Below are 72,089 nucleotides of genomic sequence, written 5' to 3' on the forward strand. Positions count from 1 at the left end.
TTGGATTCATTAAAAAAGGTAAGACATATTTTGAATTCTGGTGCCACTGCACACATGAGCTGTTAGCTAGCTCTGGTCCAGGGTGTGGTTCCAAAATTTTGGACGTTCAAATGTCCCTCCATATTATCCTCTGCTCCATAGGTATCTATCTAGCTTGTCAATAGTTATGTAAATCAGTGAAGGAATGACAGGCTTACTACTAGGAGCTGATTCAATGTGCATAGCGTATGTTTTGATGGTGTCTGAGCTGCGTTAGAGCTGTCAAATCCACAAGAAGCTCACCCGCATTACATCTCAAGAGGACATTGCCATTGGAGAATCCCATGCAGCCTTGTTTACAAGTTCGAACACTGGAATGTGAGATGTAATCTACACCTCAATTATGTTCATAGAAATCCTCATTATTTATTTGAATGATTTTCATTTTGAGCTCCATTATTTTTGATTTAGCCTACACGCTCCTTCTGAACGTCTAATGCGAGTAGGACAGGTGTGGCTTCGTGACAATGATCACAAGAGCAGCTGCTTACTGTTTAGACAGCTCCAACACAGTTCAACCTCCCACACCACCAAAACATCTGCTATGTTGATGTCGGCTATTGCCGTTTAATGCTTGATCTGATTGAATCTAGGCCCTTAATACCCTAAATACATTATAATGCACGTCATATCATGATGCCCAGCGCTTCAAGCTAAGCCACCTCCATGCCCTCTCTCTCGCTCTCTCCCCACCCGCAAGATTCAGTAGCATTTCAAGCCCTACACTTGTCCGTCCATCAAGCGTGTAAACAACTAGCTTTCCCGGTCCATAGCAAGCTGCTCTACCTGCACTGATTGGAGGAGTAATTTAATGAGCTAAATGTAAAAAGTATATTGATTTCACAGGTTAAATAAGGAACAGAAATGAACAATATAAAACGGGTACTTTTTTTGTAACTGTAATATTCTGGTCGGAACAGTGTAACGGAACAAAAACAAAATAGTGGTACTGTTCACAACGAAACCATTGGAAAATAATTTGGGTTCCAACCCCTGGAACACAGTAGTTGAAAACTCCATTGTCAAATAATAACTATTTAACAAATTATATTGTCTTGTGTACAGCAGGAAATTCCTTCCTGCGCCATTTCAAGCAGAATCGTCTTCATCGTCATCATCGTGAGAACTTACATTAGAATGTTTTTACATTTTTAAAAGTGAACTCCTGTGACTTCCCCTCAAATTGAGAAATCGTTCAAATGTTATCTAAAAGCATCACTGATAACATGACACAGCAGTGGAAAGCAGGGTTCATCATTGCTCACCACCTGACCGTGACTGCATTAAGTAGTCATTATTATTATTATTCCAAATAACCTGGCCATAGAAGGTTTCCATTAGGCTGTGCTTGTGACAATCTGTCAACAGTGCCAATAATTAGTTTTATTATTAAACATTAGATCGAAGAATGTTCACAGTGGGATTTTAAGACAAATACAATGTTCAGTTGGGGCATTTGTCTGTTCAACCTCTTGAGAAACTGAGAGAAGTTTGGCACATTCCCTTTGGCTGAATTGGTGAGGTCTCCATAGCAACTTGGACTCTGTAGCTGCTTCATTCTGGGTAATGTAACTCCTGCGAACGTCTCATTTACATCTGAAAGTACACGTGTCTGTTGGTGTACCTCGCTAAATGACTGTGCAGTGAAGAGGTGATCAACACGAGTTCATGTACCTTTCAACTGAATGTGCAGTAAGGGTCTTGTTGGATTTGAACGCTATAGTCATTTCATGCCTTGACAGTGGTGTTACACATCCTTCCTTGTCTCAGAGGATCCATACTTTACCTTTGGTGCCCTGAGGTGCATTTCTCTCCTTTGGCTCTGCAGCCAGCTCCGGCAGCTCAACGGTTAAAAAATGTACAGTACATTTGACAAAGACAGGCTTAACCCTCTGTTACTTACCTGCACACGTTTTTGTGTGTGTGAGCTATCGATTGGCCACATGGTCGGAAGCTAAAAATAGCTGGAATGGCTAAATCAATCAGCCGAGAAGTTAATGAAGGCCAGTGTTGGTGGGTGTGGGTGTAATATAATCCAGTATCATCCTGTTCAGAGACTGCAGAGAGTAATAGTCTAGTTAGACTCTAACGCCATAATCATTTCCTGCGGTGACAGTGGTGTTACACAACTCTTCCGGTCCCAGAGGATCCATAATGTAGCTACAATTGCTGCCATTCTGAGCAGAACAGTCCATGCGTTTGGGCATTCCTTTCCTTTGACTCTAACTCTCCAGCTTAAAGGTAAAATCATTGGCATTCAAAAAACTTGTTCCATAAGTTATTTAACATTGTCAAAGGAGCCCCTTCCGCCAGGCAGGTGAGTCACGGCCATATGATGTCCCTTGGATCCTGCCTAGAGGCTCCCAGAGACTCTGCTGAGCTGTTCCTTCCGGTACTAGTCAGCCCCCAAATCAAACTGAAGCAGAGAGACTGAGCCGAGGTTCTGTTGAAGGATGGGATCCAGAATTCCAGACCCATCTGGAGAATCTGTGACGCCAGCGGGACATCAACAACTGTCCGTGCTCAAGCAGGAAAACAAGACCAGGCCATTTTTCATCAAAACCTGATTAATAGAATTTGGTGACAATGGAAGATAAATTGTGCTGGCTCTTTTGCTTTCCTTTTAACTGATGGTAGAGACTCAAGGTAGTGGGAGTAGTAGACGCTGACCAGACCTCCAGTGGTGCGTGTCTCTGCCTAATGGCTCTAATCATGGGAGGAATGTTTCTCTGAATCAATCTATTTAATTTATAAAGCCCTTTTTAAATCAGCTGATGTCACGAAGTGCTATACAGAAACCCAGCCTAAAACCCCAAACAGCAAGCAATGCAGATGTAGAAACACATTGGCTAGAAAAAACTCCATAGAAAGGCAGGAACCTAGGAAGAAACCAAGAGAGGAACCATGCTCTGAGGGGTGGCCACTCCTCTTCTGGCTGTGCCAGTTGGAGATTATAAGAATACATGGCCACTTAAGGCGAGATTGTTCTTCAAGGTAGGCCGTCATTGTAAATAAGAATTTGTTCTTATCTGACTTGCTTAGTTAAATAAAGGTTCAACAAAATCAATAAATACAAGATGTTCTGGTGAATCCCCCAGAGTTCTAATCGCACCTGCCTCTTTGCAAATTAAAGGAATCATGAACAGTGGTTTGTTTGTTATGTTCACCTTCGTCCCCTGGATTTGCCTTTTTAGCAGCGCATTCACCTCTCTCACAAACGGCTAACTGCACACTCTCATGGCACAGGCCGAAGGCCTGAGACGTGAAACGAAACTACCCCAGTTAGATTCTAATAATTCATGTGAATAGGATCATCCGTGTGCTCCATTAATGTCTGTTTGTGCAGAGCTTGATTAGTAATGCCTAGGAAAACAAATATGCAGTGGTCTATTATTGGGGGGGACATAATTATTCAATTTTTTTTTATCCAGTCGGATAACCCGACTGCACGGAAACGTCCGCATGGTCCTAAATCACACAGTTGCCTTGTTTAAAAAAAATCTTATTCCGATTAAAAAACTGGGGGCAACAAAAAATGCAATTGTAGGATGTGGGGGGGACATGTTATGATTTTATGTAATTCATAATTACAACTGATGGAACAGTTGCTGATGCTACGTGTCAGTGTGAATCATTAACATTACAATTGTATAGCTAATAGGCTATGTGTTTGTAGAGAATGAACCTACAGCAGCCAAGGTAAAAACGGTTTAGAAATGAGCTTCATCTTTTAAAAAAACACACGGACCTCACTAAAACATAAACCCTGGTTACGGCTCTGATGCTGACCACACATGAATGCCAGTAAATTACCCAGAAGATAATTGGTTAGAAAGAACGATGCATACAAGTTGTCATTAGATCAGATGCATTGTGATAGTTTGGTCAAGTCTGGTCGACAATCTAAAGCTTGATATGTGAAACGGTTAGTCATTAATTATTTAGAGTTAATGATCCAGCCTACCTACAGAAAGGAGCCGACCATAGTAGACATCAAAGTGCCTGATGAAGAGCATCTGGCCTGACTGACATTTCTCCCTGGCTGTGCTATCTATGCTTCGCCTTCTCAAGCTACTGCCTATCCAAACTGCCTCAATGCTCTATCATCTGAAGCTGTGGAGGCCAATCGCCCCCAAGAAGCCAGATCCTTAAATTAGTTTTTGTGTTTTTGCAAAGCAACTTTGTTATCCAGTTTGTAATGAAAAGCACAATATTAAAAAAATCTATCACCATTATTACTATTCATATTTTCTTCCGTTGTTGAATACTGTTACTGATTTTTTGTTTGGCATTTTGAGGAGTAGCTGTTTCCAAAAGCCTGCCAGTGTACACTGTGCTATCATCAGTGTCTGGCAGAGAATGGCCTCTTCTCCATTTGGCCTTTCCTTATCATTTTCCTGCAACAGATTGTTTTGTTGACAGCCTGCGATTTCAACTATGAGCGAACAGTTAAAGTGAAAGCAGAGCCAGCGGCAGCAGAGTCTAAGGCAATTTCAATATTTCAGTTCCTACCTCCGCTTTCTCCTTCTGTGTTTGGGGCCATTGCGTCACAACCCCCAGGCAGCTGTTTACACAGACACATTCTCCCTGACCATAAAAGTCCTTCCTCCTGTCAGGACTAAGGCTGGGATGTCTCAGAGGAGACGCTGCACCTCCTCCTTATCATTTTAGTCTGGCCTACGCAGAACACAGACAACCAGTAAAAGCATCAAAACAAAGCCGTTTTTACAGACATTCGTCGACACTCAATCTCACCAGTAACCAAAGGAATTTTATGACCCACTTGTTAGCTCTTCTGGCTTTATTCTTAGTGCTCTGTGGGCGTTGGTGTTAATTTCCAGTAACAGAAGGAAGTTTGTTCTGTATATGTGTCGTAGCAAAACACAGTCACACGGTGACCTGGACCTGGAGCTTGAGGCGAATGAAAGCATACAGTGTCGTTCTTTAGGTTGGCTACAAAGGAGGTGTTGGTGGAGAGGCAGACAATCTCATTCAATATCAAAGAGCATCTAGTTAAAGAGAATGAAGGCTTGCCCCGGATCTGTTTGTTCTGTGTAGTTAACTATACATAGGAGTTGACTGTACAGCACAATCAAATCAAATCAAACTTTATTTGTCACATGCGCAGAATACAACAAGTGTAGACCTTACCATGAAATGCTTACTTAAAAGCCCTTAACCAACAGTGCAGTTCAAGAAGAGTTAAGAAAATACTTACCAAATAAACTAAAGTAAAAAATTATAAAAAGTAACACAATAACATAACAATAACGAGGCTATATACAGGGGGTACCGGTACCGAGTCAGTGTGCGGGGGTACAGGTTAGAGGTCATTTGTACATGTAGGTAGGGGTGAAGTGACTATGCATAGATAATAAACAGTGAGTAGCAGCAGTGTACAAAACAAATGGAGGGGTGTGTGGTCAATGTAATAGTCCGGTGGCCGTTTGATTAATTGTTCAGCAGTCTTATGGCTTGAGGATAGAAGCTGTTATCGAGCCTTTTGGTCCTAGACTTGGCGCTCCGGTACTGCTTGCCATGCAGTAGCAGAGAAAATAGTCTATGACTTGGGTGACTGGAGTCTCTGACAATTTTATGGGCTTTCATCAGACACTGCCTATTATATAGGTCCTGAATTGCAGGAAGGTTGGCCCCAGTGATGTACTGGGCCGTATGCACTACCCTGGTGTTTAGTCCCAGGGTCCTTAGCTTACTGATGAGCATCGCATGAGCACTATGGTACGCTGAGTTGTAGTCAGGGAACATCATTCTCACATAGGTGTTCCTTTTGTCCAGGTGGGAAAGAGCAGTGTGGAGTGCGATTGAGATTGCGTCGTCTGTGGATCTGTTGGGGCGGTATGTGAATATGAGTGTGTCTAGGGTTTCCGGGAGGATGCTGTTGATGTGAGCCATGACCAGCCTTTCAAAGCACTTCATGGCTACTGACGTGAGTGCTACGGGGCAGTAATCATTTAGGCAGGTTAACTTCGCTCCCTTGGGCACTATGGTGGTCTGCTTGAAACATTTAGGTATTACACAGTTGGTCAGCACACTTTGAGTGCACGTCCTGGTAATCCATCTGGCCCTGTGGTTTTGTGAATGTTGAGCTGTTTAAATAAAGTTCTTGCTCACATCGGCTACCGAGAGGATTATCACAGTCATCCAGAACAGCTGGTGCTATCATCACTCATGCATGCTTCAGTGTTGCTTGCCTCGAAGTGAGAATAAAAGGCATTTAGATCATTTGGTAGGCACACATCACTGGGCAGCTCACATCTGGGTTTCCCTTTGTAGTCAGTCATAGTTTTCAAGCCCTGCCACATCCGATGAGCGTCAGAGCCGGTATAGTAGGATTCAATCTTAATCCTGTATGGATGCTTTGCTTATTTGATGGTTCATCTGAGGGCATAGCGGGATTTCTTATAGGCATCCGGATTAGTGTCCCGCTCCTTGAAAGCGGCAGCTCCATGGCTTCTGGTTTGGATATGTACGTACAGTCACTGTGGGGACAACGTCGTCAATACATTTATTGATGAAGCCGATGACTGAGGTGGTATACTCTTCAATGCCATTGGATGAATCCCGGAACATATTCCAGTCTGTGCTAGCAAAACAGTCCTGTAGCGTAGCATCTGCATCATCGGACCACTTCCATTTTGATCTAGTCACTGGTACTTCGTGCTTTAGTTTTTGCTTGTAAGCAGGAATCAGCAGGATATAATTATGGTCAGATTTGCCAAATGGAGGGCGGAGGAGAGCTTTGTATGCATCTCTGTGTGTGGAGTAAAGGTGGTCTAGTTGTTTTTTCTCTGGTTGCACATGTGACATGCTCGTAAAAATGTGGTAAAACTGATTTAAATTTGCCTGCATTAAAGTCCCCTGCCAATAGGAGCGCTTCTGGGTGAGCATTTTCTTGTTTGCTTATGGCTTTATAGAGTTGGTTGAGTGCGGTCTTAGTGCCAGCATCGGTCTGTGGTGGTAAATAGACAGCTACGAATAATATAGATGAGAACTCTCTTGGTAGATAATGTGGTCTACAGCTTATCATAAGGTGCCCTACCTCAGGCGAGCAATACCTCGAGTCTTCTTTAATATTAGACATCGCACACCAGCTGTTATTGACAAAAAGACACACGCCCAACCCTCATCTTACCAGACGTAGCTTCTCTGTTCTGCCGGTGCAGAAAATTCCTCCAGCTCTATATTATCAGTGTCGTCGTTCAGCCACGACTCAGTGAAACATATCTGGGACCAGATCTGGGACCAGTCCACAAGATGTGCATAAGGTGACAAGAGGTGGACCACACTGACCTGGTCAGGTCTGTGAAAAGTTCCACCACCTTGGGGGTCCAGAAGATCCAGTCAAGGAAAAGACTAGACAGTGATGGATTTCCTGTCCAAAGTCACCATGGGAACAAGTCTACAGGAACAAGAATCACATGGACGACTTCCCCCAGTTTCTATTTCTGATAAGTGAACAACTGTAGGATTTTAATTTGATCACTCTGTTGCAGGAAAACTGTCATACTTGATTTTCACTTACGAGAAATGTATCAACCCTACAAAAATGTCCAACTATAATCCATATAATAATTCAAACGTCCTGTTGCTGCAGGATTATTTTCCTATTGTAGCAAACTGGCTCAGCTTAGATCTGTAATCACTAATGTCAGGTTGGGTGAGCATCAAACTTAATCAAACGGTGACCAGAGTGCTTCAGTAAAGGGTAAACACAACAGGCTGGTGCCTGGTGCCTGGAGAAGTCAAGTGCTGTGTCATTTGGCTTGTATTTTGCTAACAAAGGTGAAGATGCAAGACACTTCATAAACACTGTATGAGCAGACTCTTTGGATACCTACAGTATATACAAATCTTGATGTTATTGATAAATCCATTTGATAAAAACGTGTGGGAGTGGAATTCTTTCACATGAGGCACTGCCTTACATGGAGTGAATAGAGAAAATAACACATAGGGCTAATTCACAAAAGCTGTCTTTCTACTCTTTCTACAGCCTAGAGTTTAATAAAATATGACCATTCTGCAACTTCTTTTCCCAAAGAAGTGTAGAAAAATAAATGCTGATATCCTTAGAGCACGATTCATGTGATTTTTATTTGTCATATTCTGAATAACAAAGCACTTCCACCTTCTGGAGGGATAGCTAGCATAGCCAGGAAACTGGATCAAAGACAGTGAAGTCCAGATGTGAGAAATAGCTTTGCCGGCATCTGATCTATATTAGCTGATTCATCTCAGACAAATCTGTTTACACCTGACAGAGACCCTTTAGTCTGATATGGTATCAAAATCTCATCCATATGAAGCTCACAGTAGCAACCAGATTACAGCAGGAAGAACCCAATCTGCTCCTAGACGTCAAAGGGTCATTCATATAAGTGGGAAATGATTTTACCTGATACTGATGTAAAACTGAGTGAGACCAGTAGAAACCATCTGTCATAGAGCCATCATGGAGGGCACATGTGATAATTGGAGTTAGCCGAGTCTCATCCACCATGTCAGGAACCAGTAATGAGCAGAGGACTGGGCCATCAATCTCCTTTGCAGGTTAAACAGGGGATTGGAGCCCAGATTAATCAGAGGAAGAGCCAAAGGCAAGCGGCTGCTACAGAGAACATCTCTCTCCCTCACCTGAGTTATAATGTTCTAAATGAGAAGACGCAAATTTAGCTTCTATTTTAACGAGACAACAAATGTGCTCCTTTACTTTATGGGTATATTCGTACCTCCTCTTTCTGAATTCTTCCAGGCACTTGAGCAGCTTCATAGCATGCTGTTTTCATTGGAAGCTACATTCTGTAATTAAACCTCTTGAACCTGTCTTGGCATCTATTTATTATCGCCTACTAAGGTCCGCCTGTACCACTCAGTTCTTGGCACTGCCAATGGGACAGCTCAATACCAGTTACCATGGTGACAATGGCATGAGTATAGGGAAACTGTCCTGAATGATGGGGTTGCCACAGGTGCTTGGGTGGCTTACCCATAAGAAGGAAAACTCAACAATATAATTGAAATAATTTTTCAGCGTTAGGCTATGGAAAAATCCATCAAGGTCAATCGAATTATGTTATGTTTGGATGTGATATTGGTAACACTATGGAAACCATATTACTCTATCACATTACTCTGAGAAAGTGTTGATATTATGAAATAATATAAAATGAATGAGAAAAAGTGACACATTGGGCATGACACACTCATGTAAATGATCAATATGCATTGCTTTGGTGTTGTTGTTTTGGGTTCATTTGACAGATACCTTCTGTTGACTTTCAGTTCAATGGCCAATCCGCTCTCAAGCATCTCTTAGCAGAGGACACAACCACATCTATCACGCTTAAGTGGATCTGCCTTTCATCCATCTAGCAGTTTTACCTCCAAATCATATTTGCACTGTATGACAAGCAGTGGGCAGATTTATTAAAAACAAGGATGTAATTTTTGTTTTTACATTTGGATTTGTCACCCTAGCTGAATTCAATTGTGATATACAGTGGGGCAAAAAAGTATTTAGTCAGCCACCAATTGTGCAAGTTCTCTCACTTAAAAAGATGAGAGGCCTGTAATTTTCATCATAGGTACACTTCAACTATGACAGACAAAATTAGGAAAGAAAATCCAGAAAATCACATTGTAGGATTCTTTATGAATTTATTTGCAAATTCTGGTGGAAAATAAGTATTTGGTCACCTACAAACAAGCAAGATTTCTGGCTCTCACAGACCTGTAACTTCTTCTTTAAGAGGCTCCTCTGTCCTCCACTCGTTAGCTGTATTAATGGCACCTGTTTGAACTTGTTATCAGTATAAAAGACACCTGTCCACAACCTCAAACAGTCACACTCCAAACTCCACTATGGCCAAGACCAAAGAGCTGTCAAAGGACACTAGAAACAAAATTGTAGACCTGCACCAGGCTGGGAAGACTGAATCTGCAATAGGTAAGCAGCTTGGTTTGAAGAAATCAACTGTGGGAGCAATTATTAGGAAATGGAAGACATACAAGACCACTGAAAATCTCCCTCAATCTAGGGCTCCACGCATGATCTCACCCCGTGGGGTCAAAATGATCACAAGAACGGTGAGCAAAAATCCCAGAACCACACGGGGGGACGTAGTGAATAACCTGCAGAGAGCTGGGACCAAAGTAACAAAGCCTACCATCAGTAACACACTACGCCGCCAGGGACTCAAAACCTGCCGTGCCAGATGTGTCCCCCTGCTTAAGCCAGTACATGTCCAGGCCCATCTGAAGTTTGCTAGAGAGCATTTGGATGATCCAGAAGAAGATTGGGAGAATGTCATATGGTCAGATGAAACCAAAATATAACTTTTTGGTAAAAGGGGGGGACAAAGAACAGGACAAAGAATGCTGAGTTGCATCCAAGCATGGGGGTGGAAACATCATGCTTTGGGGCTGTTTTTCTGTTTTTCTGCAAAGATACGTGTAAATGAAAGAATGAATGGGGCCAAGTAGTGTGAGATTTTTAGTGAAAACCTCCTTCCATCAGCAAGGGCATTGAAGATGAAACGTGGTTGGGTTTTTCAGCATGACAATGATCCCAAACACACCGCCCGGGCAACAAAGGAGTGGCTTCGTAAGAAGCATTTCAAGTTCCTGGAGTGGCCTATCCAGTCTCCAGATCTCAACCCCATAGAAGATCTTTGGAGGGAGTTGAAAGTCTGTGTTGCCCAGCAACAGCCCCAAAACATCACTGCTCTAGAGGAGATCTGCATGGAGGAATGGAATACCAGCAACAGTGTGTGAAAACCTTGTGAAGACTTACAGAAAATGTTTGACCTCTGTCATTGCCAACAAAAGGGTATATAACAAAGTATTGAGATAAACTTTTGTTATTGACCAAATACTTATTTTCCACCACAATTTGCAAATTAATGAATAAAAAATCCTACAATGTGATTTTCTGGATTTTTTTTCCCTCATTTTGTCTGTCATAGTTGAAGTGTACCTATGATGAAAATTACAGGACTCTCTCATCTTTTCTTTTTAAGTGGGAGAACTTGCACAATTGGTGGCTGACTAAATACTTTAATTGCCCCACTGTAGAGTATACACTGAATGTACAAAACATTAAGAACACCTTCCTAGTATTGGCTTAAAAATCCTTCTTTAACCTGTTTCAGCCATTTCATTTATACTGATCGAAGTAGATTTAACAAGTACCATCATTAAGGGATCAAAACTTCCACCTGGATTAATCTGGTCAGTCTATGTCATGGAAAGAGTAGGTGTTCATAATGTTTTGTACACTTAGTGTAAGACATTATTTAATAGGCTAGGGGTGTGTTGAGTTACATGATTGGACATGGGATTTCTACCATAGTACATAGTGGCACATCAGGTAATTCATCAAAATCACATTGAGAAAATGGGAACATTACGGACATTACGGAAGTAAAGTGCAAATATTGTGAAGTCTAGATTACTTCCTACTGTATATTCAGGAATATGTATTTTAGGTAAATTGTGTTGCCCAGTAAAGGGCTTAATGGCATTTCACAATTGAATGCACTTTCATTGATGCAATAAGGTGAGGAAAGCAGCATGTACTGTATCTAGCCATGGATTCTGGCATGTTGCCTTGTGTGTGAATATGACCACTGGGGTTTCTAGGGTTGCTCTCACACACAAAAAGTGCTATGCCTATGAGGACAGTAAAAAAAGAATGGGAACCAACATGATATCAGAGGAAAACGTAATCTTGTCATGTTTTTTGCAAATGTCAATTGGCTATGCTCCAAGCAGGCTTTGCAGGGCCAATGGGACAATATCAACATCAAGCGCTTGACACTATGCTAATACATTGCATTCAATGGGAAAAGACGAGTGTCACAGGGTTGACGCTTACGTCAATACATTTGCAGTCAATGGGAAAAGATCAGTGTCAAACAACTAACGCTGTCAATACATTGCATTCAATGGAGAAAAAAACGTTTTCAATTAGGATTGTGACGGTCATGAAATTTTGTCACAAATTGGTAATGCATGCATTTGGAAAATCGACATTTTAATAAGTCGAATAAATCAATTTAATATACACCATAACAATAAATCCCTTATTTATTTTAGGTAGGTCTAAAGAAACATTATGTTATGAAGAAAATGTATTTTAGATTAACAGAATATGAGTTGGCCTATTACTGTATGTTATCTGGTTATGCGGCATGCCATAGGCTGTACTGTAGGCTTGCTCATTTAGCAGACAAGATATGCATATACGTCCTGTGTCATTATTTTATATTATATGATTTTATTTTTGGGGGTAATTTCTCACCCTTTTTCTCCCCAATTTTCATGATTACGATCTTGTCTCATCGCTCCAAATCCCCAATGGGCTCGTGAGAGGCAAAGGTCGAGTAATGCGTCCTCCGAAACATGACCCGCCAAACCGCGCTTCTTAACACCCTCTCGCTTAAACCGGAAGCCAGCTGCACCAATGTGTTGGAGGAAACACTGTTTGACTGGTGACCCTTGTCAGCCTGCAGGCGCCCGGCCCACCACAAGGAGTCGCTAGAACGCGATGAGCCAAGTGAGCTCTCACCTCTGATCTAAGTGAGCTCTCACCTCTGATCATGCTGTGCTCTCTATATGTCAGCCAGTTCAGATGCGGGAGGGGTTCACAAACACAGCTGATATACTGTAACCTAGAGGATTTTGGGAGAAGAGGAGGAAGAGACTGTTATTTTTTATTTTTTATTTTTTATTTAACTTTTATTTAACCAGGTAGGCTAGTTGAGAACAAGTTCTCATTTTCAACTGCGACCTGGCCAATATAAAGCATAGCAATTCGACACATACAACAACACAGAGTTACACATGGAATAAACAAAACATAAAAACAAAAAGTCTATATACAGTGAGTGCAAATGAGATAAGATAAGGGAGTTAAGGCAATAAATAGGCCATGGTGGCAAAGTAATTACAATATAGCAATTAACTTAAACACTGGATGGTAGATGTGCAGAAGATGAATGTGCAAGTAGAGATACTGGGGTGGAAAGGAGCAAATAAATAAATAAATACAGTATGGGGATGAGGTAGGTAGATAGATGGGCTGTTTACAGATGGGCTATGTACAGGTGCAGTGATCTGTGAGCTCCTCTGACAGCTGGCGCTTAAAGCTAGTGAGGGAGATATGAGTCTCCAGCTTCAGAGATTTTTGCAGTTCGTTCCAGTCATTGGCAGCAGAGAACTGGAAGGAAAGAGCTTTACCTAGCAGAGGGCCTAGCAGAGGGGCTTTACCTAGCAGAGACTTGTAGATAACCTGTAGCCAGTGGGTTTGGCGACGAGTATGATGCAAGGGCCAACCAACGAGAGCGTACAGGTCGCAATATTGTGTAGTGTATGGGGCTTTGGTAACAAAACGGATGGCACTGTGATAGACTGCATCCAATTTGTTGAGTAGAGTGTTGGAGGCTATTTTATAGATAACATCACCGAAGTCGAGGATCGGTAGGATGGTCAGTTTTACAAGGGTATGTTTGGCAGCATGAGTGAAGGATGCTTTGTTGCGATATAGGAAGCCAATTCTAGATTTAATTTTGGATTGGAGATGCTTAATGTGAGCCTGGAACGAGAGTTTACAGTCTAATCAGACACCTAGGTATTTGTAGTTGTCCACGTATTGTAAGTCAGAGCCATCCAGAGTAGTGATGCTGGACGGGCGAGCAGGTGCAGGCAGTGATCGGTTGAATAGCATGCATTTAGTTTTACTTGCAATTAAGAGCAGTTTGAGGCCACGGAAGAAGAGTTGTATGGCATTGAAGCTCGTCTGGAGGTTAGTTAACACAGTGTCCAAAGAGGGGCCAGAAGCATACAGAATGGTGTCGTCTGCGTAGAGGTGTATCAGAGAATCACCAGCAGCAAGAGCAACATCATTGATGTATACAGAGAAGAAAGTCTGCCCAAGAATTCAACCCTGTGGCACCCCCATAGAGACTGCCAGAGGTCTGGACAACAGGCCCTCCGATTTGACACACTGAACTCTGTCTGAGAAGTAGTTGGTAAACCAGGCGAGGCAATCATTTGAGAAACCAAGGCTGTCAAGTCTGCCAATAAGAATGTGGTGATTGACAGAGTCGAAAGCCTTGGCCAGGTCGATGAATACGGCTGCACAGTAATGTCTCTTATCGATGGCAGTTATGATGTCGTTTAGAACCATGAGCGTGGCTGAGGTGGACCCATGACCAGCTCTGAAACCAGATTGCATAGCGGAGAAGGTGCGGTGGGATTCGTAATGGTCGGTAATCTGTTTGTTAACTTGGCTTTCGAAGACCTTAGAAAGACAGGGTAGGATAGATTTACATTTACATTTACATTTAAGTCATTTAGCAGACGCTCTTATCCAGAGCGACTTACAAATTGGTGCATTCACCTTATGACATCCAGTGGAGCAGCCACTTTACAATAGTGCATCTAAATCTTTTAAGGGGGGGAGAAGGATTACTTTATCCTATCCTAGGTATTCCTTAAAGAGGTGGGGTTTCAGGTGTCTCCGGAAGGTGGTGATTGACTCCGCTGTCCTGGCGTCGTGAGGGAGTTTGTTCCACCATTGGGGGGCCAGAGCAGCGAACAGTTTTGACTGGGCTGAGCGGGAACTGTACTTCCTCAGTGGTAGGGAGGCGAGCAGGCCAGAGGTGGATGAACGCAGTGCCCTTGTTTGGGTGTAGGGCCTGATCAGAGCCTGGAGGTACTGAGGTGCCGTTCCCCTCACAGCTCCGTAGGCAAGCACCATGGTCTTGTAGCGGATGCGAGCTTCAACTGGAAGCCAGTGGAGAGAGCGGAGGAGCGGGGTGACGTGAGAGAACTTGGGAAGGTTGAACACCAGACGGGCTGCGGCGTTCTGGATGAGTTGTAGGGGTTTAATGGCACAGGCAGGGAGCCCAGCCAACAGCGAGTTGCAGTAATCCAGACGGGAGATGACAAGTGCCTGGATTAGGACCTGCGCCGCTTCCTGTGTGAGGCAGGGTCGTACTCTGCGGATGTTGTAGAGCATGAACCTACAGGAACGGGCCACCGCCTTGATGTTAGTTGAGAACGACAGGGTGTTGTCCAGGATCACGCCAAGGTTCTTAGCGCTCTGGGAGGAGGACACAGTGGAGTTGTCAACCGTGATGGCGAGATCATGGAACGGGCAGTCCTTCCCCGGGAGGAAGAGCAGCTCCGTCTTGCCGAGGTTCAGCTTGAGGTGGTGATCCGTCATCCACACTGATATGTCTGCCAGACATGCAGAGATGCGATTCGCCACCTGGTCATCAGAAGGGGAAAGGAGAAGATTAATTGTGTGTCGTCTGCATAGCAATGATAGGAGAGACCATGTGAGGTTATGACAGAGCCAAGTGACTTGGTGTATAGCGAGAATAGGAGAGGGCCTAGAACAGAGCCCTGGGGGACACCAGTGGTGAGAGCACGTGGTGAGGAGACGGATTCTCGCCACGCCACCTGGTAGGAGCGACCTGTCAGGTAGGACGCAATCCAAGCGTGGGCCGCGCCGGAGATGCCCAACTCGGAGAGGGTGGAGAGGAGGATCTGATGGTTCACAGTATCGAAGGCAGCCGATAGGTCTAGAAGGATGAGAGCAGAGGAGAGAGAGTTAGCTTTAGCAGTGCGGAGCGCCTCCGTGATACAGAGAAGAGCAGTCTCAGTTGAATGACTAGTCTTGAAACCTGACTGATTTGGATCAAGAAGGTCATTCTGAGAGAGATAGCGGGAGAGCTGGCCAAGGACGGCACGTTCAAGGGTTTTGGAGAGAAAAGAAAGAAGGGATACTGGTCTGTAGTTGTTGACATCGGAGGGATCGAGTGTAGGTTTTTTCAGAAGGGGTGCAACTCTCGCTCTCTTGAAGACGGAAGGGACGTAGCCAGCGGTCAGGGATGAGTTGATGAGCGAGGTGAGGTAAGGGAGAAGGTCTCCGGAAATGGTCTGGAGAAGAGAGGAGGGGATAGGGTCAAGCGGGCAGGTTGTTGGGCGGCCGGCCGTCACAAGACGCGAGATTTCATCTGGAGAGAGAGGGAGAAAGAGGTCAGAGCACAGGGTAGGGCAGTGTGAGCAGAACCAGCGGTGTCGTTTGACTTAGCAAACGAGGATCGGATGTCGTCGACCTTCTTTTCAAAATGGTTGACGAAGTCATCTGCAGAGAGGGAGGAGGGGGAGGGGGAGGGGGATTCAGGAGGGAGGAGAAGGTGGCAAAGAGCTTCCTAGGGTTAGAGGCAGATGCTTGGAATTTAGAGTGGTAGAAAGTGGCTTTAGCAGCAGCGACAGAAGAGGAAAATGTAGAGAGGAGGGAGTGAAAGGATGCCAGGTCCGCAGGGAGGCGAGTTTTCCTCCATTTCCGCTCGGCTGCCCGGAGCCCTGTTCTGTGAGCTCGCAATGAGTCGTCGAGCCACGGAGCGGGAGGGGAGGACCGAGCCGGCCTGGAGGATAGGGGACATAGAGAGTCAAAGGATGCAGAAAGGGAGGAGAGGAGGGTTGAGGAGGCAGAATCAGGAGATAGGTTGGAGAAGGTTTGAGCAGAGGGAAGAGATGATAGGATGGAAGAGGAGAGAGTAGCGGGGAGAGAGCGAAGGTTGGGACGGCGCGATACCATCCGAGTAGGGGCAGTGTGGGAAGTGTTGGATGAGAGCGAGAGGGAAAAGGATACAAGGTAGTGGTCGGAGACTTGGAGGGGAGTTGCAATGAGGTTAGTGGAAGAACAGCATCTAGTAAAGATGAGGTCGAGCGTATTTCCTGCCTTGTGAGTAGGGGGGAAGGTGAGAGGGTGAGGTCAAAAGAGGAGAGGAGTGGAAAGAAGGAGGCAGAGAGGAATGAGTCAAAGGTAGACGTGGGGAGGTTAAAGTCGCCCAGAACTGTGAGAGGTGAGCCGTCCTCAGGAAAGGAGCTTATCAAGGCATCAAGCTCATTGATGAACTCTCCGAGGAACCTGGAGGGCGATAAATGATAAGGATGTTAAGCTTGAAAGGGCTGGTAACTGTGACAGCATGGAATTCAAAGGAGGCGATAGACAGATGGGTAAGGGAGAAAGAGAGAATGACCACTTGGGAGAGATGAGGATCCCGGTGCCACCACCCCGCTGACCAGAAGCTCTCGGGGTGTGCGAGAACACGTGGGCGGACGAAGAGAGAGCAGTAGGAGTAGCAGTGTTATCTGTGGTGATCCATGTTTCCGTCAGTGCCAAGAAGTCGAGGGACTGGAGGGCGGCATAGGCTGAGATGAACTCTGCCTTGTTGGCCGAGATCGGCAGTTCCAGAGGCTACCGGAGACCTGGAACTCCACGTGGGTCGTGCGCGCTGGGACCACCAGATTAGGGTGGCCGCGGCCACGCGGTGTGGAGCGTTTGTATGGTCTGTGCAGAGAGGAGAGAACAGGGATAGACAGACACATAGTTGACAGGCTACAGAAGAGGCTACGCTAATGCAAAGGAGATTGGAATGACAAGTGGACTACACGTCTCGAATGTTCAGAAAGTTGAGCTTACGTAGCAAGAATCTTATTGACTAAAATGATAAAAAATGATACAGTACTGCTGAAGTAGGCTAGCTGGCAGTGGCTGCGTTGTTGACTTTGTAGGCTAGCTGGCAGTGGCTGCGTTGTTGATTCGGGGGCTAGCTAGCAGTGTTGATTACGTTACGTTGCGTTAAAAGAACGACAATAGCTGGCTAGGTAACCTAGAAAATCGCTCTAGACTACACAATTATCTTTGATACAGAGACGGCTATGTAGCTAGCTATGTAGCTAGCTACGATCAAACAAATCAAACCGTTGTACTGTAATGAAATGAAATGAAAATGTGATACTACCTGTGGAGCGAGGCGGAATGCGACCGGGTTGTTGAGTTCTAATCGGTAGACGTTGGCTAGCTGTTGGCTAGCTAGCAGTGTCTCCTACGTTAAGGGCGACAAATAGCTGGCTGCGTTGTTGATTCAGGGGCTAGCTGGCTAGCTAGCTAGCAGTGTTGATTACGTTACGTTGCGTTAAAAGAACGACAATAGCTGGCTAGGTAACCTAGAAAATCGCTCTAGACTACACAATTATCTACACAATTATCTTTGATACAGAGACAGCTATGTAGCTAGCTATGTAGACGGTGGGCGTTAGCTAGCTGGCTAGCTGCTGGGCAGATACGTTAGGACGACGAAATACGATAATTACGCAATTATCTTTGATACAAAGACGGCTATGTAGCTAGCTAAGAAGAAATTGCTAAGATTAGACAAATCAAACCGTTGTACTATAATGAAATGTAATGAAAAGTTATACTACCTGCAGACCGAAGTGCAGACCGAAGTGCGGATGCGACTGCTCGCTCCAACCCGGAAGTTGCACGAAGATATAGGTCTGTAGCAGTTTGGGTCTAGAGTGTCACCCCCTTTGAAAAGAGGAGGATGACCGGGAAGCTTTCCAATCTTTGTAAATCTCAGATGATACGAAAGAGATGTTGAACAGGCAAGTAATAGGGGTGGCAACAATTTTGGCAGATAATTTTAGAAAGAGAGGGTCCAGATTGTCTAGCCCGGCTGATTTGTAGGGGTCCAGATTTTGCAGCTCTTTCAGAACATCAGCTATCTGGATTTGGGTGAAGAAGAAATGGTGGGGGCTTTGGCGGATTGCTGTGGAGGGTGCCGGGCAGTTGACCGGGGTAGGGGTAGCCAGGTGGAAAGCATAACCAGTCGTGAAGAAATGCTTGTTGAAATTCTCAATTATAGTGGATTTATTGGTGGTGACAGTATTTTCTAGCCTCAGAGCCGTGGGCAGCTGGGAGGAGGTGCTCTTATTCTCCATGGACTTTACAGTGTCCCAGAACCTTTTGGAGTTAGTACTACAGGATTCAAATTTCTGTTTGAAAATGCTAGCCTTAGCTTTCCTAACTGCCTGTGTATATTTGTTCCTAACTTCCCTGAAAAGTTGCATATCACAGGGGCTATTCGATGCTAATGCAGAACGCCACAGGATGTTTTTGTGTTGGTCAAGGGCAGACAAGTCTTGATTGAACCAAGGACTATATCTATTCCTAGTTCTAAATCTTTTGAATGGGGAATGCTTATTTTAGATGGCGAGGAAGGCACTTTTAAAGAATAGCCAGGCTTCATCTACTGACGGGATGAGGTCAATGTCATTCCATGATATCCCGGCCAGGTCGATTAGAAAGGCCTGCTCGCAGAAGTGTTTTAGGGAGCATTTGACAATGATGATGGGTGGTCGTTTGGTCGCAGACCCATTACGGATGCAGGCAATGAGGCAGTGATCGCTGAGATCTTGAGTGATAACAGCAGAGGTGTATTTGGAGGGCGAGTTAGTTAGGATGACATCTATGAGGGTGCCCGTGTTTACGGATTTGGAGTTGTACCTGGTAGGTTCATTGATCATTTGTGTGAGATTGAGGGTATCAAGCTTGGATTGTAGGATGGCTGGGGTGTTAAGCATGTCCCAGTTAATCATGTCCCAGTATAGGTCACCGAGTAGCACGAGCTCAAAAGATAGATGGGGGGCAATCAATTCACATATGCTATCGAGGCACAGCTGGGGGCAGAGGGAGGTCTATAGAAAGCGGCAACAGTGAGAGACTTGATTCTGGAAAGGTGAAATTTTAGAAGTAGAAGCTCGAATTGTTTAGGTACAGACTTGGATAGTAATACAGAACTCTGCAGGCTATCTTTGCAGTAGATTGCAACACCGCCCCCTTTGGCAGTTCTATCTTGGCTGAAAATGTTATAGTTTTAGCAATGGAGACTTCAGGGTTTTTGGTGGTTTTCCTAGCCAGGATTCAGACATGACTAAGACATCCGGGTTGACAGAGTGTGCTAAAGCAGTGAGTAAAACAAACTTAGGGAGTAGGCTTCTAATGTTAACATGCATGAAACCAAGGCTTTTACGGTTACAGAAGTCAACAAATGAGAGCACCTGGGGAGTGAGAGTGGAGCTAGGCACTGCAGGACCTGGATTAACCTCTACATTACCAGAGGAACAGAGGAGAAGTAGGATAAGGGTACAGCTAAATAATATACGAACTGGCCGTCTAGCACGTTCGGAACAGAGATTAAAAGGAGCAGGTTTCTGGGCATAATAGCATAGAATCAAGGCATAGTGTACAGACAAAGGCAAGGTAGGATGTGAGTACATTGGAGGTAAACCTAGGCATTGAGTAATGATGAGAGAGATGTAGTCTCTAGAGACGTTTAAACCAGGTGATGTCATCGCATATGTAGGAGGTGGAACAACATGGTTGGTTAAGGTATATTGAGCAGGGCTAGAGGCTCTACAGTGAAATAAGACGGGGCATATTGAAATATGGGTCCAGTGAGTGGTTGGGCTGACTGGGGACATGGCGAACAGTTAGTAGGCCGGGGCTAAACAAGCTAGCAGTTAGCAGACCGGGTTAGCAAGCAAGCAGTTAGTAGGGGCTAGCAGTTAGCAGACCGGGGCAGGCAAGCTAGCAATTAGCAGACCGGGGCAGGCAAGCTAGCAGTTAGCAGAACTGGGCTAGCAAGTTAGCCTATGGGGGACGTCGCGATGGAGGTAAGTCTCTTTTTGCATCTTTGTGCAGTGACGTCGATAGACTAGTCGTGGAATTAGTAGGGTTCCAAGTAGCTCTAGGTAGCTAGCAGGCCTAGCAGGTTAGCAGAATGGGCCTTCAGCGCATGTCGCGCCTGAGGGGGCTGTTGGAATCCTCGGGCAGATTATGTCGGTATTCCAGTTGTAGAGGATTGGCTGGGTTCCGTGTCCCGTACCAGCAGTAGAAGGGGTCTGGATATTGTAGCCCAGGAATGAGCCGGGAGATGGGTCTAGCATGGGCTAGCCCCAGGCTAGTTGGTGCTAGTTGCGGGATGGAAACGTTAGCCATTATTATTATTAATAATTATTATTAAGAAAATAAGGTAGTTAAAGAGAGTGTTCAACAGGAATCTGTGTGTGACTTCACCTGGTGTCCACTCTAAGTGGCTGCAGAGTACTTACAGAGCACTGTAAGGACTGACGCTGGAGTCGAGAAGCAGGTTTGGGGGAGTAGAACATTTAATGAGGAACAGACATGGAACAAGACAGGAATTACATCAGCACACGGATACACAATGACAAACGACAATCAATGCAGCAGCGGGGAACAGAGCTAGGGAACTGACAAATATAGGGAAGGCAATAAACAGGTGATTGAGTCCAATAGTTCGCTGATGCACGTGATGGGAGAAGGCAGGTGTGCATAATGATGTTGGCAGGAGTGCGTAATGCTGGGGAGCCTGGCGCCTTCGGGCGCCAGGGTGAAAGAGCGGGAGCAAGAGTGACAGTACCCCCGCCCCTCTAGGGGCGCCACCTGGCGATCCACCTGAGCTAGCCTGATGGGCCGGCCGAGGCACTGGCCATGCCGGGCTAGGTGGAAAATACTGACGAACCGGCAGAGGCGAGGGAGCCTGGTGAGCCGGCTGAGGCATAGGAGCCTGGTTCTCCAGCTGAGGCATAGGAGCCTGTCAATCCTGCTGAGGTGTGAAAGCCCAATGATCCGGCTGAGGGATAACAGCCTGACAAGCCGGCTGGGCGTAAAACCTGACAATCCAGTTGAGGCCTGACGTGGGATGGGGGCCTTCCATGCCAACTGGGGCAAGAAACCTCTCGAAGTAGCTAGCGTGTATAAACCAGACAAGCTTTTCTCCTACGTTCTCGTAGCTGCCCATCGATCTGTAAGATCAAGGCAATGAGGGAGTCGAGGTTCATGGGCAGCTCCTGGGCTGCGAGCTTGTCTTTAATCACCTCCGATAATCCTCTGATAATCCTGGAAAGAACGCGTCAAACAGGGCTTCCGGGTTCTAGGCACTATCAGTCTTGCCGTAGTTGGAGCATCTTATGAGCAGCCTCTCTCCCGGACCTCGGAGAACTGAACACATTACGTACCTCTGCCACAAACTCTTCCAGACTGGACTGTTGCTGCCACACCGCCGTATCCCAGGCGAGTGCCCTCCCGGACATCAGATTTATCAAATACGCTATCTTCGACCGGTCCGAGGGGAACGAAGAAGGCTGCAGCTCGAAGATGAGGGATCACTGGGAGAGAAACGCGCAGCAGGATCCCGGATCTCCTGCGTAGCGCTCCGGAGAAGGTAAGCGGGGTTCTCGGGAAGCTGGGAAAAGCTGGGGAGAAGTGGCGCTGTTAGCTGGGTTACTAAGAGTCTGAGGGGTTACCGTAGAGGCTTGCTGCCTAGTAGAATATCCGCAGAATTGCTCCAGCAACGCATTGAAAGCGTGGTCGTGGTGTTCTCGCCAGGTTCTGGAGTTCTTCCACACGGACGCCATCGTTTAGGGAGCTGTAATGAAGTGACCAATAATGGTTGCAATTGAGATCAGCTGTGTGGGTGAATTTAGTGCATATTTATGGTTTAGCGCTACATCAGCTGCCAATAATCTAGTGCTATTGATGGTTACAATAGGCTGCGTGTTATTTGATTAAATTCTAATAGGTTACATTTTGTAGGCTACCTGTTAGCCTGTCCATTGTCACATAATGGAAGGTGTGAAAACTGATAATAGGTTACTGTTTGTGTTTCCCTGGCGGAGTTGATGACCTGATTTGGTCTATCAGTTGATTGACTGATGTAGGCCTACTGAAGGATGCTAAACTTTCCTCCAGTGTGTATGCTCGCCCACGTTTTATAGTTAGGCTATGCATAATTTGCAGAGGTGGATAGAGTACTGTAAATCTAAACTTAACCCTTATGTGGTGTTCATGTTTTTGTTATTTTGTTATCTTGTTTTCATCCAATGTTCTCAGGTCTGATGGGCCCACAATATTATTGGGTTTTTAAAACAATACAGCCATAACAATTTACATAAAAATACTTCATACTTAATGTTGACTTATATCAATTACCAGCAATACATACCGCATACATGGTTAATATTTGCCATATTCCTCTGCTAGATCACATTTATCAATAAAAGCGCTATTTTTTTATTTTTATCAAATGTGATTTTTGTAAACAACAATCAATTAAAATCAAGACATGGGTGGAATAAATCATGTTTATCTTGAACAAATATAAATGAAACAAGGTTTGCATCACTATTGATGTTGATTGCTTTGAACTGAACAAAATGTAAGGACAGATTTTGCATACAGTATTTTAGAGAAATGATAAATGAGCCTCCTTGAAAACAAATTAAGGCCTGTTTATACACCACATGAGGGACAGAGGTTTACTGTGTGTGTGTGTGTGTGTTGCAAATGTATTTATTGCACTTGATGCATGTGTACTGTGTCTTCCTGTCCTTCTTGGGTACACACACAATGCAACGCTTCTTCTTGCTGCTACTGACTGCAATCTAGAATGATGAAAACACTTAGTTCAGGAATTCTACTAACATCTCACTCACTTACTCACATATATAGTTACAGCAGGCCAAGGTAGGAGAGTCAGACACACACACATGCAACAACATCACTCACACTTACTTCCGGTGTTGGAGTTGTTGGTTCTGTGGGTCGGGCGGATGCACCAGCATCCTCCTCCTGAATCCACCTTACGTTGGCTGCAGATGCTGGGGTCCTTGGGATATGTTGCGTCCTCTGGATTTGAGGTCTTACCAATGCCTTGCCCAGCTCCTCAAGAAAGAGTCGTCTCCTCTGGAGCTTCCCTCTGTTCCAATCTCGATTCCATGCCATCCAGATGACAAACACGTTGTAGCCGCGATGGCTCGCTCCGACTGGTCATTAGACTGGGGATGAAAACCTGAGGACAGGCTGGCCGACGACCCAAAGAGGGTGCAGAACGCCTTCCAGAACAGGAACGAGAACTGAGGACTGTGATCGGAGACCATGTCGACTGGAAATCCATTGATCCGGAAGATGTGTTGCATCGTGAGCTGGGCCGTCTCCTTGGCTGAGGGTAACTTGGGAAGGGGAATAAAATGGATGGCTTTGGAAAACCTATCTACCACCATTTGAATGATCAGTGACGAGGTCCATGGATATATGGGACCAGGGGTGGTGAGGAACAGGGAGTGGTTGACGGAGTCCAGCCGGAGCTTGCCGCGGTCTTATTCTGCGCACACACAGTGTATGCAGCGACAAACGCAGAAATGTCAGGAACCTTGGTGGGTCACCAAAAACATTGTGGACAAAAGCCAGGGTCTGACTGACTCCAGGAAGTCAGGTGAGTCTAGAGGAATGTGCCCATTCTAGGACAGGGAAACAGAAAGATTTTGGGACAAACATTCGGTTAGCCGCTAGACATGAGGTAGAGAGGATGGTCTCAGTGTCACATTCTTGGACCCAGGGCGGTAGAAGATAATACAATTAAAACGAATGCATAACAGAGCCCATCGAGCCTGCTATGAGTTGAGGCACTTGGCAGTGCTGAAATATTCCATTTTGTTTTGGTCAGTCAACCCTAAGAATGGATGTTCCACCCCCTCTAACCAGTGCCTCCACTCCTCCAACTCCATCTTAACCGCGACTAGTTCTCGATTTCCCATGTCATAGTTCCTCTCAGCAGGGGTAAAGAAGATGGGAAAGGAAAACGCAGGAATGCAGCTTTTGGTCCTGGGCAGAACGCTAAAACAGGGTTTGAGCCCAGGCTCTGTCGCAGCCGGCCGCGACCAGGAGGCCCATGGGGCGGCGCACAATTGGCCCAGCGCCATCCGGGTTAGGGAGGGTTTGGCCGTAGGGATATCTTTGTCTCATCGTGTACTAGTGACTCCTGTGGCGGGCCAGGGGCCAGGGGCAGTGCACCCTGACCAGGTCGCCAGGTGTATGGTGTTTCCTCCAACACATTGGTGCAGCTGGCTTCCGGGTTGGATGTGCATTGTGTCAAGAAGCAGTGTGGCTTGGTTGGGTTGTGTTTCGGAGGATGCATGGCTCTTGACATTCGCCTCTCCCTAGTCCGTATGGGTACATGAGGAGATTTGATGAGCAGGAACTATATAGACTCACTGTGATTGCCTGACACTCACTGGTTGATAGGAATCGTATTCTGGACCAGTCACCCCACAGCAAGATGGCATGGAGAGGGGCAGTTGTAATGGGAGATTGGAAACTCCCCATATGGCTCACCAGCGTACTCATACCTACTGATGAGCCTGGTCTTTTAATTTAATGGGCAGCTAGATATGTAATGTCCTGTTGTTCCACAACACAGACAGCTCTTGGTGATCAGTCTGTGTAAGTGTTAAGCAGGAGACAATCTAGCCCTGCCCAGTTTATGGGCTCCGGAGGAGGTGAGTCGACAGCCCTCTGTGATTCCCGAGGGAACTTGGGTGACATCGGATTCTCTCAGTAATTTAGACGCTTGGTACTTCAGGGATTCCTCGGAGGCGAGGTGGGAACCGTGGACGACCGAGTGTGACTGGGTAACAGACCTCCTCTCACTCCTACGTTCCTGTAGCCTTCCATCGAACAGTATGGTCAAGGCTATGAGAGTAGAGGTCCATGGGAAGCTCCCGGGCTGCGAGCTTGTGTGGCGGAAGTATCAGAATTAGTTGGGTAACATAGATAATTAAGATGTCTTATCTGCATAATATGCTTATATGATATACTTGTTATTAAAATGTATCCCTTCGGACTGGTGTTGGCAGTTGCACTTCTTCCCTCAGCTGGGGCTCAGTCACGTGGGGCCCAGAGAGGGGATAGGCCAGACTTGTCTTTCACATGCCCCTGGTGCCATGCAGAATATCAGAAAGGGAAGAGGACAGGAGGGAACATTGTCTTCATATGTGAATGTGTTTTTACCTATTCTTAAACCATGTGAAGGGTTAGCGGACCCCCCCGCAACAGCCAGTGAAAGTGCAGGGCGCCAAATTCAAAACAACAACAATCTGATCATTAAAATTCCTCAAACATACAAGTATTTTACACCATTTTAAAGATAACATTCTCGTTAATCCAGCCACAGTGTCTGATTTCAAAACGGATTTACAGCGAAAGCACAACAAACGATTATGTTAGGTCACCTCCAAGCCACAGAAAAGCACAGCCATTTTTTTCCAGCCAAAGAGAGGAGTCACAAAAAGCAAAAATAGAGATAAAATGATTCACTAATCTTTGATGATCTTCATCAAATGAAACACATAGGACTTCATGTTACATGTATGTTTTGTTTGATAAAGTTCATATTTATATAAAAAAATCTGAGTTTACATTGGCGCGCTACGTTCAGTAGTACTAAAACATGCGGTGATATGCAGAGAGCCACATCAATTTACAGAAATACTCATAATAAACATTGATAAAGATATGACTATTATACATGGAACTTTAGATAAACTTCTCCTTAATGCAACCGCTGTGTCAGATTTCAAAAAACTTTACGGAGAAAGCAAACCTTGCAATAATCTGAGTACAGCCTTTAGACAACAAAGCAGCCAAAAAGATACTCACCATATTGGGTAGTCAACATTACTCAGAAATAGCATTTTAAATATTCACTTACCTTTGATGATCTTCATCAGAATGCACTCCCAGGAATCCCAGTTCCACCATAAATGTTTTGATTTGTTCGATAATGTCCATCAGTTATGTCCAAATATCTTCTTTTGTTGGGGCGTTTGGTAAACAAATCCAAAGTTCAGGTCGCGCCGAACATCGGACGAAAAGTTCAAAAAGTTCTGTTACAGCCCCGTAGAAACATGCCGACCTAAGTATGGAATCAATCTTTAGGATATTTTTAACATAAAACTTAATTAATGTTCCAACCGGACAATTCCTTTGTCTGTACAAATGAAGTGGAACGTAGCTACCTTTCACATGAGCGCGCCAGACCGAGGCTGCGGCACAATGCCAGACCACTCACTCAAAGAGCCCTTATGAGCCCCTCCTTTAGAGTAGAATCCTCAAAACAGGTTCTAAATGCTGTTGACATTTACATTTACATTTAAGTCATTTAGCAGACGCTCTTATCCAGAGCGACTTCTAGTGGAAGCATTGGGAAGTGAAACATAACTAATATCATCCTGTATCTTCAATTGGGGCTGAGTTGAAAAACTACAATCCTCAGATTTCCCACTTCCTGGTTGGATTTTTCTCAGGTTTTTGCCTGGCATATGGGTTCTGTTATACTCACAGACATCATTCAAACAGTTTTAGAAACTTCAGAGTGTTTTCTATCCAATACTAATAATAATATGCATATATTAGCATCTGGGACAGAGTAGGCAGTTCACTCTGGGCACGCTATTCATCCAAGTGTGAAAATGCTGCCCCCTATACCAAAAAGGTTAATGGGGAACCAATTACTTGTCTCCACAATGTCTGTATGCCAGTCACTCCCTCCTTTGGCGTTGGGGGAGATAAGGTTTGAGACAACAGATATGTGTGGTTGTGTCTGGAACCATTATATGTCATCTCTGATGTTGCACTTATCCTGGGATAGTGTATGACCTAGAGGCTTTACTCCCCTCAGTGAGCTTGTCCAGGTGTGTGGTCAAGAAGGGGTTTTACTTGAGATGGGAATATCTGGAGTTGACAATTGATTTATGCCATTGGATGAGTTGGTGCTTTTGTGCTACGAAGTACCAGGAACGAGATCGGAACCTCGTCTTAGGTGCCAAACTGAACGATAATTTCTGGCGAATGCTATCTGGCTACAGCATACTGCTTTCTCATTTAAAAAGTCTCACCTTGTGACCCGGTTTGTTATGTAGACTAGGGGGTGGATCTATGCTATAAAACATCTCATTAGCCTTTATGTTGTGGCTCTCAATGAATCATCGGAGGGTGATTCGTCAACCAGCCATTGCTATTGCAAAGCTCTCACTAATATAGATTCAGTTTAAGTATAACTCTGACTTGTGTGATAAGTGTGTCTCTCATTTGATAGTACAGAAAATAACCACCACACTTGTCTTTAACCCCCTCTGATAATCCACGAAGGAACATGTCGAACAGGAATTCCGGTTTCCCGGCACTCTCGGCGGCCAAAGTGCGAAAATATACCACGTAGTTTGCCACATTACGGGAGTCATGACGTAGCGGAAGTAGCTTCCGAGCAGCCTCTCTCCCAGACAATAGAGAATCGAACACATTCCTTACCCCCACCACAAACTCCCCCAGACTGAGGCAAATGGTGGATTGTTGCTCCCACACCGCCGTAGCCCAGGCAAGTGCCCTCCCGGACATCAGAAATTTCACTATCAATCATGTTATTAGTATGTAAATCAGACACATTTCAGCATGGAATTAAACATCAAAGTATTCAGGTAAGAATAATAAGCAAAGTGCAGATATTAATTGGCATAGTCAACTCAATCATCTTTTTCCTGCCAAGGTAGGATTTACCCTCAATTTCTCTTCAGAACCTCTCCTTTCCACTTTTTATTTTCTTGGCTGGCACATTCTCCTCCCACTCAGTTGTGCCACTACAAGCTGTAATTAAGACACACAACCTTTTTTATTTCCAGTATATGGCACAAAAAGCTTAGTGAGATACATTGACTGTATGACCGATGTGCTTATAGGCGTCAGGTCTTGTCATAAAATCAGAATGGCATTTAGACACACCCACCACACACACCCAAACACAGTGAGAGTGAGAGCAGAGGAGTGGGAGGATGCTGTGCTGGACTCACCTGTTGACCTAGCTAATGTTAGCGAGCTACATGGTTGACACTACAACTAGCTAGCTAGCTTCGCCAGTATATCCAGTGGCAACCTAATGTTATAGCTAGTTAGTTATTGACACAATTATCTGATAAATCTGTTCACTCTTTATGCCAATCATGACAAGGTGGCTAGTTAGCTAACAAGCAGAGATCATATGGGGAGCTAAAAACAGGAAATGAAACTGTATCTGTCAAATTCTGTCATTTAGCTACCAGCTACATGTACCTGCCCTCAAAACACAATTTCAACAGCAGAATTATATCTGAGAAATACTTATCTTACTCCAGAAATATATAATTTTGCAAAGGCATAAGGTTATTCATGTGCAACTTACCTCTGATCGCGTTGGACTCAGAACAAAAATATTCTCAGGAGCAGGAACTGGTTCAGAACCGAAAGCCGTAAAAGAATGGCATTTTTCAAGGAACAGAACCAGAACCTGGAACGAAAGTGATGCATACAGTTCCAGAACAGAACAATTATTTTAAAAGCATGGGAACCGGTTAATAACGTTATTTTACATCCCAGGCATTTTTGTCTAGTCCTATAAAACTACGCAACAAAGTCTCTATGCAAAGCCCTCTGTCACTCAGAAACGTATTCCAGTGAAAATCTTTGCCAGTGTGTGTGCACATTTAGGCTACCTGCCCCTCCCTCCTCCAAGCATAGGCTACTGTACTGAAGTTACAGCGTGATTCAGAAGATAGGGAGAGAGATATTTTACTAGGAAGAGTGGATGAACGTTTTCAGTGCTAGTTAAGGATACTATAGGCCTAGTTATCACATTTCACTACAAACTACAAAAATGTAAGACGTGTTTTTAATTCTGCTACCGAATCTGCACACACAAGCCTGTTAGCTAGCTAGCTCAAAGGACTTTCAAAGTTCCTCCATAGATGCCGCTCCTCCTAGGTATAATTCGGTGGAACTTATTGAAATAATGCATGTCATAACAAGATGCCCAGTGATTCAAGCCTCCTTCTCAACCCTCTCTCACTCTCTCCCCACCTGCTTTAATTCAGTCAAATCTTGCGCCATAGGATACACTTTTCTGTCCATCACGCATGTAAACAACTAGCTTGCCTGCTCAATCTGCACTGATTAGTGAAGTAATTTAATGAGCTAAATGTTTTAAAATATAATATGATTTCACAGGTTAAAAAAGGAACAGAAAGGAAAGGAGTGAAGACATGCGCTTCACATCAATATCCATGGTGGAGATACAGGGTTTGACCAATCCTTTATTGCTGATGCTATGTATTGGCCATTGAGAGTCTTTGAAGTCACCGGTCAGTACTCCATAGGAATTAATGGAATTCTGCAGTATTTAAAATAACTGTTTCAAAGACAAAATTACATTTATTTAAGATTTTTTTTTGTAGTGGGGACAGTAACATTGGAAACCTAAAAAAAATGCTTTTCAAAGAAAATTGTTATATTTGTTTTTATTTCTATTGTTTATGTTTAGCTCACATAATATAATTCAAAAGTATACATTAAGGTGTCTATAACAGAATAAATGTGAAAAAAATGAATGTAGACCATAATAAATGCATTTCTATAGCTTCCAAAATATTTTTTTATAACGGTGGGGGAGTGCCAAGATGGAGGTGCGGTGGCTTCAACACAGCGCCCCCTATCAGCCATCTAGTGTAAATAGAAATGATTGGGTTTGATGGACAACTTTGAAATCCAATGGAATTCCTTCAGGAAGTACACCCCACAGAGAGTAACTAGAAAAGTATGAGTTCCTCCAAAAGCCAGGGAGCCAGATTCAAACCCATGCTGACACTGGCATATGTGTGCTGGGGTCAGCAGCTGTAACCACTAGACCACACAGGCACTGAGGTATCTACAATTTTTTTCAACCTATTGCTTGTCTTAAACATAAAATCAAATAATTCATCTAAAAAAACAGATTTCCCCTAATGAAAAATACATCTACCCCTTCCAAATATGTTCATTTATTATAATCCACATAGGAATTCTATAGCCTGCACGTAGAAAGGCTACTTGAACTGACGCCTTGTGGACAGGAAGCCTAAGTTATTGTATAGCCTACAAACAACAATTCCAGCTGCCCTCTGGCAGCGATTCTAAATATTCAATATTCATTCAAATCCTCCTGAGATGAAAGGGGTCAAATTAAGTTCCGGCATCTGTATGGAGAATAGGATGCCATTTGGGACACAGATGACTGTTCCCAAACAGTGACTCTATTAATGCAGTGTGTTTGACATCCTCGGGCCTGCTCTACGGTGTGGCAGGCAGGAACGCATCAGAGATTTATTGAAATTTTATTAGCCTCCCAGCCTCCATGTTACAACTAATGGGGTGCTCACTGTCTGGCTGCTTTAATTTAGAAAGTGACTTTGCGGTTTGGAGATTTGCATGCCCCCTGTCTGGTGAGTAACGGGCTACGAATCTCACCGCTAACATCAATGTGCACAAAGGGTAGACTGTCATGCCCTGATCTGTTTCACCTGTTTTGTGATTGTCTCCACCCACCTTCAGGTGTCACGTTTTCCTCATTAGTCCCTAGGTACTTATTCCTGTGTTCCCTGTTCGTCTGTAGCCAGTTCATCTTGTTTTGTCAAGTCAACCAGCATGTTATTTCTGTGCTCCTGCTTTTTCCATTTTCTCTGTTGTTGCTAGTCCTCCCGGTTTTGACACTTGACTGCTTTGACTGTGAACCCGCCTGCCTGACCATACTGCCTGCCCTGACCTCAAGCCTGCCTGCCTGCCACCCTGTACCTCCTGGACTCTGACCTTGTTATGATATTTTGCCTATACCCTTGCCTGCCCCTTGGATTATAATTAATATCAGAGATTCAAACCATCTGCCTCCCGTGTCTGCATCTGGGTCTCACCCTGTGCCCTTTTACAGACAGCAAAAGCAGAAGACGACTATGCTTGCTCTCTGGAGTAAAGCAGGCTAATGCTAATAGATGAAGAGGATCATTCAACTTATAAAATCTCTTAATTATTTATGTAAGAGTATCGGCTAATGTGTGATGTCCACATGTAAAGAGGCTACATAAAGGGCATAATCCATTAGGACATTGTGGATGCCTGTGCATGGAAATGTACCCAGCGTTTTGTGAGAAAGCTGTGTGTGTGTGTTAGCCAGTTTTGCTGGGGAGTTTAGGGAGAGATAAAAAGGTGTACTGCACTGGGAACGAGAAACACTGCATCCTTGAGAGGGAAGTAGAGATTCATCGCTATGGCAACTGTCTCGTCTCATCCGGGGCTCATTAAAACGATACTGCACAAAAACATAAATGCAACATGCAACAATTTAAAAGATTTTACTGAGTTACAGTTCATATAAGGAAATCAGTCAATTGAAATCAATTCATTAGGCCCTAATCTATGGATTTCACATGGATGGGCACAGCTGGGGAGCCAGGCTAAGCCAATCAGAATTAGTTTTCCCCCACAAAAGGGCTTTATTACAGACAGAAATACTCCTAATTTTCATCAGCTGTCCGGGTGGCTGGTGTCAGATGATCCAACAAGTGAAGAAGCCAGATGTGGAGGTCCTGAGCTGGTGTGGTTACACTTGGTCTGTTGTTGTGCGGCTGGTTGGACCTACTACCAAATTTTCTAAAACGATGTTGGAGGCGGCTTATGGTAGAGAAAGGAACATTCAATTATTTGGCAACAGCTCTGGTGGACATTCCTGCAGTCAGCATGCCAATTGCACACTCCTTCAAAACTTGAGGCATTTGTTGCATTATGTTGTGTGACAAAACTGCACATTTTAGAGTGGCCTTTTATTGTCCCCAGCACAAGGTGCACATGTGTAATTATCATGCTGTTAAATTAGCTTATTGATATGCAACACCTGTCAGGTGGATGGATTATCTTGGCAAAGGAGAAATGCTCACTAGCAGGGATGTAAAAAAAAATGTGCACAAAATTGGAGAGGAAGAAGCTTTTTGTGTATATGGAACATTTCTGGAATCTTTTATTTCAACAAATGAAACATGGGACCAACACTTTACATGTTGCGTTTATACTTTTTGAGTATTTGGCTTGGAATGCAGTTTGGGTTACAATGTGTTGAGCAACTGTAAAGAGGAAGAAAGATAATCTTATATCCAAATATACATTCAGACCGACATAAAAATGGTTATGGTTACAGCAGTCACATCAAGAGGCTTGGATCCAAGTGAGTTCTAAGCGTGATAAATCTGCTTTCCACATGTAAATATCTGTGAAAAGTGGATTGCTATACAGAATGGAAACAAACATAACAAGCGTGGTCACAGTGAACATCAAGTTCTGTAAATCGTACATCCCGTTCATGTGGATTTGAGGTCTGATAGGGGTGTTTAAGGGAAATAGTTTTGGTGTACCCATACTTTATTTGATATGAATTTGCTCGGAAAGGATTGTCTATTCAGCACTCAAGGCTCCCTTAGGAAGGAAAGGGGAGAACTAGATTTACTTGATCCAAAACCGATAGTGTCAGGTGAACTATATTTTCATGGGGTAAGTAAATAAATCTAAGATCATTAGGCATTCTGTTTCTAGAATGTTTGTCATGAACTCCTAACTTTGGGCAGATGTCTTTAGAATACAGTGACCTCTGTGGAGTAATGCTTTGAAGATAAAAACACATCAGTGTTACTTTCCATACAATGATCTCCAAACGCTTCAATTGGCATGTTACAAAGGTTTTGTAGGAATATTGTACGTCCTTTAGGTGATTTCAGAATTGACCAATTAGCTCAGAGGTTATTCAGAGTTGACTATACAACACTGTATACTATTTTCTAGAATCCGTTCAATATTTAAAGCTTCATCAGAAATGTTAACATTTTTACATTTACATTACATTTACATTTAAGTCATTTAGCAGACGCTCTTATCCAGAGCGACTTACAAAAATTTACGTAAAATCAACAGAACTTATGTACAAAATATTTCTTTTTTTTTAACCTTTGGCTGCAGTAAAATTACCAACATATTACACATACTCAATTCTGTATTTGTATTTGTCCCTTGTCTTTCAAAAGCATGGACAAGATGTCAATGCAATAATCATTCACTCCTCTGTATCAGTGTAGCCTTTCAGAGTGGTCATTGTATTGGCTGCTGTGGAGTTCTGAGATTATGTCGCTCTCAAGTTTCTGAGCTTATGTTCAAATATCTTGTGCAGCAACTTCCTCCTGCTGGCAACACTTTATCATGGCTCCCGCCACTCAGAAAGTGAAGGCGTACACCACTCCCACAACCACAATGTTCCCAATGGTGGCTGTGATGGCAATCCAAAGCCAGATGGCGTCGCGGGACATGGGCTCCCTCTCCGGCTGGTCATGGGCTGCCATGGAGGCCGCGTGGACGCTGGCTGAGGAGTTGAAGAGGGAGTGGTCCGTGCTGTAGTCATCGTTGGGTGACGAGTCCATGAAGGCCCCCGCCATGACAGACTGGAAGAGAAAAGGAAGTCCATTAAACTCAAAGTGGGCAAAATATCTGAACTTTGCACAGCGTCATTTTATGTATAACCCGAAACACTCCTCCCCTATCAATATAGTCCAGTGGCGTAATCTTCTTCTCCCTTTGACAATGAATTGAATATTCAGTTCATTTGTCTCCTTTCCAATATTAAGTAAACAGTCTGAAAACATTTCTGCAATGGCTCTGATTCATTGTGAATGAGGAACCCTTATCTGGAAGGTGAAGCTCGTCCAATAGGCCATTGGAGCACATTATAGATTATAGCAATCATTTAAAACTCTTTCACTGAACTGTATCTACAGTAAAGCTATTGGATTGCCAATGGAATGCTTTCCAGCGATGGTATGGAACCTACGTATTCCTACACTTACGCTTACGCATACACATTCAGAACATACACGCAGTATTGCAATACCTATCTACAGCAGGGAAGAGGATGGCAACTATGCTCAGAAAATAACACACAGAATATATGAGCTGTGTTTAGGTAGCCAAACCCCACAAATATGACAGTGGGACAAGAAAGGTGTTCTCCTTCACACGGTTGTATCCTATACAACACAGTCTGCAGTAGAGCGTCACCAATTGCAGCAAATGACCAATCTGTCACGAGGTCCGTTCTCATTAGAGTACAATGGTGAAAGACGTGTTCTAATGTGATGAGGCTGCTACCGGTATCTTTGAAACCCTTCTGTGGAGATTAGTCTGTCACATATAAAGTAAATAGTCAATGGAGGTTAAGAGATACAGTATACAAAATATATTTTGTGAACATTGTCTCAAAGAGGGGACGGAGTCTGAGATCCTGTATGAGTACGCCAGGGCAGGGTAACCTAGTGGTTAGAGCGTTGGACTATTAATTATAGGTTGCAAAATCGAATCCCCAAGGTAAAAATCTGTCGTCGGTCCCTGAACAAGGCAGTTAACCCACTGTACCTAGGCCGTCATTGAAAATAAGAATTTGTTCTTACCTGACTTGCCTAGTTAAATAAAGGTATAAAGTCCTTTATGAGTACCTTATTTCCTTTGATTCCTATAGAGATGTGCTGTTTGTTCATAGCAAACTAAAGAAAAAGAGAGGGTATTGTGTAGTAGGGGTACAATAAAGGGACAGACAATGTCACATAGAGAACTAATCAAGGAAAGGGCTGTGATGAGTGTCCCATAGATGTGTCTGTTTTTCAGGATTCCACCTGACCGCGCCATCTTTTCACACCTCACAGATAACGTAAGGAGAGGAATTAAGAGACAATTCACTTGCATGTCAAACATATAGACTTGTAGGGTAAACAATTCCTTCTACACATTGAAATGTACAAAAGCTTCTCAAAGACACTTTCCCTCAAACAAAGCAGAACTCATCTCATTGAAGAAACTATGCCTTCAAGAAGTTTACCTTTTATCTTTCACTTGTATATAGAATCAGCCCAGCACATTATGTGGTTCAGAGAAGATTTGAACCATTTAGAAACAGGAGTTGGGAATGTGAACAAATTTATACAATTGTTCCTCAAACATGTTCTTTTTTTCATTCAAAGCTGTTTACCAATGCAAAGCTGACTGTCGCTGACTGTTGCTGATAATGGAGTACACACTGTCCATTTGTGGACTGGATATCAATTCCAATGTGTCACTCAGAGGTGAACTGCTTGATTGCTATTCAATGCTGTCAATACTTTCCATTTAATAAATACCTTACAAGGTAACTAAGACATAAGAGTGTTTTTAATCATTGTTCCTTATTGCCTCTGCTAAACATCACTGTCATACACGTGCACACATGCACGCTGACAAAACACTTAGGCGCACAACAACTCAGACGGCCCCAAACACCTTTCCTCAAAGGGACAAGTCAGTGTGCCTATGAAAACAAACCGCTCTGTCCAAATGAGCGATGGCACTCCCACATTGCTCATTTGTTCATGCATCGGATTACACACGTTTTTTCTCCAACTAGCCATTAAAGTGCTATGTTCAGGGTAATAGAGGTGCCTGTCACCGCCATAACGGCTTTTTGAAATCGCTTTCTAGCTAGAACAAATGGATCTTGCATATTGGTTTCCCAGTGTAGACTGTGCTAAATCACAGCTGAGACAATAATTAAGAGATCAACAAGATAGGAAGGTTTGGAGCCTCGGTACTGCCCTGGCTAGATTACCTGGATTTATGAACTAAATTCAGTTGATTTCTGCACTCATTTGCTCTTTGTCACTGTCACAAACGCTTTCTATGTAAATCTCCAAGAATACAGTTGGCTTTTTTAGTCAATATACCACGGATAAGGGTTGTTATTAATCACGACGCAAAGTGGAGTGCCTGGATACAGCCCTTACCCGTGGTATTTTGGTCATAAACCACAAACCCCTGAGGTGTCTTATTGCTATTATAAACTGGTTACCAACGTAATTAGAACAGTAAAAATGTATTTCTGTCATACTCGGGGAAAAGGTTCTGATATACCACGGCTGTCAGCCAATCAGCATTCAGGGTAAAGCATTCCAAAAGGGCTTCCATAGGAGTGAACATCAACAGAGCACAAACCATATCCTCATATGAGTCTCAGGATAGTCCCTGTTATATAGGTTGCTGTCTCCAACCCTACAGCCTGAACAGGAGCATATGTGTTAGTGAGCACTTTAGGATTCCTCTTTACAACGCAACTGTCAGAAGCAGTCAACGTCTTTATGTTTCTACCGTCAGTTCCTCAAATAAGCCTCCAGTCAGTTGTCAGTCATGGCACTCTCTGTTCACCAAATGATCTTCGGTCCTATAGCCAGAGGTTTCAGCATGAAGAAAAAGGATGTAACATTTTGTATTCTATTGCAAGTACAGACTAAATATCCTAAAGCTTGCTTAGCAGAACCACTGAATGAGCACTCACATGCCCACTTTGGACTTAGAGCATAGTAATGACACTGAGCACTTCCATCAACTGTAAATTATTCACCTGTAAAGTGCACTTTTTCTTATTTCCCCTGGTATCCCAAAATAATCCATCTCTCGTACAAATGGACTACTGAGACAATGGGTAGCAACAGTGAGATTCTCCTCTCTTCTTCTAAACACACAGCAAATATCATCCATTACCACTCCTATGGTAATGTTCCAGGCCATTATCATGCTTTTATTCATACAAGGGAAAGGGGAAGCATGTGTTTTACTGTCACGTTCTGACCTTAGTTCCTTTGTTTTGTCTTTTGTTTTAGTATGGTCAGGGCGTGAGTTAGGTGGGTTGTCTATGTTAGTTTGTCTAGGATTTTCTATTTCTGTGTTTGGCATGGTATGGTTCTCAATCAGAGGCAGCTGTCAATCGTTGTACCTGATTGAGAACCATATTTAGGTAGCCTGTTTTCCATTGTGTTTTGTGGGTGGTTATTTTCAGTCTTTGTGTGTCTGCACCAGACAGAACTGTTTCGGTTGTTTCTTTGTTGTTTGTTATTCAGTGTTCAGTTTTTTCATTAAATAAGATGAACACTTACCATGCTGCGCTTTGGTCCTCACCTTCTTCCCAAGACAGCCGTTACATTTACAGAAAATGCCCCATGTGTTTACAGAAAAAAATGTAAAATACTGTAAAATAATGCTATTTGAAACGTCCACACAGCATCAGTCACGACTACCTCTCTCATAGCTGCCTCTTACTCTCTCACGAAACAAAAAGGACCCATCAATCAAAAGGTATACAAATGTCTAAAACTGGAGAAACCAATATGATATCCTCTCTAACAAAGCATAAAGTGAAACACTTCAATCTAGTAAAAAAAGAGGGTCATTGGATGGTTCATGGATGCACACGTATAGCAAGTTTGGCCCTCGTATACGCACAGACTTTTTTACGGACTTGAATATGGAGTCCAATACCTATAAACCCCTGCTTCACATCACAATAGAACTCTGAGCTTTACCACTATTTTCCCATGTAGACTTTGATATCCTGTATGCTATTACAGACTAGACATTTAAACCTGCCATATCCTGACCTATGTACATTTATGGCTACAAACTCATTCCATGTCTCTCAGTGAACTCTGTTACTATGGTAACACATTCTATGCAAATCAAGCAAAGGACACTTTGTCATCTTCAGGTACAGTAACAAGGACTACACTATTTCGCATAGTTCACGACCTACCATTTCATTTGGAATATGTGTTGCAATTATTGGATTTCTGCCTCCACAATGCATAGACAAGGTATTTTCCTCAGGTCATATCCAGCCTACCTCAACGTAATGAGTGTGGCATGTCATTTATAGCATGGAAAGCAATGCTGGAACATGCAACCAATTTGACATTACAAAGTAATATCTGGCGAGTTACCATTTCTCAAGCCTGTCTGGTTGAGTGCCATCACACTACTGACGGTGGAGAATCTTTGGCAAAACAGAATCAGCCAGCTATTTCAGCTTTTTTTCTCTCGTTCCAAATCACTCATATCTGTAACAGTACTATGTGCCTGCCTGGGCCCAGCTCAGATCTGTAATAGTACTATGTGCTTGCCTGGGCCCAGCTCAGATCTGTAACAGTACTATGTGCTTGCCTGGGCCCAGCACAGATCTATAACAGTACTCTGTGCCTGCCTGGGCCCAGCTCAGATCTGTAACAGTACTATGTGCCTGCCTGGGCCTAGCTCAGATCTGTAACAGTACTCTGTGTATTATATCTTGGCTCTGTAAGAATTACACAAGGCTGTACTAATCACTGGCCCTTTTTTTTTACCATGATTCCCTCTGGTCTCTCTTTAGACGTCCTCGCCGTCTTTCTATCTGTCCCTGGATGAGAATGTCTTATGGGCATGAAGGAAAATAGAAAACGTGAACAGTTTTTTTGAAAAGTGTAGACAAGTAGGAAGAATAAAAACATATCCTTATATATGCCACAATATTATCAACATATGACATGCTATCACGATATATCACGATACATCGCCCAGTAAAGGTTAAATAAAAATGTAAAAAATGCCCGGTACCATTTTCATATTGAATTATCAATATTATTTTGGTGCCCACCACTACTAATTTCCCCTAAAAGTGTGTGTCTGGGCTCTGAGTGGGGCTAACCACATCTCTGTAACAGCGGTGGCCAACCAGCAAACTGAACAAGACGCCCATCATTCAACCACGACAAGAAGGACATGGGACTTTCCGCATGCTGTGATTAGTCCACTCCTGCTGGCTCACCGCCTGGGTGAGTCTTCACTGTAGTGTGTAGCCAGGTGACGCGTTAATCATATAGAGGGGCATGGGATCTCAGAGATAGCGTTAGCGCCACTCTGGGGGCTGGGCTTCATGTGATGTAAAAGCTATCCACTGGGCTACATTACAGGAAACAGGCTGCTTAGTGTGAGGACATTCACAGGTCATTAATCCATTTCTCCACAGGCCACACAATGTCAGGAGGGAATAACAAAATGCCCTTACACACACCCACATGCATACACGCACACACGCAAACAGACACACACACAAACAGGTCATTTATCCATTCTTACCTAGGTCACACAATCAAACAAGGGAGCAACAAAACCCCAACACACAACGGCACCTGCACATTTTTCCATGAATAATAATCACATAAAGACTGTACATCGACAGTCTCGACAAGCTAATGAAAATGTGTTTGCTTCATTATGTACCTTACTGAGAAAATGCCTTCCAAAGAAATCTCTTGCTAGAAACTACAACATATGAGTTGTGTTTGGGAAGAAATAAACAATGTCATACCGGCGGCTGTGGCGATCGTGACATTTTGTCAGCCGGTGATTGTCAAGCAAATAACTGCTGGCTTCACGGTAATTGACCCGTTAATTAACAGAAACACAATTAGCATCTTCTGGCTTCCACCCATAGTCCACAAGACACCGATGCAGACCTTTGGAGCGTCTACTTTTAAAAGTGTAATAAATCCATGTAATATAGCCAACACCATCAAAAGATATCCATTATTTATATTAGACAGGTCTAAAGAAACATGAAGAAGAATACAATTGAACATAGTTGAATAAAATAGAAAGGATATTTTCTCCAAAAGGTTTGAGGGAGTGTGCACATGCTTCTATTCTGTGTTGAGAGGTTAACAAAGAAACAGGTCCTTCTACATGCTTCATTTAGACATATTTATGTCACTTTAGTTGTGATACAAATGTTGGGCTATGTGTTTTAATTTTCAATACATTCTAAGGCTGCATGACGTGACTCTAATGATATGATTTGCATTGTTTCAGTCTCTCATTCACAACTGGACAAGCACTTGATAATGACTCAAATTCCCCGGCGGCATCCCTTTTGTGTGGCCGTAATGCCCCCTAAAACATCTATGACTTTTGCGGCCAGTAGCTGTCGTGCACTTGGGCTGAATATAATAATTATATTTCCCTTCTCCCGGCTGCATGCTCCAAAGCACCTCTCACTCTCAAGGCTCTCTCAGAGGTTCTCAATTCTTATTAGACAATGCCTGTAAAGTGATCTGGTCCTTCTCACAGCATCTCGGGATTTACATTTTTATTTATTTTATTTCACCTTTATTTAACCAGGTAGGCAAGTTGAGAACAAGTTCACATTTACAATTGCGACCTGGCCAAGATAAAGCAAAGCAGTTCGACACATACAACCACACAGAGTTACACATGGAGTAAAACAAACATACAGTCAATAATACAGTAGAAAAATAAGTCTATATACAATGTGAGCAAATGAGGTGAGATAAGGGAGGTAAAGGCAACAAAAAAATAAAGGCCATGGTGACGAAGTAAATACAATATAGCAAGTAAAACACTGGAATGGTAAATTTGCAGTGGAAGAATGTGCAATGTAGAGATAGAAATAATCGGGTGCAAAGGAGCAAAATAAATAAATAAATACAGTAGGGGGAGAGGTAGTTGTTTGGGCTAAATTATAGATGGGTTATGTACAGGTGCAGTAATCGGTGAGATGCTCTGACAGCTGGTGCTTAAAGCTAGTGAGGGAGATAGGTGTTTCCAGTTTCAGAGATTTTTGTAGTTCGTTCCAGTCATTGGCAGCAGAGAACTGGAAGGAGAGGCGGCCAAAGGAAGAATTGGTTTTGGGGGTGACCAGAGAGATAACCTGCTGGAGCGCGTGCTACAGGTGGGTGCTGCTATGCTTTCTTACAGGCTACAAGTGAAGACAGACACAACAGGGACGCAGCTGTCTGCGTCCTCATCGAATTCTGAGTCGCATATTGAAGATGTTGGAATAACTGTCCACATTTGAGTAGGCCTAACAAACAACACAATCACTAGCCTATGTCAATCTACTATACCCCATAGTACAAAAGTTCACCCATTTTATTGGTCAACTTGTCCTTCTGCCTGAAAAAAAAATATTCCAAACATAGTCTGGAATAGTTGATGTTCAAAAATGCAATCAATTAGCGGAGAAAACACAATTCTCAAAAGTGACCGCAAATGCGATTCTGCATGTAATGCTCATTATAAAGGCGCATTTTTATGGTGAAATTTTTCTTCCCCAAACTCACACACTGCCTATGTATGCCAATAGGCTCAACACTGGTTGTGAAGTGGATTAATAATGTGCTTCATTTTAAGAAGTTATTTGGCCACTGTAGTTGTGATACAAACCTTATCAAAACATGTAGGCCTATGGGCTAGGCTACAGGAGGTGTGCAACTATGATTTGAAAAAGTCACACACCAAAAATGCATGCTCTGTTTCTTAATCGTATCTTTACAAATACTAAATAATATATGTGTGAAATTTGAAACACGAAACAGGGGTAAAAATACATGTCATCTACACACTTAAAACACAAATGGAGGAAGCTTTTCCCATTTTCATGCCAGCCAGGCAGGCTATACTCCTCTTGCAAAAAGAAGCAATGTGCTTAATATTAGGAAAGTTGAGAAATAAATATAGTAGGCTTAGCCTATAGAAAGGCCATCAAAACGGTTTTCTCACTCAATTGCACAGCCTATAGAAATGCTGCATAACAGGAGCTTGTGGGCTCTCATGATGTGTTTGATTAGATTTTCGATCACATTTGCATTCATGTGGGACAATAGAGTGCTGAGTACCAGTCAGTTAGCAAGTTTGGTAGGCCACTAATGACCATCAGCAGCATCAGACCTTGGAGAAGCCTAGTTACTGTGATTAAACGGTCACTGGAATTTGACTGCGGTCATGACTTGTGAACGCCGGTGTGGCGGTACTATGGTCACCGTAACAGCCCTACGGAGTAGTCATGGAGTGTAGACAGCCTCTAGACAACAAAAGTCACAATAAGTTACCTATTCACTAGTCCCAATAGCAAAACTAATTGGGTTCTGAGGGGAGCAACACCTAAAATAGTTTGGTACCTCCAATTCCACATAACATTTTAGCATACACATGTTGACACATTAACCCTTCAAATGTAATTTCTTGAAATAGACATTGACATATCACACCTTATCACTACCACATGTTGAATAATAATTTCTGATTTGGTAGAAGGGCATTCTAGAATGGGCATTAACACCTCTGACTTTGTATCACAAAAAGACTTGGAAAAAAACAGTCAGAGGAATGGGGAGAGAGAGAGAACCCATACTTTTGGACTAACATTAGATAACACATTTTTCCAACGAGCGATAGCTTCCAATTTCCCTGAGAAGGGAGTGTTTTCAGTAAAGTGGCACTGAAGGAATTTGATAGCAACCATAGCCCCTGTGGAAATAAGCATATTTGCCAGGACTTTCTGTAACAAACTGTGTATGTATTAATAGAGAGATACATAGGGAGAAAATATTTAACTGATTGTTATTCCTCAGATGTGGCGCATACCCAGCACAGTTCACGTTTGAGTAGTTTTCTGCTTTGCATTTTAAAAGTCATTGAATCATGACACCACAGACCTCAAGTTCAACTAGAACAACTATAGTCAACACATTACACACAGGAGTGAACTGGTACTGCTGCTACAATGGCAAATCCCAGCATTCCACAGTCCAGAGGGCTATAGGGGTGATCCAGAGGACTCTCCTTACTGTACTGCTTGGCCCCCTTTAATCATACTGTTCATGATGCAATAGTAAGTCTGAGTTGAACTCTATGACTAGTGTATAGACCAGGAGCAGGACTACTGTATGGGGCAATGGGTTTGTTCTCTACACCCTGAACTATGTTTGTTTGAGGCACTGGAAGTAACCCCTGCTGTGGTGATGATGAGTTACACAGGATGTGGAAGCACTGTCCCCAGACCAGTTGCGTCACTGCATGGATTCTACTGTACTATACCAGGGTAGAATGGGGACCTCTGACTCTGGCAAGACACCAGGTCAGACACAGCCTTTATGATGCAATATATAACCTTAGAAGGGCATACTTTAAAGGTTCAGTAGTTACAACACAATTTAAAAAATGAAGAATATCGTCTTTAAACAAAGATGAACTTTTCTTCCACTTCATTGGGCCCGAATGTAAAAAACACAATGTCTCAGTATCTGTGAATACATTAAATATGATAAATTATGATGTGAAACAGTTTAGTCAATCAATAAGGATTTTTCCCATTCAATAATAACTACAGACTACAAAAAATCACGTTGACAAATCGTCACCTCTGGGGAACATTGGACTGGCAACATTTCATTTAGATTTACATACTAACTCATCAGGTCGAAAAAGATAACACAATACTGTATATGGATTATAAGCGCAGTAAATCACTGCACTCATCAGATATCGCAGATCCTTTGAAGAATATGTACATCCCCGACCCAAAATCCATATCATTATGTTCCCTCTGTGCGCTCCCTGGAGAATTCTTAATTTTACAAATGTATATACGAGTCGTGACTCGTGAAAATGTATCAGTGCCCATTAATAACTCAAAATATGGTTGTTAGGATGGTTTTGCAATGGTTGTTGAATTTTTTGTAGTATCAGTTATTTTACTTTATGTACATCTGGTAATGTTAATGGGGGGTAAAATAGAACTACTGCCTGATGCACTTCTGTGCAAGTAAGGTAGACGGGCATTTCCTTCTGCTTTGTAAGGCTAAATATTATAAGTCATGGACATGCTTGTTCATTCCCAGTGCATTGCTAGTAACAGCGAGTAGAAGAATGATGGATGACTAAACAAGATGATCTAATGTATGACCACAGTCCTATTGATTAACTTGACCATGCCTGGAATAGGGGCCAAAATGCATTTTAAGAAATGTTTATGTCGATTTAAGTTTGGAAATAGGGCACCCTGCCTTGGATGCTTCCTTGCGAAGGCAGCTTGGAGAGAAAGGCCCCCTCTGGTTACAGGTAATGGCTCACTAACTCTATGGCATCCCACACTGCCATTTTCATTAGCACTCCAATTTCCTTTCTCAACAGGGTAAACAACCTACGAGCGTTATGGGTGTACATCCTCATGTATTTACACGCGGAGGCATCGTGAGACCTGGATATCAGCATAATCACACTCTCTACAGAACACACTGGAAAACCATGAAACATGTGACACGTTTATAACATAAACATCAGTGTTAAAAACTTAAACTTCAGGCATTTAGGTTTTCCAATATACGGGTTAGCTAACAACGTCGAGAAAATTATGTGCGCGCTTCCATGGGGCAGAAGTCATTGTGTTGTTGTCATTCTGGATGGCCAGATTGTTAGCAAAAATGACAAGAAACTGCCATGTGGGTGGGCAATGGTAAGCGGCTCGTTTCAGCTTCTTTCATCTTGCTCTTGATACCATGTCTTGCTTTGAGGTGTTTTTGATTCCAAATCAATGCTAATATAGGAATAATTTGCTAGCTAGCTAGCCAACAACTGTAACGATGTATTTGAGAGACAACAAGTGCTCATTGTGTAATTTTATTTAGGTTTTCAGTAAACATTGGAGACTAAATATAGCGTCTATAAGTGTTCTAATCTTAAACACAGGCGTTTAGAATGCAAGATTAAACACGATAGTCCGCTTTTTCCAGTAAGTTTCTAACCAGAACATCTATATCTCCTAATTGTTCAGACTTTAAACACTAGTGTTAACTTTCCCATCATCCTCTTTAGAGTATATTTAGTCATTAGAAATGTATGACTTGCCATGCCTTTTACTCAGATTAGTGTTAGGACTGCCATCAGACTGTTAAACAGCCATCACTAACACAGAGAGGTTGCTGCCTACAGTACATACAGACATGAAATCATTGTCCACTTTAATACATGGATCACTAGTCACTTTAATAATCCCACTTTAACAATGTTTACATAGCTTTCATTACTCATCTCATATGTACTGTATGTACTGTATTGTAATACCATCTATTGCATCTTGCCTATGCTGCTCTGTCATTGCTCATCCATATATTTAAATGTATATATTCTTGTTCCATTCCACTCATTCTGATTGCAGGTGTGATAAAAAATATTCAAATTCTTGGATATCCTTCCTCTGGCTGGATTGCAATAGGATTTTTAGGCCACAATGTCGAGGATAGCTAGGCCATAACTAAAGGCCTTATGAAAAGTATGTCTTTGTAACAGGTTTACTTTTAATTGCAACACATTCACTTAGACAGTCACTTGGTGAATGGAATAGGAATAGAAGGAATAGAAGTTATTGAACTCAACAACCATGTCTCTGTCACTAACAAATAGTGATGTTAAGTTTGATACCGGAGCACTGAGGCATGCATCAAAACTGCTAAGCAGTTTAATTCAAAGCAGTGTAACGATGCCTGTACCACTTTATCAGAAGCACATGATCAATGACGTCCGAAGCTTCATTTCGCCAAACAACCACCTGAATGGTTTGGAATTGGTTTCGGGAAAGACAAAAAGTCTACTCTGCGCACAATACACAGCGTGGGACGTCATCTATAATCATTTGGATGCTCTACATTCTTTTGACCAGCAGGTGCTACTAGTGTACACTGTGTTGATCAAAGCCTTAATAAACCTATTTTCGACACAATTGGCTGGAAAGAGTTCAATGCTTTAGGAAGCTTAATTTCCCCATCACTACTAACAAACACAGTAATGGGTGGGTATCTCTTACATTCACTCAAAAGGCATTTATGGAAATATGAAAATATGGCTACATCCTACAGTGTTGAAATAACACCCTCAGTGTTTAGTGTTTATCCTGAATAAACATGTTCATATGTTTAAAAAGTATAATACCAAATAAGCATGTTCTTGTGTTTACAATCAAAACACTGTGACGAGTTTTCATTGATATTCTAAATGCCTTGACGCGTTTAAAAAGTGTTATATAATTATTTTGAGGTATGTGTCTTAAACACTTGGTTTAACCGTGTATGCTGATCTCTTTTTGCCATAGCTCCAGTCACTCTGATTCAGATCATTATGTCTTGATCAGATATCCTTTCATGCACTGTGTCAGCAGTCTACTGAGAAGAAACAGTCATAATCCAAGAAAGATCTCACAACTGCTTAATCTTTTCTGTGCTTCCTGTCCACACACAGGGAGCTTGTGCCCCACCCTGGGAGCTGTTGCCGTCCTGCAATATTTCACCCCTTGTCTGGAAATTCACCCATTCAGAGAGAGCCAGCTAGCTCGAGCATGGCACATTACTACTCGAGAGCTGGGAGCCAGAAGCCATCATTCTCGCCCCGCTAATTACAGTACATGCACTCTGACACACCCCTGGGCTAAGCTGAGGAAAATTGTATTGCCGCCTGTAGCTTAGACCCAAAGACAAGCGCTTGGTTGGTGTGATAAGGAGGATGGTGTCAAGGTCTGAAAGCAATTTTATCTGGTGACCAGTCGAGTGGGCCAAGAAGTGACAAACCACTCCCTGATCCTACTGTACACACACCCATATAGCTGGTGTAAAGTACTTAAGTAAAAATACTTTCAAGTACTACTTACAGTAAGTCGTTTTTTGGAGAATCTGTACATTACTTTACTATATATGTTTTCGACAACTTTTACTTTTACTTCACTACATTCCTACACTTTAAAAAACGTTTTACTCCATACATTTTCCCTGACAACCAAAAGTACTTGTGTCAAATTTAGCCTCTGGCCTGGCGGACTCACTAAACACAAGTGTGCCCCTGGCAATACATTATTTTTAAAAACAAGGAAATGGTGCCGTCTGCTTTGCTTAATATAAGGAATTTTAAATGATTTATACTTTTACTTTTCATACTTTAAGTATATTTTTGCAATTACATTTACTTGTTAAACTTAAGTATATTTAAAACCAAATACTTTTAGACTTTTACTCAAGTAGTATTTTACTGGGTGACTTTCACTTTTACTTGTGGAACTTTCTGTTAAGGTATCTTTACTTTTTACTCAAGAATGAAAATTTGGGCACCTTTCTCACCACTGCATATAGCATGTGTAGATCCAGCAGAGGCAGCACGTACAGTATGTCTACTATAACCATCACTAGCTGGTTGTCTGGCTGACTGGCTGGCTGATCAGCTATGTATCCATGGGATCTGCAGCCACAGCCATCCTCACTATCAGTTCCTTTCAGATAGGGTTTTGTTTCAGTACCTGTTGTAGCCTACCCACACTCTACACATCTATGGAAGCCACTAAAACGCATCCCACTCACTGACAGCTGATGTGTGCTGTAAATGAACTTAGTAACAGACAACATTAACGATCAAAACCAAGGATGTATAGAATAGTATGAGAGCAGGAAATAGAAAAAAAGGAATGTAGTAGATTGATGCTAAAATCAGTGTATGTGACATATAACAGACACAGCATGAGTCTTGCACAAGCAGTATAACTATTCCTTTGTAGTTGAGGGTATAAAAATGAAATTGTCATAAGCAGTGGTCAAGCAGAAAGGAGAAATTCAATAAGAGTTGAAAGAAGCATCGGTATCAGTGGCAAGAGATAAACGGAATGGCTTAATTAGGAATAATGGGAAATCTTGATTGCGATCATGGACATTGTATGAAAAAAAAAATGGCAAACTTCAAGCATCCTTCATCATCTGTCAAAACTTAAAAGGAATATAGACCACGGTTAATTTGCATCAAGGGCACAAAATGAAGGATATGATTAAGAGTAAAGTCACTTGGTAAAACATTAGGACTCATTACATGGTGGCTCCTATTTCAGATTAAGGCTAGCAGAGAGAGAGAGAAAAATGTGTAAAGAAAGCACAGTAAATGTTTAAGACTGTTTATACCACCAACAGCGTAATGAGTTTAGGTGCGACCCAGATGATTGCTCCCTCTCGCTCTGGTTTCCAATAGGCAGGTAGACTCTAAAAAATGCTGGTTTAAAAACAACCCAATTTGGCTAAATATTGGACAGAACACATGTTGGGTTAATGTGACCCAGCCAGTTGGGTCACAAACAACTAATTTCTTCTATAAATTGGGTTGTTGATGCTGGGTTATTGAGCTATGATCCACCCAGTCAGAGCAGAATACTGGAGGCGTGGCTTAGTAGGGGCGTGACTTTCAGATCGTTATTTTGGCTACCTTTGAGAGTAAATGTCATTCCAGTTTTAATCTGTTCTGTTGTATTGTCAGTACATGTTGAGCACAGACAGGTTTGTATCTTTAATAAGGCTTACACAAGATTGAGTTTCTATGCATATCCGTGCTTCAACACCTGCATTGTTTGCTGTTTGGGGTTTTAGGCTGGGTTTCTGTACAGCACTTTGAGATATCAGCTGATGTACGAAGGGGTATATAAATAAATTTTATTTGATTTGATATCCCAATGTTGGTATAGTTACCACTTTGTTATAATATTTAAATCTGCTTTTTTTATTTTAATAAATGTCACATTAAAATGTGTAATGTGATAAAATATTGAAGGAAAATAAACATTTGCAGTATACAAACTTGATGATGAACATGAATTACATTTATTCTCACAGGGGGCCAAAAATAACTATCTGAAAGCCATGCCCAGAATAGGCCACGCCTTTGGATTACCGAAACATGGGTTAATTTAACCGTAAATTGGGTTATTATTCACTTTCATGTTGGGTTGACCCAGCAGATGGGTATTTTTTAACTCTCTTTAGTCAATTACAGCAGCCCCATGAAAATCAAACTACAATAATATAAACATCCCCATAAAAATCTGTCTGTTTAAGCTAAAGATATCCTCTATATATATATATATATATATATATATATACTGTATATACACTGCTCAAAAAAATTAAGGGAACACTTAAACAACACAATGTAACTCCAAGTCAATCACACTTCTGTGAAATCAAACTGTCCACTTAGGAAGCAACACTGATTGACAATAAATTTCACATGCTGTTGTGCAAATGGAATAGACAACAGGTGGAAATTATAGGCATTTAGCAAGACACCCCCAATAAAGGAGTGGTTCTGCAGGTGGGGACCACAGACCACTTCTCTGTTTCTATGCTTCCTGGCTGATGTTTTGGTCACTTTTGAATGCTGGCGGTGCTTTCACTCTAGTGGTAGCATGAGACGGAGTCTACAATCCACACAAGTGGCTCAGGTAGTGCAGCTCATCCAGGATGGCACATCAATGTGAGATGTGGCAAGAAGGTTTGCTGTGTCTGTCAGCGTGTCCAGAGCATGGAGGCGCTACCAGGAGACAGGCCAGTACATCAGGAGACGTGGAGGAGGCCGTAGGAGGGCAACAACCCAGCAGCAGGACCACTACCTCCGCCTTTATGCAAGGAGGAGCAGGAGGAGCACTGCCAGAGCCCTGCAAAATGACCTCCAGCAGGCCACAAATGTGCATGTGTCTGCTAAAACAGTCAGAAACAGACTTGAGGGTGGTATGAGGGCCCGACTTCCACAGGTGGGGGTTGTGCTTACAGCCCAACACCGTGCAGGACGTTTGGCATTTGCTAGAGAACACCAAGATTGGCAAATTCGCCACTGGCACCCTGTGCTCTTCACAGATGAAAGCAGGTTCACACTGAGCACATGTGACAGACGTGACAGTCTGGAGACGCTGTGGAGAACGTTCTGCTGCCTGCAACATCCTCCAGCATGACCGGTTTGGCGGTGTGTCAGTCATGGTGTGGGGTGGCATTTCTTTGGGGGGTCGCACAGCCCTCCATTTGCTCGCCAGAGGTAGCCTGGCTGCCATTAGGTACCGAGATGAGATCCTCAGACCTCTTGTGAGACCATATGCTGGTGTGGTTGGCCCTGGGTTCCTCCTAATGCAAGACAATGCTAGACCTCATGTGGCTGGAGTGTGTCAGCAGTTCCTGCAAGAGGAAGGCATTGATGCTATGGACTGGCCCGCCCGTTCCCAGACCTGAATCCAATTGAGCACATCTGGGACATCATGTCTCGCTCCACCCACCAACGCCACCTTGCACCACAGACTGTCCAGGAGTTGGCGGATGCTTTAGTCCAGGTCTGGGAGGAGATCCCTCAGGAGACCATCCGCCACCTCATCAGGAGCATGCCCAGGCATTGTAGGGACGTCATACAGGCACGTGGAGGCCACACACACTACTGAGCCTAATTTTGACTTGTTTTAAGGACATTACATCAAAGTTGGATCAGCCTGTAGTGTGGTTTTCCACTTTAATTTTGAGTGTGACTCCAAATCCAGACCTCCATGGGTTGATAAATTTGATTTCCATGGGTCATTTTTGTGTAATTTGGTTGTCAGCACATTCAACTATGTAAAGAAAAAAGTATTTAATAAGAATATTTCATTCATTCAGATCTAGGATGTGTTATTTTAGTTTTCCCTTTATTTTTTTGAGCAGTGTATTAAGATATATATTGTTTGCATTGGCTGCATCTGAATCCACTGCATCCTTTCATGCCGTCCCTAGGAGGGGTGTGTCACTTGAGTGGGTTGAGTCACTGACGTGATCTTCCTGTCCCGGTTGCCAAACTATTATGACTCCTCTATTGTGATTACTGTTTTGTTCTAGGATGTCCCTAAGCCTCACAAGACTCGCCTGAAGGTAGCCCGGTACCAGTAAAATGAATGAATGGAAGTATATATGGAAGTTTCCTGATCTTTCTTATATCCCTCAGATATGGGACAGACACTTCAAAAACAAAATTCCTTTAGTTTTGTTTTTCCATGTATGATGCTGTTATTCAATGCGTTTATGGGCTAATAGCTAATAGCAGTAAGGCCAAATTCAATGTTTCATCAAATATTTGTTTTTATACCTAAAGGGATCCCTAAAATTTTAAATCAAATATCTAAATGATCCTTCATATGGCCATCTTAAAACAATTTCACATGTTAGCTTAGTAGAACCCCCCCACAGGCTTAAACTATAGAGGTTATTTGCAGGAAGAATGGCCTATTGGCGACGATAAGTATTTTTGGCAACCTGTTGGAGTAAATGTCATTCCTGTTCATCATGTTATTTTTGTACAATTTTGTACACATTTAAATTTCCCTTCAATATTTTTGCACATTACATAGTTTAAATATACAATTAATAACATTATTTAAACATCATAACAAATTGGTAACTATCCCAACACTGGGATATGCATAGGCACTTGAGGAACTCAACTTGTGTAAGCTTCAATAAACTACAAAAGTGTCGGTGCTCACCCTTAATGCGTTTGACAATACTACAAAACAGATCAACCGTAATGACATTTGCTCTCCCCCCGGGGACCAAAAATAACGACCCGAATGCCATGCGACTACTAAGCCACGTGCTTCCAGTGTTCTGATCTGACACGGTGGATCATAGCTCAATAACCCAACTAAATGACACAACTGGCTGGGTCAAAAATAACCCAACGTGTGTTCTGTGCACTATTAACCAGCGATGGGTTGTTTTTAACCCAGCAATTTCTTTTGTATACGAAGGCATAATGAGACAGAAGAGGGAAATGTCATCAGAATGTGATTCATGTAATACAAATGGGAGTAACGTAATAAGAGTGGGAAGTGAGAAACTGAGGCAGTTAGTGCTTATGCTTAAGCCTGCATAGTTACCAAGTTCTGTCATAGCAGACCCATGTTGGAACAATATGGCAATGGAGCATCTCAGTGTGCTCTTCAGCATTAATGTGAAAGTGACTAGCTCCTGCCTGTCAGCCAGGGCATCGAGGGCGAGATGACACTGAGCAGAGCGGAGAGCGTCGTGGAGGAGTCAGGCAGAGAAACTTGGCGCCCAGCTCAAGAGACTAATGGAGAGCTCTCTCAACGTGGCAGGCAGAGCTGTGTCACCATCTCTATCTTACCGATGCCGTCCTCCCAACAGCCATCGCTTCCTCGCACTGTCGCACAGCTGTCTAGAGCCGTGGAGGAAAACCACCGAAATATTTCCCGACACATGACCTCCCAGACCTAGACTCTGAACACCCACAGCAACAGAGAAAGCCTTGATTAATACTGTTTTGTAGTTGACAGATGATTGAGGATGTGTCCTTGATGAGTACTGTATGGATGGATGTTGAGGGGAATGAGTGGTGACATGAAGATATATGATGGCGTCCTAGCTCATGGTTATACTCGTATGATTCAGTAATATCAGTCTTTATTTTGTATTTGCCTACAGTAACCTGAAAGTTCTGCATGTTGATTGCATAATGTGTTGGCCAACACATTCAATCTGGGCTTTGTGAGATACTATAGTCAGCTTTATTGAGGATTTAAAAACGTTCATCCCTGTCAGAATGTCTCTAAATACAAGAGAATTCAGCTGATACCGCTCTACATTCCAAGTTATCAGGCGCCTGGCTAACACCACACACTGTAATATGTTTGGTTTCAACAAATTATTATTAACTGGTTCCACTTCTTTCAGCCCAAGTGTTACCTGAACTAAAAAACAAACAGTTGGCGCAAAATTACTTCCAACTTTTTAAAAACATAGGCAGAAATTCAGTATATATATGACTTACCTAAAAAAGCCTGTGGGGCAACTATTATTTTTGTTTTCATATTTGAGATGTAGACAGTAATTAATATTCTTTGTCCTCACCTGGGATTTGAACTCTCAACCTCTTCCAATCTTCTTGCTACCACAACCATGTTCATGTCAATGACTTATTTCACCTGCATTGCTACACTTTGCTCTTCAAAGTAAATCTCAGGTACACTCAAGCAAAACTATTGTATTTATCATAGTGATTACGGAGTAACATTAAAACAGATTAATATGCCCCACCAACAGCAGACAACTACACAGAAAAACCTACAATTGCTGAAATAAGTCAATAATATCAATGGTGAGAGAATAGTTAGATAAACTGACACTTGACTCAGATATGGTGGCAAAGCTGGAAGATTGGAATGCCAAGAACCAAGAGGCTGAGAGTTCAAATCCCAGGTGAGGACATGTTGAATAAAAACTACTGTATAAATGAACATGCACAATGTAAACATGTATGTCTAATATACATTTCCAGTCAAATATTTCAACACACCTACTCATTCAAGGATTTTTCATTATTTTCTACATTGTAGAATAATAGTGAAGACCTCAAAACTATGAAATAACACATATGGGATCGTGAGGTAGGCAAAAAAAGTGTTAAACAAATCAAAATATATATTTATATTTGAGATTCTTCGAAGTAGCCGCCCTTTGCCTTGATGACAGCTTTGCACACTCTTGGCAAAAATATATTATGATTTGTTTAACACTTTTTTGGTTACTACATGATTCCATATGTGTTATTTCATTGTGTTTATGTCTTCACTATTAGTAAACATGTAGAAAAAGCCTTGAATGAGTAGGTGTGTCCAAAGTTTTCACTGGTACTGTATGTAAGTTAAAAACATTGTATGTTAAAAGTGTCTGTAACCAGTTGCACAGCTTTTTTTTAGTTAAGATGCCCAAATAATAATTTATAGTTGAACGATCATATGAGACAACTTGAGCAAGCACATCATTTTGAATTGACAAAATGTTTGCCTTACGTTTTCTTAAATTTAAGCTAAGTTTGAGACAACATTTTTTGGGGGGGTTGGGGTTCCCCTTGCCCACCCTAATGACGCTCATGTTTTCTAAATATAAATGTGCATGCAGGTGCAGCCCTGAGGGCATGACACTCATAATCAGAGAAATGTAAATAGGCTAGCAATGAAAATCATGGTGAATCGTAAACATTGTCCATGGTCCGGTGTGTTATTGTCATGTTTCATTTATTAGAGTCGTTATGCGGAGTTACAAGTTCAAGATAATTACATTTCGCATTGCAAATCACATATTTGCACTATGGCATGGTAGCCTGCCATATAATACCTAGAATAGCCTATCTTAATAGATATTGATCAACTCCAAGTCTATTATAATTGCATATATCTCATCTGGGCTGATTACATTTGATTACTTTAATTATCCGGTTGATTACAAAGTTGTCTGACATCTCAGTCAAATATAAGAACTGCATTGATGATCAGAGGAACATCAGCGTGGACAAAATAATAGAAAATGGATGAAAACATGTATGCATGTGTGTTAAATTCTTTATATGATTACATGTACTAACTTTAGCCTAATCTAATTCGTGCAAAAAATCGTATCATTTCCTGAAGTTTAGCGACCAAATGTTATATTTGGAAAAAAATCAACAAGTTGTATTACAGTCGGTTTAAAAAACGATATTGATCTCAAGATTTAGGGTGAGATGCGTGTTTACACCTGTTTATCCGTGAAAGGTTATTTTAGCTTGTTGGTGACAAAATCAAGTTCATCGGGCGAGAGAGAAACTTCGTGCGTATGTCGGTAGGAAATAAATAACCCATACATACGCCATATAGAACTGGTTTACTCTTTACTGCCTTCTGCACATTAGCAAGCTTTTGACAACGCATTTAGCCTATTCGTTCTAATAATTATTAGCCGATAATTGCATTGAAACCACACATAACTTCTTGAATACCAATACCAATAATGTCACAGACTTACCTGCGCAGCCATAAATGAGAGATCCATTGTGTTACGCGTGTGAGAACAGTACACCGTTGACTATCTTGAAATAGTGTCGAGTCGCCCTAGTATTCTCCAAAATGTAATTAGAACGTTTTTCCCATCTACATTCTCAGATCCAGCCAACGTTAATAGCGTATGCAAGTGGCGTAGCCGAGTAGGCGACTATTGTATTGGAACATACGACAACCTTACAGAGAGGGAAAGAGCGCAACAGCCGTGTGTTTCTGTGTGAGTGTGTGAGAGGGGGAGCTTTTTAATAGCCTACAGTGATATTAACACAAACGGCTAATCATGCAGTGTTTTCGAGAGTAGTTATGACAGTCTAATTGAGTTGTCTCGCCTACTCTTGGCACATTTATCTGTGCATTTTGAAATACAACAAGGAGCTTGTGCTTCAGAAACCATGTCTGCTTGCAATATTTAAAGAGCACCGTATTTCATGAAGCAATTAATCATGCACTGTCTGAGTACCTATGTTAGATGCACAGGAGGTTGTATGATAAATTATTGTCTGATGGATTAGTAAATGTTTAATGTACTGTGTCTGTGGTCTATTTTCAGGATCCCCACTCTGGGTGACATCCTTCATCTTATTCTAAATTATACTTTGCCCCCTGACCTGGACTCAAACCCGGGTCCAGCGACTGTCAAGCCAACACCTTACCTGTTACGGCAACAGGTCTGAACCTCTTACTGAGGTTGCTAGGTGTTAGTTGAAGGCCACGACATTGTCTCCTTCCTCTGGGAGAGAGTGTCCCCACGCTTCTCTGTACCAAGACTCTCACGTGTACACGCCTCTTTTGATGGCCACACAGGCGCCACCCCACTTTTGACACCAATGTAGTGAATTTGAGGGGGGGTAGCGCCGACCAGAACTCTGCGACTGTCAAGCCAACACCATAACCATTACGCCAAGAGGTCCGGACGTAGGTGTTGGGTTAAAGTCACTACCATACTTTCTCATATGAGAGCACGTGGCCTGTGAATAACTCAAAGCTCATTGTGAGTATAGAACAAGGAAATGCAATGTCTTAAAGGGAAAGAAGTTGATGATGGCAAAGCGATGAGAGGCGCCAACATCAAGTTCATAGAACGCTTTGCCTAAAACAGGTAATGAACTCCGTAGTGTAGTGTAATAGCCAACACTTTATGTGTCTGCCAAATAACTCTCAGTCAGGGAAATCACCCAGATGAGAGCTGTAACACTGTGTTCACAGTTTTATGTCTAGCCATTTGAACAAAGTACTGTACCTTCCATCTTGGCCATTGCATCGTTAATGTCCACTTGCCTACTCCGCCTCTTCTGAAAATGTTATGGAATATGAATAACAGTACAGATCTTCCAGCTGATTTCCTATTCCAATGCAAACTATTAATATTGTGTAATGATATTCTACTGATAAATTATACAATGCATCCACTCGCGGACCCATGGGAGATTGGCCATGGGATTTGTTAATTCCGGTGCATTAACGTACCAGAACAATTGCACTGACACACAATCTTTTAAACTCATCAATATTTCATCAGAGTTCCAAAGCATCTGGCACACCTGAGGTCAAGGCGATTTACTCTTGAGGATAAAAACTTGCTACAGAACCTTTTAAAGCATTCCAACTATGTCCTGCAGTCAGATACCTAATGTATTGTGCAGTTTGATTCTGGACAGGAGGCTTTTTAGATACAGTAGATAAATTGCTGCCTCTGTCGAGTGCCACTGCCTTTAGCTATTGTACAACTTTATACACTAGATACTGCCAAGATTGCAAGTACCACTCACACGTGGTCTGATCTGTTATTACAGTATACTATTTTCACTTTTTTTGTGATATTTGTATCATACACTCATACAATTTGTTTTGCTATCTAGAGCCTAAAAGGGTTCTTCTGCTCTCCCCATAGCAGAACCCTTTGAAGAATCCTTTTTGGTTCCAGGCAGAAAAACCTGTGTGTGTGTGTGTGTGTGTGTGTGTGTGTGTGTGTGTGTGTGTGTGTGTGTGTGTGTGTGTGTGTGTGTGTGTGTGTGTGTGTGTGTGTGTGTGTGTGTGAGTGTGTGAGTGAGTGAGAGAAAGAGGAGTCAGACATGTGAGTTCCATGTAGAACTCTTTACACAGAGGGTTCTATGGAATCTGAAAGAGTTTTACCTGGAACCAATAAGGGTTCTCCTATGGGGACAGCCGAAGAACCCATTTGAAACAGCAACTGTTCCCAGTAAACATAGTTAATCTTTGGTAGCATAAATTTGCTGGTCATTAGACTGTGGCAGCTGTGTGGGAGGGAGTCTATGAATACCATCATTAGCCAAGAGTAGAAGACGGGGCGCAATAGATTAGCATCTATTAGATTTTACATGTAGAATCCGGCTTGTCGTTGAAACTGGAACACGACAGAGGAATAAAATATCTGATAGGGGGGAAATGTAAAGGAAGTGTTGTGATGTTAATGAATATATGCTTGCTGTAGTAAAGGTTTCTATTGGAATGGGTTGGTTGTTTTGGTTGATAGATTCTTAAAGTTTCCAGAAAGAGGGAAGAGGACAGCAATGCCCAAGAAGGACTGCAATTATGATAATTTTTCATCCCGACTGTAGTCTTTTGTCTGCTGTGTTTCTTTTTGTAGCTCAAATTGATGACCCCCTACACCTTCTGTCCAGTAACACCCTTTCAGTAACTGAACGGGCACTGTATACAGAATGTTTAAGATATTCATTTACAGTACAATACAGAAAAGCTGCATTCTGCTTTGTATGACAGCAGTGCATGCAACCTTATTGCTTCTCACATGGCCACATGCAGTTATGACTTACTCTTCTCCTTTACAAGTCATTGTGCCCATGATTCTGGGTGAACCGATATACAGCCACTTCGAAGCGCCCCATACCAGCTCTAACTTTCACCTTAAACCCGGTACGGCATACCTACTGTATTTACACGGTCTACTAAGAGACTGCCTCTGGGCATCCAAAGCGGGCAATCCCCAAAGTTATAATTAAGATGCTAGAGATAAGACCCATGCTCCCTAGCAACTTCCCTTTAACGTTTTTTGGGAATAATAGAGATCCCAGTCGTCTATTTAAATCTCGGGATCACCGTGGTGTAGTTGGGGTGTAGTCATTGCAGTTTCAGAGTTTTTTAGCAGTAAAATGTTGTTTTGGTATTCAGAATGCATCAGATTAAGTTGGCCTCACATGCTGGGGAAGGACAGGTCGAGCCAGTGGAGCTGTTTGCTGAGTCTTGCTGAACAGTTGAAAATGGGATGAGGAGGCCTTGCCATTTCGAGGTCCCACGTGTCCACTTCCATACTTGTGGCTTTAATTGTGCTGAAATGTGATTTTCTTTCAGCATCCCCTGTTTTTTTTATTGGACTGGAGCCTCTCAGACCTCTTGTTTGAACATGTTATGGGGACCTCAGCTGTCAAATACGGGTTGATGGACTGACTTGTCCTTTTTTTAGACAGAGAAAGAGAGTACTGTATGTTTGGATGCTTGCCAGGGCAGGTTTATATACCACCACTCTATTTCTTTCTTTGGAACCAGATTACCATAGAATGGCGTTAGTCTTACAGCTTGGGTTGTGAGTTGTTGGTTTATTCCATTCAGGTTCAAATGGAAGCCCTTGGTAAACCTATATCATTTTAATGCCGCTGTCTCAAGTTTTGAGAATATAGTCTGATTCAAGTGAGGCCTCCTTTTATGTACAGCTACAAATGGTAGGCCTTATACCTGTTTGCGTGGTCTCCAAGGACATGGCGCTCCCCTGTGACAGACACAATAACTTGTGGCGAGGTTTGAGATCAGAGCTACTCATGGTAAATTACAGGTGTCCTCATGTCCTGTCCATGTACAGTGGCAAGAAAAACTTTTTGAACCCTTTGGAATTACCTGGATTTCTGCATAAGTTGGTGACAAAATTTGATCTTATCTTCATCTAAGTCACAATAATAGACAAACACAGTCTGCTTAATCTAATAACATTATACATTTTCCTTTCTTAATTGAACACACCGTGTAAAAAAATCACATTGTAGGGTGGGGAATGTATGTGAACCCTTGGATTTGAGAACTGTTTGACCCTCCTTTGGCAGCAATAACTTCAACCAAACATTTTCTGTAGTTGCAGATCAGACCTGCACAACGGTCAGGAGGAACAACCACAATCCGTAAGGCACAAATAGTTAATGAGAGAGCAGCAGTGTGATTCACATCAATGCGTCAAGTAGATATCAATAATATGTGATATCCGTATCGCCTTAGACTACACCACTGCTGTCATCCTTACCTCCAAGCGTTTATTCAAGTTGGATCATCTTTGGATGCCGACAGCAGTCGTACCATTGGAAGACGTAGCTTGGACTGTAACCTACAAAAGCCTATTCCTGCTTTTTTCCTGGAATCCATCAAACCCATTTTGATGTGTCATCATAGTGCTTTAGGACTTGTGGTCAGACTCGCTCAGGTGGAACAAACTTAAACTTTTTTCAATGCTGATTTGAATGTCATTATGTCATCAACCTGAATGTCATCAACCTCCTTTCTGAATGTCAAAGTAATCCTTGAAGTAATGATCTTGTTTTTCAAAAGTATCTGTAATCTGATTACAATATGTTTGCTGGTAAAGTAACGGACTACAGTCACCATTTCTTTTGTAATCCATTACATGTAACGGATTACATGTAATCCGTTACCCCCCAACCCTGTGGGTACATACCTACATATGTGGGTACATACAGTACATACACATTTGCATTCCTAATGAAATTAAAACAATTAAAACACCTTTCAGTTATCCAATTTACAGTATCTTGTCGCGTCTTCCAAGCTTTGGAAATAACATTTACAATCAGAAACACTTATTTCCTGAATAGCCGTGATAGTTTTTCTTCATCACTATCCAGAATAGTTCTGGATTCTGTTGTTGCATTTTTTCAAACAAGGTTAGTCTTAAATGATCATATAACGTACAGTAAAAAATAAAAAGTGCAGTTCATTCGTCATCTCCCCTAAATCGCAGACCGAACATAGCCGCTCTTCTTCATCTATGACATTGAACCTACCTACTTCAGTTGAAAGATGCAATATCTCAGTTCTCAATTGATCTTTGTTTTCTTGAGAGCTGTCTTTTCAATGCGATCATCGTATTCTGAAAGCAGAAGTCTTATCTAAGTGTTATGTGTAGACATGCCTTATGTATGTGTTTCGAGGGACTCGGCAGGTTCAGATTTTCTGCTCAGGTTGGTCCACTGCCATGTGTGAGGATGACCTATACTTAGTGAACTGTACAACCACTAGCAATAATTTAATGAGCACTTGCGAAAAACTGGACCAAGGCTATTGTACTTACATGGTATGGTACATTAGGGTAAAATAGAATACAGATGCTCTTCCCCTCTGCTCCTCTCCACTCTCAAACTGCACGCTCTGTGTAGCAGTTGGAATGTCACATTGACACGACACTGATGGCAAAGCGACATGTATAGTGGAGCTGAAGTGTGAGAGTAACCTTCAGCATGTCCACCAAAGTTCTTTCTGCATGGTGGGTCTAGTTTTCCCGTGCGTCAAGAAGTGTCTAGTTTCCTAGAACGTCACGAAGAGGCTCATCGGATAGGTTTACAGACGTAGCCTTGAGTGGAAGGGAGAAGAAAGCTCATTGTGCAACGCCACAGTCAATAACTCCAACCCAGGTACAATCACAGCATGCAGGGAGATAGTATCACACAATGAGATGTACAGTATATGTCTCTGTTGTTGAGAGGTTGTTTGGGTATGAGATGTGTTTCAGAGATGTTGATTAGTCATGGAAGAGACAGGGTGGCATAGATGTATTGTAGTTAGTATGATAAATCAAAATAATAAAAGAGTTGAGAAAAATGTAACCCCGGAATAATATTGATATTCAATGCATTGTTATGGATGACTGTTTGGAGTGGACACCCTTTGTATATGCAATAAATACCGACGCCAAAGACAAATCCCCCCCCCCCCCCAATCTATTGACCAATATACTATTACCACCGTTTCCCAGTTCACCTTGAGGAAGGACAACTCCTCCCGTGGCAGGGTATCCTAGTGGTTAGAGCGTTGGACTAATAACCCGGAAGATTGCAAGTTCAAACCCCCCGAGCTGACAAGGTACACATCTGTCATTCTGTCCCTGAACAGGCAGTTAACCCACTGTTCCTAGGCAGTCATTGAAAATAAGAATTTGTTCTTAACTGACTTGCCTAGTTAAATAAAGGTTAAAAAAATAAAAAGCCAACCATTGATGATGTACGGCTGCATGCTAGGTCTAATTATACCCTATTGCGCAAGAGACACACATGGAATGCCATGGTGGGACCAATACAGAGAGATGGAGCAATGATGTGTGTAAGTATGAGGAAATACGCCAAGGCCACCAGTCAATAGAATCACTGATGGAGTCGGACTCTCCCGTGTAATAAGGAAAGTCAATAAGTCTGACACTTTCTTTGTGTCTTCACTTTTACTTTTTTTGATGCAGTAAGTAAAATACATCATATCATCTCTATTAAATAGCTAGTTTTTTGCCATTTTAGTGTGTTCACTTCTCCTTCCTTTGGTATGGCAAGTGAAATACTGCATATAAAACATCCTCACACAAATGTCATTTTCAGATGTTTTCTACTGTTTACCGAGGCTATGTGATTGTAAGAGTCAGTTCTAACTTGCTCTTTAAGTCAGAATTTCGCTATAAAAGTTGGCTTCAGAAAGAGTATAAAAGTTGGCTTCAGAAATCCCTTTGCAATTTCACCCTTATCTTTTCTTTAGTGTCAACAAAGCAAAAAGCCTTTGCTCTACCAAATAACTTGAACTGAACATCTTGGACAGGAGCTTCCTCGCGTAATGTGTGTGTGTGTGTTGTGTGTTGAATTTGAATTGAAGTAGTAAACAGGACACAGAATTGCATTTTGAATTTGAATTAAAGGAAATATAATTGAAATTCAAATTCCTCTTCTATTCTATATTAGATGTAGTCTATACAAATATACATTCTGTACATAAAACGTCAAACATGTCTTTATATACATGCATCTAAAATATTGTTGAAACTATTGATTTTCAGGATAAACTTCATATGAATGATAAAGGAAAACAAAACCCGAATGAAAATATTCTAAGTTATTATATTTAATGAATCGCTTAAATTCTGTTCAGTATTGGGAAAATACTACATTTCAGATTCAATGAAACTGTCATGTTCTAAGACTGAGTGGCATTTATTTGAATTGCACTAAATTAAATTCTACTTTCTGTAACTCAAACTCAAATGTATATTCTTCATCCTGTGGGGTGTGGCCAATTCAATTTGAATTTAAACTCGTACGTTGAATGGGAGTCAATTCCCAAATTCTCAATTGAGCCCAAACCTGGTGTGTGTCTGATCAGATACAGACACCAGGGGAAGAGTTGCTCTCTTGGGCACAGATGGCTTAGAAGTGAAACACATATACTGTACTGTAACTCACAAGAGGCACCCGCACAGGGAGTCGTCTTAGCTTGTTAAAGCCCTTCTCCAGGCCAAGAGAAAATGTGTTGACAGGGTTCTAAGTCCTTCTGGATATCTGGTCACCTTAAGTGTAGTGGTGAATCCCTTTGAGAAGCCACTGGCTCAGGTTGAGAGCGGTTCATGACTCTTCCACAAGAATCAGATTTCCAAAAGCTTTCCAGCTTTCGCATAGGTGAAAGAGCCATTTGTTTGGCTCCCTGATTTGCATACTGCTTTTGAGCTCAAAAAAAAGTTTTTCTTCAGATAAGTTACAAAATAATTATCTGAAGATGGTGAATCCACACTGCAGAAACAGTAAATAGTGGGGAGAGCACTCAATTTGGTCCACGCAAAGTTTTTCAGTGCATGAAAAAAGCATAATTTGCTTGTAGCCCATCTAATAATTTGACCAGGTAAACATTTATTTGAATGCGCATTTCACGATCTGACATAATAGTAGCCTTCCTCTTGCGCTTTACATTGGAGATTTGACATTTTTCCATGGTTCTAGCTCGTATTTTAAGCATTTTGAATGAAGAGGAGTTTTAGAGCCAACTGAGCTGACTCTTCTATTTCAATGGGGCCAAATAGACTCGGAATTCCTATCAATACTGGTCACCAGTGCTACTTATGTGACCAGTGACCATTGACCCAACATATAGTGCCCTCTAGTGTGCAAAAATAAGTTAAACCATCCCTAGATAGACACACTTTACACAACATATTAAATGACACATAAGCAGGCGAAAACAGCTCCTTGGCCTACATCAATTATTAGTGCACTTATTACCCTATTGACTATCATTAGGAAATTAACATAAACAAGGAGTCTCAGATTCCCAAAAGAACTAAGGATTTAACAAATTCCTCTGTGAATGAAACCACTCAACCAAAGACAGGTTGGTTACTCCCAAGCGAACGTAATCATGGAAGTGGTTTTCTGCAAAATTGGATTTGCAAATAAATCTGTGTACATTTTCACTTCTTATAAAAAAACATTGAAATAAGGACATCTCATGAATAACAATCTGAACTGGCTGGTGGTGGATAAGGCTCTGTGTTGATAGAGAGGCGTAAGGGTCTATGGCATCTCCTGCCAAGACCAATCATGCTCCCTACACCGATGGGAACCGATGGTGTGAACACACCTTTCACTTCTAATATCCTTCCTCTCCCCTCGGATCAGCAACAGTGTGCTGTTATCGAGTAATTACCTACTAGGTTTTCTTCGTCTCTGAAGTTTCTGATGTGTCTGACGTTCTTAGTTTTTTTAAGCAAAGCAGATACGCTTTTCATTCGTTATCTTATACCGTACATATATCCAAAGATTAAAGGATGATCCACGCACATCCTCTTGGCTCACTTCGAGTCCAATAGAGCGCTCAACATGAATGTAAAGATTATCATGAAGGGTTTTGCATGAACAAAACCCTCAAAGGCACGAGGGTTATCTCAATTAAACCCCCTTTTCATTACTGTCTCCACACGAGTGTCAGACCCGATAATCAATGGCCTTATCCCACGCCGTCTCCTATAACACAAGTAGGACTACATCAAAGGTCTGCTGTACTTCATTATAACTATTTATATAAGGTGACCTGAGTGTGCATTGGCTTACAGTCATGTCTCTGAGGCCTGCCAAGCTTATTAAACTGATGAACAAGAACATCAAAAGCAGCAGCCGTGCACACATTGTGTATTCTTGTCTAATCTACATTACACGCCCACACAGTATACACGAATACCATATACAAACCTGGGTTCAAATAGCATTTGAAATCTTTCAAATACTTTTAATATGTGAGCCGTTTCAGGAAGCTAGCTGCATGTGGCACGTCACTCCTTCACAGGAGAGGCATTTGAAAGTATTTTTATTTTATTTTGATCAAAATGCGTGTTTTGCTTTTGCCAGAAATGCCTTCTGGAACATTGAACCTTCGTCTGCCTTAATAACAAACTTGTATTCCATCTGTAACTACGAATACAATTGTTAAATTACAAGCCTATTTGGTTTAGCCATGGAAAAAGTCAGGAACCTTCCCGCTAGCCATGATTTCCCATTGTCCCTCAACTTCAATGTATGATATACCATTTCCTAGCTCTGAGTCTCTACTTTTATCCAATGTAAATAACACAGTTTCAAATTTTGCTACATAGGACTGAATCCAGGTGGTGGGTCAAATGCAGTATGTGCTTGATTCAGGTTGCCTGGGCCATGGAACAATGGTGCAGAACTAGCCTTTTTGGCACTCCAGACTGGCTTGACCAAACACTCACAGTATTTTTGAGAAAAGAAATAGCCTTTGAACCCAGACCCGGTGTACAGTAACTAATGTACCAATACAGTGGTGTTCCGGGCTGTAAATCTCAATGCAGCACTCTCCCTCAGCATACTTGCACTCTCATGTGCCGCACTCTAACTTGTACAAAATCAGCTAAATGTGAATATGAAATTGAAGGCTAATTAATGACGTCTAGCATGAAAAAAACTTGCTCTGACTTAATGAATCACGCTGTCGTCTGAGATTTGAAGGGCGAGAAGGTTTTAGAGTTGTCGCGCGCTGATTTAATGTCAGACAGTGCATAGCAGACTGAAGCAGTCTGAAGCATTCTCTCAGGCAACACAATATGTCCCAGTAAATAAAATGCTGTCGTCAAACGGAGTTTATCAAAAACTGCAGGGGTGCCAACCAAGCAGCCACCCCCAACCCACTGAGACTGAGAGTGCCACGTAAGAACTTGGAACACACCCAATCGGAGCATCTCGCTTCACAACCTCGGTCACTATCTATCTCTGTCTGTCTCAATCTTTCTAACTATTGCTCTCTCTCTTTCTCTACGTGTCTCAATCTGTCTCAAGGTTCTCTCCCTATTACCCATCTCTCTCTTTCTCTCTGTGTCTAGATCTGCCTCAATGTTCTCTCTCTCTCTCTCTCTCTCTCTCTCTCTCTATAACCCATTTCTCTCTGCTCTCTCTCTCTCTCTCTCTGCCCTCTCTCTCTGCCCTCTCTCTCTCTCTCGCTCTCTCTCTCTCTCTCTCTCTCTCTCTGCCCTCTCTCTCTCTCTCTCCCTCTCTCTCTGCCCTCTCTCTCTCTCTCTCTCTCCCTCTCTCTCTCTCTCTCTCTCTATAACCCGTTTCTCTCTGCCCTCTCTCTCTCTCTCTCTCTGCCCTCTCTCTCTCTCTCTCTCTCTCTATTCACTGTCTGTCTCTAAGTCTGGGCTGTGATTTATTACTTGTCCCAGTCTGGTGCCACACATCGCTTTTAATGGAGAACTGCACACACCAATAAAGACCCCAGGGAGCCTGTCTGATGAACAACACAGATGAGAGGAAAAATAAATAAATGGAAACAAGCAATTGTTTAGTATTTTGTATCAGCTGATCTCATTTGAATACAAATGGATAGATCCTCTCTGGTTTCGGGCTCCCATTTATTGTTTATTCTGTTTTATGCAACGGATCCAATTAAACAGCTCATCTCAATTGGATCGTCTGCACAAAAACAATGGGACATAATGGGAAAGATCCAACAGAGTCTCTTAAGGGAAAATAGGCATTTAGTGTGTTTCCTTTATTTATAGAGATGATAAAGCTCACTAAATGAGATTGTAGTAAGCCTACAGAGGACAGTAAAAGTAAGATCATTCTTAAGATGCTTAATATAGGTCCTTATAAACCATTTGCTAAACGTTAATAAGTATTTTTCCGTGGTCTCATCTAAAGTGTTGGCTATTTACACTTCATAAATACTTTATAAAAGTGAAAAGTGTAATTTCTCACAAAAAGATGGAATGGCCATTGGTAGACATTCCAGCAGTCCCTGATGCTCAAAACGGCCCCTAGACAGAGGCGATTTTAGCATGTAAATCTTGGTGGGTTAAACTCCCCATTTTTTTAGATACATGCCAGCAAAGCCACTACATTACACTACACTACACTTCACTACACTACACAACACTAAACAATACATTAATTGTACTATAACGGTGACAAACGGTGCCCACAAACTGTTAGGGCCTACATAAGCGCTGTCCCAACAGCAGAGCTTTCTTTTCAGCACCATGGAGTGAATCCTTACCACCGCTAGACCTCGCTATCAGCGGAGCTTTGTCTGGCAGAGAAACCGTTAATTCAGCCTAATTTACTACCTTTTAAAAAAACATAGCTGATATGGCTAACTTGCTTAAACAAATGTAGTTTCTACTGACAAATGAAACGTACAAACTATGGCATAAGGGGACGCCGAGAGGATAAGAGGCAATCCGTAATTTCGATTAATACATTAATGAGCTAAGACTGACGTAGTCAATATAACTATTTGTATAGCAACAGAATTCAGAACATGGCCGTTCTTACAGTATTCGCCCTGTACACCAAGTCAAAACCATATGATAAATAAAGGGGGCATACAATGAAATGCTCTTACAATATTCAATGATGACATTTCTCTAAAACCACCAACAGCTAACAGCTTACTACACAACATACACTTAGTAGTACTTTCTTAGCTACAGTATACCTATCTCCCTGGCATAATACATAATTTATGCAGCAGCATACAATATATTTTTGGATTCACCTTATTGTGCTGTGATCACTTGAACAGGAAGGTGACGCGGCGGTCCTTAATGTGCACATTTTGTCATCAAACTATTTTATCAAAGTCTGTCATTCTCTGGATTTATGGTGCTTTCAAGAAGCCTGGTAACACGGGAAAAAACAAGGTTAAATCATGACATCAGTGATTTTCAGGTCGGAGCTCTAGTACGAGGCCCGAGTTCCCGACTTGGAATTCCGAGTTGTATGACCGTTTAAAAAGTATTTTCCCAGTCGGAGCCCGTTTATTCAGAGTTCCCAGTTGTGTTGAACTCACTGAAGTCTGAGATTTCCCAGTTCTGAGTTTCCAGTTATTCTGAACGCAGCGTAAATCATTCGGGATTGACAGCATGGCCGATGTTGAGTGTTTATCTTTTCAAGCTAAACAGGTGGGGCTCAAAACAGGTGGCTCTGCCCCAGGTGCCCTGAATGACGGGTCACCACTGCCCCTAGAACATATCAATGGTTAACCAATAAGCGCACAATACAGAGGTTGTTTAAGAAAATATATCGAACATTTTATTCCAAAACAGTCACACCATTGTAATTGTGTGATATGTAACTCCAGACACACTCTAGGCTGAGTAAAATAATGTTTTTAGTCCAAAACTGCTGACGTTCTTGGCAGTGACTTTCCAAAACCAAATTGTGGATTACAGTCACTCCTTAGAGCAGCAGAGTTCCGGTTTGCGAACTATCCACCCTCGGAAAAGGAAACTCTCAGCCAATAGTCTGATGTTAAGCGACTGAAGCGATGGATGCATTTAAAGCTTATAACATTTCTGACTGCAAATCATACATGTAAGATTTCCACTTCATTCACCCAGCCTATTCATCAGTAGTAATGAAGGAGTTCAAATCCACTAGAGAATAACTGTCCAGTCCAGCCAGCTGTTGTCTGTAGGCTACATATCCCTATTTTATGATCAGTTCACGAGATTGACAACATTAGCAAAACATTCACAATTGAACTCTTCCTCAAATCCTTCCTCACATGCACCAAATACAACAGTGAAATGCAGTTTAAAAAATACAAATAGGAAGAAAGTAAAATGTAATTAAAAAGCAGCAGTAAAATAACAATAGCGAGACTATATGCAGGTGGTACCAGTACAGAATCAACGTGCGGGGGCACCGGTTAGTCGAGGTAATTGAGGTAATATGTACATGTAGGTAGAATTATTAAAGTGACTATGCATAGATAATAACAGAGAGTAACTGAGGCGTAAAAGGAGGGGGCAATGCAAATAGTCTGGGTAGCCATTTGATTAGATGTTTCCGGAGTTCTATTGCTTGGGGTTAGAAGCTGTTTAGAAGCCCCTTGGACCTAGATCTTGGCGCTCCGGTACAGCTTGCAGTGCGGTAACAGAGAGAAAGCAGGAAGTTCATTGCATTTCCTTTAATGTCCTGTGTTGTGTGATTACTATTTTAACATTCATATGTTCTAGGCTATTTTGAGACCTTAATGAGAAGCAGCAGGTACTAATGGCATGTCCAATGGCATGTCCATCTTTTTGTGAGAAATGCACCGGTCACTCAAAACATTTATAAAGTATTTACAAAGTATAAATAGATCACAACTTTAGATGAGGCCACAAAAAAAAAAGACTTAGTAAATGGTTTAAAAGGACCTATACTAATACGTGATGAATAAACTATAAAGTGATCCATTATAAATGCTTTATTATGTGGAGTTAATATAAAGTGCTACTTAAAAGTCCACTTACTACTCATTGCGCCCGGTCTGCCACAGGAGTCGCTAGAGCGTGATGGGACAAGAACATTACTGCCAGACAAACCCTCCCCTAACCCGGACAACGCTGTACCAATTGTGCGGAGCCCCATGGGTCTCCCGGTTATGGCCAACTGCGACAGAGCTTGGACTCAAACCAGGATCTCTAGTGGCATGGCTAGCACTGTGATGCAGTGCCTTAGACCACTGCGCCACTCAGGAGGCCCTACCATACTTCTTAATATCATAAGCTATGTACAGTGTGTTTGCTGTGTCTTTCATCGTTTAGATGTAATTGTCTGATTAACTGTTAATCTAGAGAGGAAAATATAAATATCTGTGTCTTCATATGTGTGGATTTTTTTTTAAACGGGTGGAACTATATATTTGTAGACAGATATTTTGTGTTCTCTTAGTAATCACCTTGTTTGTTTATAGAGTGCAACTATGTGAACCGTTTGGAATTACCTGGATTTCTGCATAAATTGATCTGATCTTTCACAACAATAGACAAACCCAGTGTGCTTAAACTAATAACACACAAATTATTGTATTTTTCTTGTCTATATTGAATACGTAATTTGAACATGCACAGTGTAGGTTCTAAAAAGTATGTGAACCCTTTGGCTAACCTGGCATCCAATCAATGAGACGAGATTGGAGATGTTGGTTAAAGATGCCCTGCAATATAAAAAAAACACTTACAAAATGTGAGTTTGCTATCACATGAAGCATTGCCTGATGTGAACCATGCCTCAAACAAAAAATATCTCAGAAGACCTAAGATTAAGAATTGCTGACTTGCATTAAGCTGGAAATGGTTCCAAAAGTATCTCTAAAAGCCTTGATGTTCATCAGTAAGACAAATTGTCTATAAATGGAGAAAGTTTAGCACTGCTGCTACTCTCCCTAGGTGTGGCCGTCCTGTAAAGATGACTGCAAGAGCACAGTGCAGAATTCTCTGAGGTTAAGAAGAATCCTAGTGTCAGCTAAAGACTTACAGAAATCTCTGGAACATGCTAACATCTCTGTTGACGAGTCTGTGATAAGTAAAACACCTAACAAGAATGGTGTTCATGGGAGGACACCACGGAAGAAGCCACTGCTGTCCTAAAAAAAACATTTCTGCATGGCTGAAAGTTCGCAAAAGAGCACCTGGATGTTCCACAGCGCTACTGGAAAAATATTCTATGGACAGATGAAACTAAAGTTGAGTTGTTTGGAAGGAAGGAACACAAAGCAATATGTGTGGAGAAAAAAAGGCACAGCACACCAACATCAAAACCTCATCCCAACTGTAAAGTATGGTGGAGGGAGCATCATGGTTTGGAGCTGCTTTGCTGTCTCAGGACCTGGACAGCTCTCTATCATTGACTGAAAAATGAATTCCCAAGTTTATCAAGGCATTTTGCAGGAGAATGTTAGGCTGTCTGTCCGCCAATTGATCCTCAACAGAGGTTGGGTGACGCAACAGGACAACGACCCGAAACACAGTAGTAAATCAACCACAGTTTTGCTTCAACAGAAGAAAATACACCTTCTGGAGTGGCCCAGTCAGAGTCCTGACCTCAACCCAATTGAGATGCTGTGGCATGACCTCGAGAGCGGTTCACACCAGACATCCCAAGAATATTGCTGAACTGAGTTTTGTTAAGAGGAATGGTCCACAATTCCCCCTGACCGTTGTGTAGGTCTGATCCACAACTACAGGAAAAGTTTGGTTAAGGTTATAGCTGCCAAAGGAGGGTCAACCAGTTATCAAACCCAAGGGTTCACATACTTTTCCCACCCTACACTGTGAATGTTTACACGGTGTGTTCAATAACAACATGAAAATGTATAATTGTTTGTGTGTTATTAGATTAAGCAGACTGTTTGTTTATTGTCGTGACTTAGATGAAGATCAAATTGTATGACCAATGTATGCAGAAATCCAGCTAATTCCAAGTGGTTCACATACTTTTTCTTGCCACTGTATGAGAAAGCAGGTTTTTGCCCACAGTCATTATGACTGTAATGTTTAGTAGAGTACACTATACTGTATATCATATGTGATTTATAGGTAATTGCTCATGAAGAATCTGTATGTGTGTCATTACACGCAATATGGTAAAGTCACCCAAGCTGACAAAATAATGTCTTTATCCTGTACGTTACATTTTCAAAAGGTTAGTAATAATGACCTCTCAGGCTATTAAACAAATTGTTCATTCTTGATTATAATATGTCCGGTCACCTCCTCTACCTCCTGTTCTCTCTTTATCTCTCACTCTCCCTCCCTACCTCCCGCACTCCCACCATCTGATCCCTCTCTCTCCCCCTTCATCTTCTCTCTCTCTTCGCCCTTCTCTTTCTCAACCCCCCCCCCTCTCTCTGTCTCTCCCCAGCAGAAAATCTATTGACTGTCACTGCGGTCAAATGAATCCAGTTCAGTCTGTTACTGTAGGAGCGATGGCCACGGGGCTCATCAGATTGCCATTCGATAAGGAGGTGGACAGGGTGCGTCCCACTCACTTCACTTCACGGTCTCATTAACTCTACCGCGCGTGGTGTCACACACTTAACCCGCCTACGGCAGACGAGGACCAGAGAGGCTCGTTGTCAGTCCATATAAACCTAACCGATTGATTTACAGACACTAGCCCATCGTGTTGATGAAGGTTTGACTTGATCTTGCGAAACAGGGAGCTGATCACTGAGATGAGAAGGAGAGAAGGTGTCACGACTTCCGCCGAGGTTGGCTCTCCTACCCGTTCGAGCGGTGCTCGGCGGTCGTCGTCACCGTCCTACTAGCCACTACCGATCCCTTTTCGTTTATCTGTTGGTTTTGTCTGATTGGTTGCACCTGTGTGTTGTTTAGTTAATTAGTGTCTGTATATATTGTAGGTTGTCCCACCCTTGTTTTCTGCGGGATTGTTTATGTTGTCATTATTTTCGTCTCCGGTTACTCTGTTATCCTGTGTTGGATAATTTCACCATGTGTGTGTTTGGGTTCACCGTGTTTGTTTTGTTCAACGGAGAATAAACTTTAATTCGCTATCTGCTCTCTGTGCCTGATTCCACCCACCTTGATTAGACGTGACAGAAGGGTAAAACATCACAAGGCTGTGTCTGAGACAATTCTACATCCGGGACATGCAGGTGTCTTTAGCCCAATCTCATCCATTCCTATGAGCAAGAACATATCTTACTGAAATAATGACAATACACTCATAACCCGACATTAGAAACTCCAGTCTAGTCCAGCATGTTCTACAGTGACTCATGGTTAGGTTCACCAAACCTGAACAA

The 72,089-nt window shown here is 42.3% G+C and overlaps 1 protein-coding gene across 1 annotated transcript; it reads right to left on the reverse strand.

The window, feature by feature from the left end:
- Window positions 1–32,041: 32,041 nt before the first annotated feature.
- LOC115107336 (uncharacterized protein C14orf132-like) lies at window positions 32,042–55,192 on the reverse strand. The gene is made up of 2 exons (XM_029630736.2): window positions 54,943–55,192; window positions 32,042–34,095 (listed from the first exon to the last, which is right to left on the reverse strand). The coding sequence occupies exons 1-2, from the start codon at window positions 54,967–54,969 to the stop codon at window positions 33,871–33,873; spliced, it is 252 nt and encodes an 83-aa protein (XP_029486596.1). The 5' UTR covers window positions 54,970–55,192; the 3' UTR covers window positions 32,042–33,870.
- Window positions 55,193–72,089: the final 16,897 nt, after the last annotated feature.

This window comes from Oncorhynchus nerka, linkage group LG24, assembly GCF_034236695.1.
Source record: "Oncorhynchus nerka isolate Pitt River linkage group LG24, Oner_Uvic_2.0, whole genome shotgun sequence".
Classification (NCBI taxonomy): Eukaryota; Metazoa; Chordata; class Actinopteri; order Salmoniformes; family Salmonidae; genus Oncorhynchus; species Oncorhynchus nerka.

Bases quoted from the DNA above. Each gene is read 5' to 3' on its own strand.
- LOC115107336 (XM_029630736.2), bottom strand. From the start codon at position 54,969: ATGGATCTCTCATTTATGGCTGCGCAG. The intron at 34,096-54,942 runs GTAAGTCTGTGA...TTTCTCTTCCAG, and splicing joins TCTCATTTATGGCTGCGCAG to TCTGTCATGGCGGGGGCCTT.